Raw genomic sequence first — 72089 nt, 5'->3', positions numbered from 1 at the left:
ACTTCAGGCTATTTAGGAATTGGCTGACTCTCCACACCCATAAAAAAGTGCAAGGTCGCCAAAAGACCTAGTCAATATGCCTTATATATCAAATTTCAGTAATCGCTTATCCTTAATCTCTGCACTAAAAAGCTTCTGTTGGTAATTAATTTTCCCCTCTCAGCCAGGGTGTAACTTCCCAAACTTGATTAAAGATGGCAGTGGTAAGACGCTAACAGAATCATTATTCACGATGTAGCTGACCATGCCACTAAACTGAGTTCTTTGAGGTCTGGGACTGCCTTTGTGCTTCTTTTTTATATCTGTTGGCTAATACATGGCTAACACATTAACAAATGAATCAGTGAATGAATAAATGCATAAAATCATTTTAGCAGATGCCCTTAAAATCCATTTTAAGATGACCAAAGTTCTAAGAGCTTGTGAATTTTCAAGTAATAAGCAAGATTTCAAATCTTAATAAAATATCAATAAGCTCTAAGGAGTTCCAGATCTAAAAACATAGCACATCCATGAATTATGTAACTGGTATCATACTTTGATGTCCTATAACAGAATTCAGAATTCTGCTCTAATCTGAGCAAAATTGAGGGAGATATTTTAATTAATAATAGCTTTTTAGATTTACTAAAAATGTAAATAACCTTAGAGAAAGAGTTTAAAATTTGTACTAATTAATCCTCCATGAGATTGTTCCTATAAAATACCCCTTGTTTATTGATGACTGATTCCCTCCCAAAGATTTTCCAGATGAGATCATGGGGCAGGACCAGCCAATGCAAAAGAAGTTTAATGATTGAACTAAACGATTAGATATTGTAAGAGTGATGGACATGTGTTATTTTGGGTCTTTTCAGCATTTTCTTGGTAAGAGCACCTTAGCTACCTTACTTTGAGGGAACCATCCTCTTTCTCACCCCAAGGAAAAGAAACACAAATGGGGCACATCACCCAGGCCTGCCCCAATTTCCCCGGTGTCACTGGTTGGCTCAGGGGCAGACATATGACTCCCAGGCAATTCAAGGCTCCTTTCCTGGTGTTTGAATCTTAAGCTAAGTGACAAAAAAACTAAACATAATTGGAGTTTCTTCATCTAGCAAAGGAGCTCTGGTAAAACTGTCCTTGTGCTTGTCCCTTGACTTGGTTTTCCTGAAAATTTGTTTTGTTCTCCAAAAGTCCTGCTTTCCTTCCTGCCCTGAAAAAAATCCTTTTTTTAATTTTATCTAGCCAGAGTGTGTGTCTCATACTTGTAACCAAAGACCATTATCTAAATATTTTTACTCAAGACCAGGTAAGTTAGGGGCATATTGCAAAGCCTTGCATGCCAAACTAAGGCCCTGGTACTTTATCCAGTGTGCCCGTGCCCATCAAAGGATGTCAAGCCAGAGAAACACATGTTGAGATTAGTGTATTGGTGTGAAGCAGAAGGTGGAGTAAAAGGAGAGAGAGCAGTTATCCAGGAAGGAGACGATGTGGTTTTGAGACAGTAAAGAAACAGAATGGGCAGGAGAAAGGGCCCCTGGGTGTTCAAGCAGGATAGCATCAATGGGAAACAGCATGCTCCAGAACCAAGTTCTGTTTAGTGCCAGGGAGCCTGTAGAAGCAGGTTTGTCTCTGAACCTGGGCAGGAAACCTGTAGGACATCCTGAGAGCTACCAAAAGCATGACCAGTTCCGATGAGGAAGGCAGATGTAGGCATCAATTTTGAATCAGTGCCCTAAACAAGCCTAGTGCTCATTTATGAGGTACATATAGGGGGGCTCTCAGAGAATGCTTACCCCACCCGCCTCCTGTAGCAGTTTCCAGATTTTGAGGCGCCCTAATCCTCGGATCCGCTCTGCCATAGTCAGACTTCACTGGCCATGTGTTCTGAGGACCGTTTGCTGCCCTTCTTTTATTCCTCTCTCTCTATCTACATTTCCCAGGTTCCCTTGACCCCTGCCTGACTTCTGGCTAGTTCTGCCCAAGGGAGACACTGGCAGAAGACTGACAGGTAGGAGGAGGGCAGCAACCATGGTATTTCTTTTTTGCTCTGCTTCCGGTGGCTTCTTCAAAGAGGCTGAGTCTCCTCCCTGGTGCCAGATCCCCCAGGACAGCCCCTCCCTCGGTGGTCTCAACACTCACCAGGCAGCACCACCTGGGCTCAGCTCCCACCAAATGGCTCCCGTTCCTGGGCTCTAGTCCCATGGTTTCTCCCTCTCCCAGCAGTGGCTCACCTCACCATGCTGTCTGGCTTTCCAGCTGTTTCATTATCTGCAAGCAATTCCCTGTATTAAAACCTCTCTGTTTGCAAGCCTGAGGTGGTTAGTGTTTTCTGAATTCTGACTTAACAGCTAGTATAATGGGGGTGACAGGGGGTGCAGAGGGAGAACAGTGGTGGCAGTGAGGAGGGTGTCTATGGTTTTCAGGTAAGATAAACATTAGTAACAAAACCTCAGCCTTCTGCCTTGCATAAATTTACCACAAGCAGCAGCCTAAATATGAAACGTCCTCAGGCTCAAGGTCTGAATCACATATTGCAGGGGGCTCTCTATTAGAGCGCTCCAGTTCAGACTAGCTTTAACCGAAAATGACAGTACTGGCTCCAGGGTCACCAAGAATTAGCAATCTGAGTGTTGTTGGGCTCTGCTGTTTCTCTCCTGTGTCTCCCTTCCTACAGATAAACCTCTTCACAAGGCTGACAGGTGCCATGGACACAGGAAGCTCTCCTGACTGGAGAAGAAAGGGCTCTTCTTTTCATTCATTCATTTTACGGATTGAAAAATTCCCAGAGAGAGTTTAATTGGCCTAACTCGGGTTTACACATCTGTCTGATCGTTGTGTCAGAGGAGGGTCACGGTCCCATTCCAAACGCGCAGCTAGTGAGAGAGAAGGCACCATACCTCCGAGGAGGAGGAGAAAACTGATGTGGGCGCTGTGGGAACTGTGTCTCCAGCAAGAGTTTACCGAGTCAGAATCCTCTGGGTTGCAGTTAATGAAATTAGATTAGGAAAAACAAAGGGGCAACTGAGATTATGACTTTGGCTATACGGGTTTATATAACCAAAGAGCATTTGTAAAGCTGGTCTCAGAAAGAGTGGAATTTGGCCCCCATATACCATTAAGCCCTTTCTCTGTTTTTTTTTTTTTTTTGCCTCTGCTTTCCTCTGCATTTGGTTACATTTTTTCCAGGCTCACTTTTTCCACAAGGCTGAACCACAGCTCACTGCTAAGAGCTCTCAGGCTCACATCTTCCCAGTTTTGCTATCAGAGAAGAATGCTCTGACCCACAGCTCCAAGAAAGAAAAGGCTCCAGTTTGAATGAAGTACTGGCCACTGGGCCCATCCCTGTCCTCTCAGGACAGTGAGGTATGATGATTGGCCCAACGTGAGTGAGGTGCTCACCCCAAGACCAGGGAGTAAGGGTCAGGGAAGACAAAGGAAGCTCTCATCCTGATGGAATGGTGCAATGGCTAGTTCAAAGAAAGAGCAGTTCCCCCAAACCACAGCCCAGTCATTTTATAGTCCTGGAGAAAGGGAAATGATTCTTTAACAATATGGCCTAGGGCAAATCACCTGAGCTTTCTGGCTTCTAGTTTTCTCATCTAACCAGGTAATCTTTCTGTAATGGTCTCTTTCAGTACTCATTCACTGAACCCTCTTGTTCTCAAACTTTAGGGAAAATCAGAATCACCAGGGGAATCATTTAAAATGCAGATTCCCAGGCTTCACCCCAGACACTGTCTCCCTGGGTCTGGCGTAGGAGCCACGAATCTGCATTTTGTTGAAAGAATCTTATGCTGGTGACCCCCATACCATACATATGGAGTGGATGGAATGGCTTGAAATCCTTGCTTAGATGCTCTGTAACTAAGGCAAATCTGAGCTATGTTCTGGTTCCGGAAAGGCCTAGGTGAGGGAGGAAGGGTTTGGCATAGCCCAGAACTGAAGGGAAGCTTCAGTGGGCTGGGATGCATGAGGAAGGTCTCCTCCTTGTGTCCTGGGAAGGTTCTGTTTTGCTCATGTAAGCCAAAGCAGAACCAAAAGAAGCCTGCACAGGGCTCTGGCTGCCCTGTGGCTCAGACACTGCCATCCCAGCTGTCCTGAACCATCTCATGCCTCTGGAGGCTGTCTTGTATGTGAATTTTTGCTGACCCTTTGTTGAAACATAAATAAACAAAAGCAGGCAGCCAGAGAACCCAGGTGAATTTTCTAACATAAGCACAAGATTCATGTCTGGAAGGCTTGGGGAAAAGAGCAACGGATTCATTTACCCTGCTTTGTTTTTGTCTCAATAGTTATGCTTGTAGATTATGGGAGGAGGAAACAAAATAAAGAACAACGATTTAACTAACAATACTCCCTTGGGCTTCCCCCTCCCACCCAGGGACTACTGGGGTCAGGGTGCCCACAACAAGGTCTCCTGGGGAACCGCTACGGACCAGAGTCAACTAAAGCGGAACAGTAATGTAGAACAGGCTGAAAACTTCAGACCGCAAGTCCCCCTTCTTTACACTTTTCTCCTATCTTAACTGCTTTGGGAATTTTTTCATTAACCATTTATCACAAGTATCTATTTTTGAAATTCCATATGAACATAACTAAATTTTAAATATTTCAAATAATTTTAAAAGAACAGTGTATTAAACTGATATACTTCATTCTAGTATAAGAGCTGGGAGGAGCCAGGCACCTATCAAAAAAAATCAACTGTTCTTAAAACACTGTCTGGAATATGTGATCTAGCAATTCCTTTCTGGGAACTTATAATGAGGGCATCATGTGCCTGTGCAGCTATTACCTTTAAGAATGTTTATGGCAAAATTACTTAGAAGAAATGAGAAAGGAACCAAGTTAGCCAAGACAGTCTTGGGAACTCCGAGTAAATTACAGTACATCCTAACAAAGGAAGATTATGCAGAGATTGAACAGCTTAGAAAACACTTAGTGAAACAAGAAAATGTTCTCTACATAGCAACTTTTTAAAAATCAAGTTATAAGCTATATGTCAAGTATGTTAGATTTTAGTTTTAAAATAAAATAATGATCAAGATTAAAGAAATTACTCAAATGATGAAAAGACAGGTAATTTTTTATTTTCTTATTTGTATTTTTCTACCGTGTTACATTTCCTCTAATGAGTATATTCTACTCCGGGTCTGAGTCTAGATCAGCCTCATCAGCATCCCTTGAGAGCTTGGTAGCTATGCAGAATCCCAGGCCCCGCCCAAGGCCTGCTGAATCAGAATCTGCACTTTAACAACATCCGCTGGTGATTTTTACCAACATTACAGTTTACAAAACTAAGTAATATATATTCAACATAAGAGTTATAACCGTTTTAATTAAAGCCCCAGACTGTGACACCCAGGACCTCTTTGCTCTTGTGATATAAAACGTAAGCAGTTCTTGACCTTCCACCATTCTCTAGAAAGGGCTTAACACTTGCACGTTTTTCGTTCCAACAATGGGGCGTGGAGCAGTGACAAGTCCCTCCGTCTCCGCCCCCTCCCCCAGCCACAGGGCCACAAAGCTGGAGCTCCGAGATGCTGCGGGAAGTAGAGAAACAGAGGTTCCTCAAGAGCTGCTATTCAAGCCATAAGCAGCATGTGCCAATGTTCCACTCACAATTCTGTTTCAGTCCCCATTAAGCGCACATCTGGCTGTCACACACTCTTTTGTAGGGACATCTCAATGGCAGCACTGATGCTGCCTCGCCCTGGGGCCAGCCCTACAGTGGACTCCCTGTCCTCCCGGCATGTGATGTCATGAGCATGAATGTCCTGCCAAACATTTAAGATGCTCTAGTTCACATTGTGTACATTGTATAGAGAAACACACGCAGACTTGAAATCTTTAAAAAAAAACACAGCCCACAGGGCAAGATACAAGCAAACCTTGTTCTATTGTCATCCCAAACCAATTCAGCACAAGCATGTCGCTTATATTTGTTCAGTACACAATCCTCTCTTTTTTGTTGCTGTGGCTGTAATTTGCACACGTACATTCAGAGATTTCCTTGAAACATTCTCTCTCTGATTTGGTTGTTATCAGATTCTTGGAAAGCATGAGTAGAACTGGTTCATTTCAAACCAAAGATCCCCTGCGGATATGGTCTTTTCAGAATAGGCCAAAGAGTGGGAAGAAGCTGGATGTTCCTCTCCAAGCCATCTCCCCTCTGAGGACCATCAGAGGGGGGACCAGCTGCCCGTTAAAAAGGCATGAGGAAGAAGCCCTTCCCTTCAGTGTTTCTCCACGCGTGGCGTGAGGACCGTCTCATCAGAACTGGGGGAGAGGAGAGGGCAGCAGTGCACAGTAAAAACACAGACTCTTGGTACAGACCCAGATCTACTGAGTCCATCTCTAGGAGTGAAGCCAGCAAATGTGCACTTCACCTGTCTTCCTAGTGGTGAGGCTTCCATGAGAGAACAAGGGCTTTAGCATTAGACAGACCTAATCCAATCTGAGCTCTATATAGTGGCTACTCACCTTAACAAATTACCCTTAAACTCTCTAATCTCATTTTCCTCATTTAAACAATAAGGATCAACCATTTCACCTGTGACTGGGGGCATTGTCTTCCCCTGGATGACAACTGTTTTCACTGAACTTCCAGGTTCTGATGGAGCCCTCATGAGCAGAGGCAAAATCATCCAGACGGACTCCCTGTCGATGATTACTGATTGTATCATCCCTGTTCTATAGCTGTGCTGTCTACTTCAGGAGCCTCTGGCCCCACGTGGCCTCTGAGCCCTTAGAGTGCAGCTATTACAAATAGAGGCACGCTGTAAGTACAAATACACGCTGGGATCCCAAGACTTCATACAAACAGAAGGACATAAAATATCCCATTAATAACTGATGGCATATCAAAATGATAATTTGGATGCATTGGATTAAATAGAATATATTAAAATTAATTTCATGTGTTTTTTTAGCTTTTTAGTGTGGCTCCTTGAAAAGTTTAAACTGCATATGTGGCTGTATTATATTTCTATTTGACAGGCTGTTCTGAAGGAACTGCTACCCCTCCCTCCCTCCCTCCCTCCCTAGCACTGATAATAAAACCCAACATTGGCGTTGTGACCTACAGAATAGGATTCTGTAACTAAGCAGGCAATGACTGGCTAGGGGAGGTTTGGGGTATTTCTTCTGCTGCAAGGAAAAGTGGGGCTGATGTAGCACAGCTCCTCAAGTGTGAAAGCAAGCAGCAGCCTCAGGGAAGGGGTGTGTGGGTGGGCACACATATCCTCAAGGGGAGAGGAGAACACTTGAGGACACACTGACTCAAGCCAATAGCTGTGAGGAGAGGGCATGTAGGACATGAGGCTTGCTCTCCACACGCCCTGCATGCCTACTGCCCCATTCATGGTCACAGCTGTCACACCCTGCACATTCTTATGAGGCAAGGGCAGGGCCTCCAGTATAATCACGTGACATGTGTTCTTACGAAAACCATATCATAACTAAGCAAATATTTTGGTCAACATGAAAGTTGTCTTTTCTGCAAAAGTAATTTAGAAATAGTTTCCACCAGGTTATAATCTCCTAATGTATGCAAATATCTACAAAAATGGCTAGCCTAAATGGGTATTTCCAAAGAGGAAGTGTTTGCCAATTATTATAATATCAGCTGATGAAGTTAGTATTTTTGGAAAAATACTGCCAAAGTAGATTGTAATCTGTTTTTTCAAAGTGACTCATAACTTGACAGAGTTTCTGGAATGGAAAGCAAACAAAAAATCAGCTCAATGTGTGTGTCTTTGTCGAACATCTATATGCCTATGTTTGAAAGAAGTACATTTATTAGATAGTAATACTTAAATATCCAATAAACCGGGTTCATTTTCTATGTCCCTTTAGAACTGGCCAATTCCTTTGTTATATGTTCAGAGGAAATAAAGGAGTTTGACTGTGTAATGCTTAGGAGTTGGTTTCGGGTTGCTGCTCACTTACATTTGATTTTAGATACCATTACATCACTGTGTAAGAAACCTAGAGAACATCTAGGTTATTGACACTTTTATGACCACACATTATCACCATGATATAGTGAATAAAATATAACTTTGTAATTATTCAGGGAAGTGCAGAATGACTTGTTCTTAAATCATGATCAGATTCCCTATAAATTACTAATAGAAATTAATGAAATTTTTAAAAATCAGTAGATAGTACTTCAGGACACAACAGAATATTAAAGGCCAATTTTGCAGACAGTCTGTTATTTTATTGCACAGATTTCACTGAAAGAACAAAATGCACCATCAATGTTTGGAGAGTTTGGGGTCTCAGATACTGATACACCATCAGTGTTTACACCCGTAAAGCCAAATTCAACAGTACAATATATGTTAAACAGTATCACTTCAAGATGGCTAACAGAATGAAAATAGAAAGTTGGAAAAAAGCTTTAAAAATGTGTTAAGTTGAAGCATATGCAAGTGTAGGATTAAAAACCACATCATACATACCTGGAAATCAAAAATGTTTTGTGGAATGGCAGTTAGAGTTATACTCACTTGTACTGTTATTTATCATATAATTTAAGTTTATTTGGTTCATTTCCTTCATACTGATGAATTGAGAATTTCAGGAAAACCATGGTTATAAAAATTATCAATCTTGAAAAAGTATGTACAGATAAATGTAAAATCACAAACTAAAAAAGATCCCCACCCCTTGCCCTCAACTTACAAAATGGAAACCTTCCCATGGGGGTAAAGCTCCAAGATTCTCCCCCTCCCCCACCCTATGTCCCCAATTCTCTCTTTTTCTATCACTTATAACTAAATGACCTTGGAGCTGAAGAGGAGGGAGGGAACAGAGAGGCTTCTTAATGAGGGTCCCATTGTCATCTGTAACAGTTTGAAAAGTGTCTTTTATTTCTCTCCACACACCCAACTCAGCATTGTTTGCAAGATACTTAAAATTAAAAGAGAGAGAAAAAAAAACATATGTATATGTATGTATGTATGTATGTATGTGTGTGTGTGTGTGTATATACTAGTGAACAACAAAAGGATGCCCACAAAAAGAGCTAATAGTGGGCAAAACCTTGAGGAAGTTTTGTGGGCATTATCTGAGCTAAAGATTTCTTTTAAGGCAACAAAAGGGGAGGTGGGTGTTAAGACTACAAAACGCCAGACAGGATGCTTTTCTAGACCTTTGGCTTTGGAGCCTGGCAGAGGAGTGGGCTTCCCTGACTGTGGCAAGCAAACCTAGAGTCATGGGCCAGCGTCTCCAGCACCTCTCTTACACATGGGCACTCTTGGCATGAGTGGGAGAGCTGGAGCCAGAAGAGTAGTAGAAACGGTTTTCACCAAATGACTGGGCATCTCCAGAGCAGCAGACGATGACACAGCCACCTACGAGGCACAGCACAGCACCAATCCAGCCCGCGTACAGGGAGTAGCCAAAGCTCACGATGGTGGTCTCACGGTGGGCGCACACAGGAAACCAGATAGTGGCGACCATGGCACAGAGAGCTGGGGAGACATGGAGAGGCCGTGACTGGGCATGCGCATCGCACAGCACACCAGGCACAGCGGGCAGGCCCCCTTCGCTACACACACACACACACACACACACACACACACACACACACACCCCTCTGGCTTCCAACCGACTCCAAACACTGGATACACACAGCTCTACTCCCTCAGCAATCTGAACCTAAAGGTTTGCAGCTATAGAATACGCTGATCAAAACCTTGTGTCAAACTGCAAGCTCCTTATTTTTTCAACAGGTGGCAGACACAAAAGAACTCCAATGTAAAAACCTGGAAATAAATCATTTAAGTCCAAAAAATATGTATTTGTGTTTACTTATATATCTATAGTTATTATTCTATTATTACACTTACCTAATTGTATTATAATTATCTCTTTACAGGTCTATTTCCCATTCCAAGTTCTGAGCTCCTTGCAGGCAAGGGCCATGTCTTACTTACATTTGTAAAGTTGATGTGCAGCTCAGCCGGAAGCACATAGTATGTGCCCTATGTCTACCAGCTGAATGACCTATTCAGAAATGAGAAACAAGATGGCTTCCACTCTATCTTTTCCATTTAGTCAATTTACATTACAAACACCTGAAGAAGGTATGAAACTTCTCTTGCTGTGAATAATGCTTGAATCAGTGGAGTATCAGCTAAGAGTCTGAGCTTGTTTTGTGCTGTTCACAATCACAACATCTCAACATATGAATGAACAGTTCTCAGAGTAAAAGAATTTACCCATTTAAGGGTTTTATGGTAATGATATTTGTTGTGATGGGTCACAATGGTAGAACTTTATGATCTTACACCAACCAGTCTAACTTTCAGATCTGGTTTTGATTTTAAAGACTAAGATAAGAAATATCCTCCATATCATGTAGTTCTTCTAGTCCTCCTAAACCGAATAACAAAATAAGAGCAAACAGGAGCCTATGAAGACTTAAAAATTTTTCTTAAACCTACATCTGCAATGGAGCTAGGGGGTATTATGTCAGTGAAATAAGCCAGGCAGAGAAAGACAAGTACCAAATGATTTCACTTATCTGTGGAGCATAAGAACAAAGAGAAAACTGAAGGAACAAAACAGCAGCAGAATCACAGAACCCAAGAATGGACTAACAGCTAACAAAGGGAAAGAGACTAAGGAGGATGGGTGGGAAGGGAGGGAGAAGGGGGAGAAGGGGGAAAAGGGGGCATTACGATTAGCACACATAATGTGGGGGGCAGGGCACAGGGAAGGCAGTACAACACAGAGAAGACAGTAGTGTTTCTATAGCATCTTACTACGCTGATGGACAGTGACTGTAATGGGGTATGTGGGGGGGACTTGATGATGGGGGCAGTCTAGTAACGATAATGTTGCTCATGTAATTGTACATTAATGATACCAAAAAAAAAAACCTACATCTGCATCATCAAATAGGGCAGTCAGAGGTACAGGAGCTACTGAACATTCCTCACAAGACTAGAGAGGCTGAAAAAACAAATTCTGTATTTTAATTAATTTATTTTTTAATGGCCTCATTCAGCTAATGGCTACTGTACCAAACAACATGGCTCTAGACAATGTCACTCCATAACTTCCTTTGGTATCATCTAATTTCTCCCACTATAAGCAAGATAGAAATTTTAGGAAAAGCCTGAAGTTGAGATGGCACATTAAAGATCACAGACCGAAAAATAAGAACAGTAATACTGGGGTTTCAATCATTATCCATAAAGCCTTCGATAAATTCAAGACAGGGCATTACAATGTTTGCTGTCTGGGGTACCCATGTCACTGTCAACCCAGCCAGCTTTTTCTGATTCATTCTCATACTGAGTGATTTGTCTAACTTACCTCTATGCCCACAGAGAAGAAATATCATTTTTCTTTAACCTAAGCACTCAAATCTAACAGCCCCATACATTAGTTCTAAATTGAAGAAAAGATTTAAATAAGTCTTACCCATTTTAAAATACCTTTTAAACTACCTCATTGCATTTGTGTAGCTTGTAACACAGGTTTTTATTGACAGAAGACTAAGCCCACCCCCACAAGTTGGGCGCAGACACACATAAATAGATATCCTATCCTTAAAAAGTGTAGATCCCAAGTGGAAGTTAAAGGGAAAAAATTGAACCTGGAGGCTTTGGATTGCTCAAATTAGCTTTCTAACAGCCTACACTCACTCCACTAACTATGAACTATTCACACATTCAAGTAGTTTATATAAATTTTCTAAGAAGCTGATATCTATCCATAAGTTAATGGTTCCTTTTTCTGGAAGAGTAAGTGCAATCTGCCAGTTTCTGTAATATTTTATATGAGATACCATGAGAAGATGTATTTTTCCTTCTGTGTATAGAATGTTCTCAAGAAGACCAGTGTTAATCAAATCTTCCCTTTCCAGACCAGGGCTCTGGACACCTGAGATATGGGAAAAAGTCTTTTTCTTTCTCTTCCTCTGGCCACAGATTCTGAAGCCAGCACTCTTGAAGAATTGTATGGTTATTGTCATAGTCATACTTTTAGTGGAGCACAGAGAAAAGCCTTTTTCTCTATTGGAACAAGGGACAGAAACTTCTAGAGTGTTTCACCCAAAGAGAACTGCTTTAGATTCTTCATATCAATACACAATCCAGCTACACACCCCTGACCCCAAAAGTGGGCATTCGTTCTGCTAGGTGCAAAATCAGCAAGCTAGCAAGGGCTTCCAAACACCCAAGTCTGACTAGGGGAAAAGTGAGTAGTGAATAGCTAAATTCTGGAGGGGAAAAAAAAAGATCTGATTCCCAAACAACTGATTTGGTTCAATCCAACCAATCTTTCCTATATACAATTAAATGGTTTCAAAACATCTTATGGTTCAATTTAAGTTTGATATTTTTCAATTACATTGTATTTACACATAGAACACACAAAGACACACAAAAAGCATTCCCTACATTTTCATATAAACCTAACTTAACTTTCAAATTTGGTTTAGATTTTACAGACTAGGATAAGAAATTGCCTCTAATTTCATTTAATTTACCCTCTTTTCCTAAGCAAAGTAATAAAACAAGGTTATCTTCCCATAGGAAAAGAATCCAGCTCAATATTCCAAAAGTAATCATCAGTCTTGATTTTGAGTGTTTCAAGGATTTTGTTAGATTTTCTTCTAATACAATTCACCAGAAAAAGGAATAATCAGAAAAATGTCTAAACATTTAAATAATGAATTACAGGACTGGATGAGTGAATGGGTGGATGGACAGATGAGAGCTATTCTCATTTCAAGTCTACTTTCCACTTCAAACACACCAAAACTGACTTCCACTTCCAAAATCTTTTTTTTTTTGTCCTTGGGGAATTAGCATTATTTTGTAGACGTATAGAAAAGCTGTGGGTACTGAAAATGAGAGCAGCACTTCTCAGGTTCTCATAAGAAATCGCGTTGGTACACCCATAAGATGAGAGGGCCTTTTGAGCTTAGTTTTTATCTGGAGGTGTAAACTCGCAAGTAAAATGACACAGTTGTGGTGTAGATTTAGGGAGTATTAAACAAAAGATTTAGGGAGTATTACCTTTCCAAAAATCATAAAATCTTAATGTGACTTTAACACACTTAAAGTTACAAGCTCATGATTTACCTCATTAAAGATTTCCTTCCTTTGTAATCCACACAAAACAAGACAAATGAGGACCAGCAGGCTCTTAATTTCCTAGTAGATAAATGAACTCTGGGTGGAATTCCTGTGGCTCTCAAAGATGAACCACATCAAAACCACTAGAAGATGACAGACCGCCACACAACGTGAAGGGAAATGAGAGGTTCACTGGGAGCAGTGACCTTCCATTGAACTCACAAAGAAGAATGTTAAGAAACTAAAAAAGGAGAATTTATTCAATTTCAGCATGGTTTGAAGAGGAAGGGGGATGTTTTAATCAGTAAAGTTAAAAACGCAAGTCAAATCATTACTTAACTAAAAGATGTGAAATATCAATAGAACTGGCAATCATTTTTGGTTTTCTTAAAGATAAAGAAGCCCTGCTAGATTTATTTTGATTTGCAGGTGTGCACACACACACACACACACACACACACACACACACACACACACACACACACAGAGTTTGTAATCGTTCTCTCCATTATTGGAGAAAATAAAGAAAATGTTATTCTTAAAAAATCAGTTACTTAAAAAGCAAAGAAAACTGTAGAAAGGTAAAAGGAATTGCTTTTCTTCTCATGTCAACAGACTTATTTTTAAAAGTCTTTAATAATGACGGAAATTTTAACATTGATTTTTCATTCAGTTTCTCCTCTTCTACCTTCAGAAGACACAATAGTTGACTGCACAATTTGGAGGTGAGGGAGATCTACCATTTGCAAGGGAGTAGAAGGAAAAAACTGGAAACATTCTTAGCTAAGAAAACAAAAGAAGGGGAGAAGGGAAGAAGGAAGCTTCTCTGTGCAGATACAGAATCTCCTGGAAGTGGTCCTCTCACGAGTAGAGTTCCTTGCTCTTCATAGAATAAAACTGTTTGCCTCTTTGGTAAGTTTCAAACAATGTGTTTTTAATTGATAGAATAATTTTATTAAAACTTAATGATCTTGATGTTGCCAAAAAACAGAAAAAATTTGAAAAGGCAAATTTAAAGCAATGAAATGTAAGTGTAGCTTTTAATTTCTTTAGGGATTATATGACACATGTTAATATATGAAGTTAAGTGTGATGAAGTCAAATAAAACTGGGATGGTGTGTTTGGCTTTGGAAGTAATAACTTAGAAAAACTGGCAGACAGACAAAGAGGCCCAGAAAGACAGGCGAGCACCAGATGCTGCCATTTCTCCTGGCTCCCCCTGAACACTTGTTTTCAGGCACTTTGTCATTTTTAGAACTAAGCACTGAAAGGACTTTTAAATGCATCATATCTAACACAAAGTAATAATTTCATTTTAAATCACTTAAATTACTCTGACTTATATTTAGTAAAACAGGGGGAAAAATCTTCCTTAATGTTATGTCAAAGATTTACTTCAAAAAATATCTGGGGACCGGAAAAAAAATTGTACATAGATGAAGCTGACTGGCGGTGAGTTGATCATTATTAAGAATTAAGTTTGGGTTCATAGGGGTTCATTGTACTATTCTTTCTACTTTTATATATATTTGAAATTTTCCACAAAAAAGACTTTTTTAATCCCCCTCCACTGAAACATTTTACAATGCACTGAACACTATCTTCTACAGTCAACACTATTATAACACATGATCAAAATAGCAATTAGCTTTAGCTTTGTACCTGTGAATTCAAGGAAACAAGTAATGAAATTTCAAATAAGCTGTTGGTTGGAATCATATTTATTCACTGGTTCCTTATCATTTGAAAAGAGAAAAATTTTAGCTTTTTCTTTTTTTATTTGTCCATCTCTAAATTTTGACTTAAGAAAGCAGCTACCAGAAGACCTATGCCTCTTACACAATGACTTTTATGACTACCTAACATTTACAACAATCATCAAGTAAATGGAACATGTGAGTACATTATTTTCCTGGCCTGTTTTCAACATTTTTCCTTTTATTGCAGCTCCACACATCATTATCTTTTTTTCCCATAACCTTTTTTCAAAAAGCCAGTCTCATGGTTACTTGCTAATAATTTTTTTTTAATCATAGAATTTAGAGACGGGAGAGACCTCATAAACAGTTCATTCTTCCAGTTATACTGATAAGGTCATTTTAAGCCACAACCATACTAAGATGCCACATCCTTTCCACTACCCATATGAAATCTGACTTAAATCAGGGACTTGTTTGTATAATGCTAATGAGTTTGAAGGAAGAGTTTTTCCAACTATTCTCCTAAAACCCTCTGGATTAAGGACATCACTGTTTATTCCATACCCCAGGGATTACCTTACCCTGTAGAACATCTGATTCTGTGCACATGACAAGCTCAACTTGTCTCACCTGCACACACCCTTTATTTTACTGCCATTTCATTATTAACCTGTGAGTTCCAAGTTAAAACAACTTTTTTCCAACATAAATAGGAATCCTAGGGCTATATTATTTAAAACGGAGAAAAGAAGATGAAAAGATTCCACTTAGGAAGGAAAATACATTTCCTCTCGTTCATTCCCCACCCAACCTCCACAAGAAACATCCAAAGCAAGAGCTTTCTAACTTATAGCAAGATGAAGAGTAGACTGAATCAGAACTAAGCTGGAGTGTTTTCAGTTCGGTAGCTTAATGTGGCTTTTTAATAATGAAATACACAAAAACTTCTAACTACTGAACCCTCCACTCTGGTTTCTACAAAGTAAACAAAGGGAATATTTCCATTAGACCAGGATGCAGCCTAATGTTTCCAAGAACAGCTCATTGTCTGTCCTTACCAGTTCCATGTGTGGAGACGGCCCTGCAGAAATTAGAGAGAAGCAATAGAATGCCCAGTTGCCCTCTGGATTAGCTCTCTATTTCCTCTAACCAACAACAGCAAAGATAATAGCAACCGTTTGTTGATCACTTACTACGTGCCAAACCCAATGCTGAATAAACTTGCGTGTGTCTATTCTTACCAACCTCGGAAGTAAGCATCGTTGTCCGCATTTTATATAAAAACTCCAAGACATTAAGTAACTGCCCAAGTTTCACAGCGGCACTGTAGTAGATCTGAAATTTGGTATAGTTGTTCTGACTCCAAATGATCAAGTAAAGCAACTCAGGGCATAGGCACCTCCTGCCTTGTCAGGGGCTCTTGAACAGACACAAACGGATCAGATTTGCCTGGATGCATCCCCGATCTGAGACACGTGCTACACCGGGCTTTGATCCTTTTCTCCATAGCAGGAGCCAAATCCTCACACCATTAAATTTAGACTGCTGAGAAGACAAAGCTGTTGTACAAAAGACATCATATTTCAAGGTTTCAGAAAAATGATTAAAAATTGTCAGGGTCAGGAAAAACTGGTTTTAATGAATAGTGCTTACAGTTTCCATATCAAGATTAGTTTCAACACTGTTTCCAGTTTCCAGGCCCCCAAGCCCCAGGGCTGCTTGGCCTCCTTTGGTCAGCGACCTCACCACAGCTGGAGGACCATCGGTGACCCCAGGACCCAGCAGGAGCTCAGCACTGGCTTCTCCCGGGACTTGCAGAAGCCACTCCAGAGCAACACAAAGGGAGCTTTCATGTGCTTTTGCTCCTCCCACCCGCTGCCAGCAGGGAAAGGAGGTACTCGGCTACGTGGGGAGAAGACCCAGAGAAGGCCGGCAGGTGCCACGCAAGGAGCTTTACATTTCCAGCTGTGAATGAGCTGGGTGCGTTCAGTCTAAACAACACCCAGCCCAAAGGCAGGAGGCCACCTACTGAGAAATAAATCCCGCCTGGGGCAATTAGAGAGGAAGCGGGTAACACTGGAAACGTGCCACCAGAGGGCAAGGAGTAGTGCCCTGGTCCCATCCTAACAGGGAGTGGCCAGGACCGGGCAGCCCCGGGGCAGCGGTGGGGGTGTCAGGGCACTCCTCCGCCCTCCACCCATTCCCCTGGGCAGCAAACAGGCGCTGAGAACTCACACCACTGCCCGGCCCCACCTCACTTTGCTCTCTATCATTCCATCTACATCCACAAACTTTGGAGAAAAGACAAAGAGAAACTTTAATCCAGCTAGGAAGTTTCAGACAACTCACTGTTATTTTTTGCATAACACTTGTTATTCAACTGGACAATTTAGTTGTTTTTAGAGGTTTTTTAAAAATCAACTTGTCTAAACATACTTTGATATAATTTCCACAGGGTTGGGGTTTGTTTTTTTAAAGTATTCTCTTACTAGTGGATAATCTGCGACTCCTGTAAGAAAGGCCAGAATTTCTAAGAATGACTACCTAACACAACACCCATTCTTTGGCTTGGGCATTCTCAGAGCCAGAGAAAGCCCCTGGCGTTTCTGTGAGAACAGAAGGAAAGCGGGCAGCCATGGCAGAGGTCTGGGCTGAGAAAGGTTCCACCTGGAGCCCACCTGCCAGTTCACTTGCAGGAGAGCTCTGGTCTACCTGCTGGAAAGGAATTCATACACGGAGATCTGACTGCCAAAAGACACTTAAAAGAGAGGACTCCGTGAGTTGGGTGAAGCACTGATTCGTCTAACACTGAGTGTGTGTTCCATGTTGCATGCCCACACAAATTCTTTGTGGCCGGAATCAAAATGTCCATATCCAGATTCTCTGGAAATTGCAGTGGCCTTCTCACATTTCATTGTCACACACACACACACACACACACACACATACACACACACCTCTTCTGAATTCTCTGTGGCTTCACAAGCCCTGAAAACCTCCATCCCTTTGCAATCTTGGGAAATGGTGCCCCTCCCTCTCATGTCCCCTCAGTTCACTGGTGTCACCAGGAGTGAGTGTCACTAAGTGATATTGACCCATACAGAACAATGACCCCTTACCCTTACCCTCAAGCATATGGCCTGGGAACAGTTGGAGGATGGGAATTCCTTGCCGCAGAAGAGCCTGACTGTGTATCTAACCCATATGCAGACCAGTTTCTCCTCGCTGATATATTAGTACACTTGGAAACAAGAGCTGCTTAATAAATTCTTAAAATTCATGTCTTCCATTAAGATTTGAATGTGCTGATGAGATTAGTATTCAAGAAAAAAAAGAGAGAGAAATGAAATCACTGAAGAGTGCAGAGCTAAAAGGACCCTCCCCTAAACTGTTAAATCAAGCCGTCTGTGTGCAGAAGTAATCAGGAAAACTGAAGAAGCACATGCCATTTCCTTGGCCTGGGCTGTTCCCTCCCTTCAACCAGTGACCTGACCCCCTTCTCCTCACCTCTAGAACTCATCACCAGGGTCCTCTGCTCTGAGAAACTCCTCTGGTCTGGGGTCTTCCTCTGTATGTGCACAGCCTGCATACCATTCTTAGATGAGCACACACCACACTCCATGGAGACATCCAAGCACCCTCGAAGCAGAAACTGCCTCTTTTTCCCAACATCCGCAGTGCCTCCCATGGTGCCTGGCACTCAACAGATACTCAGTGCTTACTGAATCAAAGATGAGGTCATAACACATCAGCTACTACCTTCAACATATTACTTTTCTCTTGCTCTCTTCTTTCTCTCGTCTGCTTTATATACTAACTGAAGTTCTCCCCCTTGGCTGCACATAAGAGTCACCTGAGAAGCTTTCAAGGAGTATCTTTGCCTGGCCTGACACTGAGAAACTCTGCCTGAACTGACCTGCTGCAGGACTTGGATAAGGCATTTCCCAAGGGGATCCCATCCTGCTGCCTGAGTGGGGGGGCCACTGAGTGACTCTCCTCTGGTCTCTCTGTTAGATGCATCCTCAAAACCCTTCTTTTCTTTTTTGTGTTTTGAGTTATTGTCATGCCCAGTGATGCCCACAGGCACTACTTATCCCTCTGTGTAAGCTGATCATGACACATTGTGGCTGTCTTCTCCCCAGTGGAACGAATCCCTTGGCTTCCTTTTGTATGGCTCTTGAACTTGAAGCAACAGCAAGATCTGAGATTCACTGGGTTAATGCAGAGATGGGGTGCTGTATAGAAAGCTGTCTTACCCAGCAGAATGAGCATAACGCCAGCCAGCTGGGCCCGCCTGTACTTGGCCACGCCAGGCTCGTGGCCCATTCGGATGCAAGGGAGAACCGTCAACAGCAGGAGGATGGCCGGCAGACCCAGGACCGAGGCGGCAATCATCAGGGCTCGGCAAGCCTGCACGTAGCCTGCAACAAGAGCGCAGACAGGGTGGGTTAGTTAGACCATGGGTCCCCTTGGCTGCTGAACCCTGCCTCGTGGGAATTCAGCACCATCTGCCTTCCTCCCTCTTGCCCCATTCCAAGATTTAGAATGTGTTAAATGTTGTCTAAGATCATGTCACATGTTCCACTTTTAAAGTGACTCAGTGACAAAATGGGGAAATTGAGGGCTAGAGAGACTGAATGGGGATCCCTAATTTAGACCACTCATCACACTTCCAGGATAGAGGGGCCAAAGTTTCAAATACATTATTATATCACCTTGGGAAAGATTCAGATTGAAACTCAAGTCTCCCAAGATGTCTTCTGTGATGGTCTGTGCTGATCCCAGTCTGCTGTTGATATGCTCTACCTGTGTGTCCTTGGGCAAATAAATGAGCTACTGGGTCTTTACACTTTGCTCATCTCTAAAGTAAAAGTAACAATAATACCTACATGTCTCTAAAGAATTCAACTAAGATTAAATTAGTTAATTCATGCTAAGTACTCAAATAAGGTCAGCTTATTATTACTGGCATTACCACTCTGTGTCAGCACAGCACTTTCATCTCCAGGTGGACTAGGTGATTTTTGTCCCTAACTATATAATTTTAATTCATGTTTTATATAAATAGTGTGTGGGCCTATGTAAAGTAAGACTCACACTTCCTCCCTTCACATCTTCCCAGAGGTTGCTGTGCTCATGAATCCCACATGCGATGGATGGTCAGGCTCCATCGCCCACCCACCTCAACCCCAGCACCCCAGGCATGCCTCCACTATGGTCTGTTACTGTCATAAAGGCATCTCTCCTGCCCTGGGGATTCCTAGAAGACAGACACCTGCCTTGCTCTGCATGGAGTTAATATGGTACCCACAGCAAATGATGTAAACATACAATTATGAATGAAGGAACATAGGAGTTGAATTTTAAGAGTGGAGTAAAACTACCCAAACTTTAGGCTGTCAGATAAAATGCTAGGCAACAACTTTAATGAGAAACAGATTACATTTTGTGCAATACTTATGTAAAATAAATCTGATAATACATTGGGAGAATATGGCAGACTTGAATGTGTTGCTTCTCATTAAAACACTCTACCTCCTCAAAAAAAAAAAAGATGTATCTATTACTTTCCCTGTTTTCCTCAGAGGGAATCAGAGCTAGTGGTTGGCAGAGGTGCGCAGAGTTAATAGCAAAACCAAAAATTAGCACCAACTTCTGTCTGCCTTCACACCAAATCTGGCAAGCCTGCCTTGTTCACCCAGACCCAACTGCAACCCAGTGTCTTAGCAAAACATGCTAGAATTCAGACTCCACAAGTGCACTCTTCCAATCATGGACCATCTCAGCTTCTTCAGAATTAAGGATGATCAATAATCAGTCAAGTATCTACTGACTTGGAGACCCCCTAGACAGGAGCCACAGGACATGTGAGGCCCGACCTCAGACCACAGCCATGTGCCCCTGTGGCTTGTAGGAGAGCCAGGGCTGACACAGAGCAGACAGTCAGCTAACGACTGAGGCTCTGAAGCCCATGTGCTGTACACTTGGTAGGTGCTGAAGCCAGGTCTGAAAATCAAAAGGTGGAGACAGATCTGTCTCTATCTCCACCCAAAGCATGGATTAGGATTAGGTCTTTCTAAAATGTACCTTTCTGGGGGATGGTCTGTGTTTACTGAAAATAAACCACTTGGCACTGAATGCTCAGTAAACTTAACTTCAGGGGAAGAGAGCAATGCTAGGCTGCAAAAATTCCTACCAATACCATGCCCAGCTTTTAATAAAAAACTTAGCTACCATTCATGGAGCATTTACTACATCAAAGGAGGTTTACATTTCTCATCTCATTTACTCTCAATTCTGAGAGATAGGTGGTTGGTTTGATTTTAATTTTTAAAAGAAGCCAGAAGGGTTCATAGAGGTTAGTAACTTTTTTTTTGTACTAAATCAGCTAGATTGTGAACACTGGATCCCGGAATCTGACCCAGATCTACCAAGGCCCACGTTAACTGAAGATGGGCTCCGATCTGGGTTCCCCCAGCCTCTGTCATGCTGAGGGTATAAAATGGAGGAAAGGACGGTGAAGGGCAGGACTGACTGCATGGCAGGTACCTGCTTGTGCCACTGGCAATGCCCAGGTCAGGGGAAAGTGCAAAGGGGACAGGAAGTCTTCTATATCTTTGAGGAATTTAGGATGTGGTAGAACTTGGCTCACAAACAATGAACAAAAAAAGTCAAAATGCACCCTGAAGGGGATGAGAGTAAAATACCAGAGCAGGAAGGAGGAAGGGGACACTGATTCTGACTACAAGCACTAGGCAATAGGAGGCACTTGAGGGGAGGCCTAAGTGGGGAACACAGCCTCCGGGAGCCAAAGGTTCAGCTGGGAGAAGGCACAAGGCCAGAAGCCTCTGCGCCCAGTTACTCTGCTTGTAAATGAAACCCTGATAGGCCTTTAAACGTGCGCCATCCTCAAAGGCTAGACTAGGTTCAGGAGGCAATGGCAGACAGGTCAGGGCCGGGATATACCCGTAGGGCAGGACAGAGATTCCGAACAGAAAACCGGAGGGTGCGCCAATACCACGCGGGTCACCCAACTGACTCGAAACTTAAATCTGACTTGAAACTGTGGCCCAGAATTTTTCAACGGGGCAGCAAGTGAAGATGGCGTCCCCAGCTGGCGTCGGGGCGGATAGAGGCCAGGCAATTCCCTCCCCTCTCCACTCTGAGACACTGCTGGAGGGGAGCGGGCGGTCCGCTGCGGCGTGCCTGCCTGCTCCCAGGGGAAGTCAGCCCTCGGAGGGGCGCCCGCTCTCACCTATCGGACCGGACGGCGCGGAGACCGCGAGGGGGTTACAGCGAGCCGGTGGGCCGACGCCCCCCACGGCGGGAGTAAGAGGTATGGGAAATAAATAGGTCTCGGGTCCCGACCGAGCCGAGCTAGCAGGGCCCTAACTTGGTCAGCAGGCTTCACTCTGCCCACAAGGACCAGGAAACAGCCTGCGCGCGTTCGGATCGCTGGAATGCTTGCATTTCTCTTTCTTCCTGCCCTCTGCGAGCGCGGCGCCTGCGGAAGGATGCCGGGCCAGGAAAAAACTACTTTTGATCACTCGACAGTGGGAGCATGGGGCAGGTGGTGCGACAGTAATTCACACGGACGGAGCTCCGACTGTATGTCTGTGTCTCAGCTCATTAACTTGTCAGGGTGAATAGTCCAGTGGCCACGTCTATCATCCCAAATTTAGGTAAGAAAACTGAGGATGAGTATTTCTAAGTTTGGGGCTGTCTAATTCCTCTACAACAAGTTGGGACTGACGGTGCTCAAAGATCTTCAAGCTCCCAAAATATTTCTCTGAACGCCATCTAATGCCGCCTCTCCGGTCTGCCCCGAGGATAAAGTTTTACCAGCAGCCACTAGCAAGGCGGGGTCCTTACCCGGTAGAATGAGGATGTCCACCAGAGGCTTGCAGTGGTACAGCCCCGTGGCCATGACGCAGTCGGCCCACAGCCCCTTGGAGCCCAGTTCGTCTAGCTTGCGGCAGGTGGGGATGGTGTAACCACAGGTCACCACCCAGTCATTGGTGGACGTGGTAACGATGATGCCGATCCAACCTACGAAACTCGTGACGAAGCCCACTACCTGCAGGCATGTGGCCACCATCGTGGCCTCCCCGGCGTCCCCGCGCCTAGCTCCTCGCTAGCTGTGCCCGGGCACTGGGACGGACGGCGCCCGCCTGGTCCTCGCTCTCTCGCGCTCACCAGCAGCTGGCCGGCCACGGCCCGGTGCGGGACGCGGGAGGCGGTGGCAGGCCACACAAGGCTGCAAGCCCAGCTCCCAAGGCGCGACGGGCGCACGGCGGGCACAGCGACAGACACAGAGACAGGCACGCGGCGGGGACAGCTGAGCAGCTGGGCAGCGCCCCCCTGCCCCCCTCTTTAAACCCCGTAGACTGGCCGGCGAGCGCCAATCGGCGACGGCCCAGGGTCTAGTCAACCAATCGTGGAGCGGGGTCGGAGTGGGTGGGCGGGAGGCGGAGTGGGGAGCGGGATTGGGTCTGGGGGATGCATCTCGGCCTCCTGCCCCGCGGGGAGTCGCGCGCTCAGTTTTGGAAAGTAAAATAATTCGATCCAGGTCCAAGAATGGAGAGTGACAAGGGGTCCCGTGCGTCAGGCGCGAGTTCTATTTTGCTGCAAATTATTTCTCTTTTGCTGCCACTCTCTTATCTCCGTCTCTGGGTCTCCGCTTCGCTCCAGCCCACGTCAGTTTGCTCCTGCGTCCGTGCTAAGAGCAAGGACCGTGGTGCAGTTGTGGTACCAGGTACAAGGGCGGTGCAAGGGTTCCGGGTACAGTTTCTCCGCGGCCCAGGATTGTAACTGATGACCTGAGAATTGCCCTAAGGAACAGACGCGAAGCCTTCAGCATATCAGAGTTGCTAGTAGAAAGAAAATGTCAGAGGCGGCCATGGCCATAAAAATGGTGACTACAACAGTAGCAAATTCACATTTATCCTGCTGTGTCGTGTGTTCTGTGCATGTATTTATGTATTATCTCATTTAATTTTTATAAAAACCCTTTGTGGTAGGAACAATTGTTTACAAATAATCGGCATGAAGAAACAGCATGAGAGAAGTAAGTTGCCCAAGTTCACACAGCTAAGAAGAGGTAGCCTCCGTGGACCCACCTTACCCCTCCTCACTTACCATTCCTGGGAACCTGTCCTGATTATCACTTTCTGAAAATTCCTAAAGGGCTCAAGTGTCCCATTTTTGTCATTAAAAACTAGGATGACTGCTACGGGTCATTTACTGTAAATAAGTTAATATCTGTACTCCAGTGAGCACACTACCTAGCCTGGAGCAGGTGCTGCACAAGTGTGAGCTGTCACCATCACCTTCATCCACATCATTAAGCCACCTTCTCTCTGTGCTTTTAAATAAGACCTATTATATACACTTTTTTATCATGTAAGAAGTCCTCCTTGTGTTATGTTTACATTAAACAGTTTTAACTCCCTTTGACATTTGGCTTATTATATCCCTCTGTCAACAGTCATGGGGTTTACAGATGAGGATTTCAGCAAGCACAACACTTGCTACTCAACAGTCTAAATCTAAAATATGGATCATAAATCATAGGTACTAAACTCTTCCATATCTCTGCTAGGTGTCAGGGCAAATCACCATGTCTTCTAGGGAAGACTGGCCTAGAGGAGACCTGAAAGAAATCAAGTCCTCTAGAATAGATGACAGTGTCAAGTTCAATTACCAACCAGGAGAGCATAGTGGCTGAGAATGCAGGCCAGGCTGGACCACTTACCAGCTGTGGGGATCTAGTCACTCTGCCTCTCTGGGCCTCAGTTTTCTCATTTGTAAATGGAGATGAAAATATTGCCTACTCATATGCTTCTGTAAGTTAATTACATAAAGATCTTAAAACAATATCTGGTACAAATTATGTGATGTGAGTTATGTGAGTTAATTACATAAAGAGCTTAAAACAATATCTGGTACAAATTAAATCCTCAGTAAACCCATGCCTCTGTGATTGCAATATGATGATTCAGAACTCATGCTTTTGCACTTTGATGTGTGCACACTGCATTCATAAAAGTTTAATCTGTGGAAACTACTATATAGCGATATGTTCCCTTTTCTGAGTAAGCCATTGTGTTTGGCAGCATATCATTATCAGGATCTATCAACTGCTGTTTTCAGGTATTTTCTCATAACATTTTTTTAAAAAGCTTTTTTATTAAGTACAATATAAAATATAAAACCCAAGCAACATCAATTCATTGAAAAGGCAGCTATGAAATCTGCACTCTTGTGATGCCATAAGCATTTGACATTCTAACAAAAAATAACTCCAACCACTCAGAATTTAACAGTGCCTTGATCACAGACAGGTCACACCACATTTGTAAAGCCGGATTTCAGAACTCAGACACTTAACGGTACGAAAAGTTGTCAAGTTGTTGAGATCTTGGGAGGAAATCTCCTGAGTTCATATTCCAATTTACCACTTGGGTAGTCCCTTAACCTTTGTGACTCTCCAGTTCTTCATCAATAAAGTGGGAATAACAGATGCCCCCATAGAGTTATTGTGAAGATTAAGTGAGGATGAACTATACAAAGCACATAGCACAGTACCCAGCACTGATGGGCACTGATAAATGTTAGCTACTGTTAGTATTATTCATAGGTAATACAGATTAATTAGAAATATAAGTTACCATTGATAGAGCATAAAGCTAAACTAATTAGGTTATTAATGGGATAGAAACCCTAAGATGAATGTCCAAATCACAGCACAGATGTACTTACTAAAGGCCATTTGACTGAGGCCAGCAAAATCTAACCTGTTTGAATGAATTGGCCATACATACAGAGAGAGCACACTCCCGTGGGAAGGAAGCTCAAGGAAGCAGGAGCCAAGGAGCAGAGAGAGGCGGTGAGAATCCTCTACTATCCACAGGAGATGCTATAGTGGCCCAGAGACTCTGAGGCTGTGGTCCCTTTATTGAGGCTCTCTGCATAGTGGGGAAGCTCCTCAAGCTCTCTTAGTTGAAGGGCTTTTCCTAAAATCATCCACATTCTTCGGCTGGGACCTTGCCAAGACATCCTTGTGATTAGAATCTCACTTCCCACTCAGCATAACTTAATAAACAGACTTCTCAGGCCTAACACAGTCCCAGGTACCCTTTTAGTTGTGAGAGTCAGTCTCTCAGGATCCAGTGACCCCAGAAAAGTGTCAACAGTGGTTCCCCAGCCCTCCAAACAAAGGCCTTCTCAGTTACTTTTTTCTCAGAAACTTCCCCATGCCAGCTCTTCACATTTCTACCGTGTATAACAGAACTAGTAAGGTGTAGCTGAATCTGATTCCAGGTCTTCTGACTCTAAATCCAATATTCTTTCCATTACGAAAAATGTAAGAAGAGTCATTGCTATAGCCTTGAGCATAAATTTCTTAATCTAATTCTAAGATATTTAAAGATACAGAGGATTAAACAGCTGGTCAGTGCCCTACACCCCAAATGTGTACTGAACAAAGGAAAAATCCCGGTTAATTGTTCTTCTACCATTTACACTTAAAATAATCCATCAAACTAATTTATGATTCAGTTAGAGCACGAATGCAGATTGCACCGGCAAATGGTGTTGGCTGGTAAGCTTCAAAAGCCCACAGGGAAAGCAAAGCTTGGACCAAAGGAGTGTGCTCACAGCGACTACTAGTGGTTGCCTTTTATCATTGCATGGCTGGTAAAAACATTTTCTGTGTAAAGATTCCAATGACTTACCAGCAACTTCCTACATTCCAGATATGTGACCATTAGGCCCAAATGGAATGTGAATTTCTCTGTGAAAACTTTCTTTATAAATTAATAAATATACATCTCTTTAGGAAACCAAACTTGAAATATAGGAAATTACTTAGATGAGATTATTCATTTAAAAATAAAGTGCTTTTAATAAGACCACTCTTTAAAGGATAAATTCCTCTGGTGGATTTAAATATTTGAGAATATAAGAATTCTACATACACACACATTTTTACAAATACTGCATGTCGAATTCGTGGTATAAATAAATGTACCAAACATAGACTTAAAAAAAATGAAATGCCCTGGGAGTTTTGGGGTTTTGTCCATTCTACTGATCACTGAAATCTGAGTGCAACACAGTGTCTGGCAAACACAAAGGTGCTCTGTATGTATCTGTTGAATGGACCTGAATTGAAGGGTTCCAAAGCAAAATTTGCAAACCTCCAAGTTTTACTAGAATGCTGTCTTATTTCATTCAGGCTGCTGTAACAGAGTACCATAGACTGGGTGGCTTATAGACAACAGAAACTTATTTCTCACAGTTCTGGAGGTTGGAAGTCCAAGATCAAGACGCCGACTGGCAGATTCTGTGTCTGGAGAAGTCTTTTGACTGTGTCCTCACATGGTAGGAGGGACAAGGGAGTTCTCTGAGATTTCTTTTATAAGGCCCCTAATCACATTCATGAGGGCTTCACCTTCATGACTTAATCACCTCTCAAAGGCCCCACTGCCTAACCAACACATTGGAGATTAGGTTTCAACATGAATCTGAGAGGATACAAATATTCAATCCATTGCAGATGAGACTCTGAAGACATGGTGCAGAAGAAACCAGGAGGTGGGGATTAGAACAGGTCTAGGGAACAGGCAAGAGGCAGAGTGAAGGCCCCTTGTGGGCTCAGTGCCCACCTGCTGTCCTTGATTAAGTAGAGACTTCTGCACTGGAAAGGAGGGTACTGCTCAGGTCTCAAGTGGGAAAACCTCTGATTACCTAGAGATGTTGGCTTCAGTCAAGGTCTCTCCATCAAGAGAAGAGCAGCACCTTCACAAATTACTTCACCTAGAATTTCAAATTCAGCTACTATGGGGAAAATTGCTTTTTTTAGGGTCCCATTCATTAGCCTTCATGGTGCAATTAAAATACCCTTCCTTCAGAAGCCATTTTATTCCAAACTTCCCCTCCTTCCATTTGAAGATAAAGCAAGAGTGAAAAGCTTACACCTGGAGTGGTATGTTTGAAACCTTTCCAGAATGTTTTCTCTCCTCTGCCTTCAAACAGTTAATTCTATTTATCTGCCTCACCACCAAGAGTTTTAGAATACACTTTAGAATACATGATAACATGTTTAATTCAACCTATGACATCATATGTTCTGAAGAGCAGTAAAAGTCCAGATCTCATTTTCTAAAAATATAATATGTAAGTAGTGAAAAGAAAAGTAAGAAAATTAGCAAGCCACACCATTAAGTTCTTCCCAAAATTAAGAGAAGGTGTTTCCATTTAGCTACTTAGGACATCAAAATAGAGAGTCATTTGCCAAACTTTAAGTTTTTTACTGAAAATGTATGAATTATAAAGTGGCAAAACTATCATGGGTCCTCTTATTATTCCTCAATACATAATGTAAAATCATAAATTATGCTATCAACATTACTCAGTTTCATAAAAACATAGCTAGAAAAGAAGCCTATGTTTCAATCATAACGATTGTTTTCTTTGTTTCTTACATAAGTGAAGACTGTCTTTTATGCAATTATCCTGAATGGAAACATTCTTGGACACCAAGACCCAAGGGAGACCTAGAACAGGGTGGTTTAGGGCACTTGGGCGGAATCCTGGCTCCATCACTTACTAGTTACGTGACCTTGGGAAAGTTATTCAACCTTTTTGTTAAGTTACTCAGTTTAGTACCTAATATTCTATTTCCTGCCAGTAAAATGTTATTACAAACAGTAATTATTTCATAATAGCCATGAAAACTAAATGTGTTACTACATGTAAAATGCTTGGAGCAGAGCCTAACACATAGTGAGCACTTGGATAAACATTAGCTTTTGTACCAAAAATAGTTCATAGTTAATGGTTGTAAACCTGTTTGAAACCAACATATTACTAGCCTTCTTATTACACAGTAGTGAAATTCAAAATATTCCATAATCTTATAGCAGATGAATAAGAATTTGAAAGGAAAGAAAACAGCATCACTTCTCTAAATACAAGATAAGACCTTTTTAACAGCTAAAATATTCCTAGCCACTCCTCTTTTTACCATTAAGATTTAACAAGTAGATACAATTCCTTTTTAATTCCACTGATGATAATATTCTTTCAGAAATTAGCTTGACCACTAGAGGGCTCTCACAGCCTCTCATTAATGCTATATAAAAGTGGTTCAATAAAAATAATACAAAGAATAAACATTACAAAATACCAAAATTAATACATCACTTTTTCAAAAATAATTCAGCAATATATAGCAAAAGGATTTAAAATGTGTATATTATTTGATCCAGCTTCTAAAAGGTTTAAAAAATTATTATGAAACTGTTTTTCAATTTATATTTCAATTAAGTGTTCAATTAGTAGTTATAAAATATGAATTTCAAAATGAAAACTGCTAAATTTCACTTTTAAATAGCTGTAAAGTTAGAAACTGGCTTTTTTCTTTTTTCCTTTTTCTTTTGCAAGACATCATCCTTTATTTTTAACAGGCACACAACCAGATCAAAGAGATAGGTTTTCCAGGTGAAACAAGACAAATACATAATGAAATGAAAATGTCTGGTGACTTTATGGTCCTTTGCCATTCATCTTCCTTTTCTTAAGATCTCAAACTGAAGAAAGACCAGGACTTTGTTTCATTCATACTAGCACTCGACACAGTATTAAAAAACTTCCAATAGTGGCAGAAAGGCCACTGTACCTGTGATCTGTCTGATCAGTGAGCAGATTAATTTTTTTAATTATTTAGCATCTTTTATTGTTTTTATATATATTTTTTAATTTTATCAAATGTACATCACAATGGTCCAACAGTTACCCCTCCGCCTCCCCTACCTCTCCTCCTTCCCCCTTGGTAACCACTAGTCACTTGTCAGTGTCTATGAGTCTACTGCTGTTTTGTTTCTTCTCTTTTGCTTTTTTTTAATATTCCACAAGTAAGTGAAATCATATGGTATCTGTCCTTTTCCACCTGGCTTATTTCACTGAGCATAGTACCCTCTAGATCCATCCATGGTGTCGCAAATGGCAGGATTTCTTTTCTCTTTATGGCTAAATAATACTCCATTGTGTATATATACCACCTCTTCTTTATCCATTCACCTATTGATGGACACCTAGGCTGCTTCCATATCTTGGCTATTGCAAACAGTGTGATGATACACAAAGGGGTGCATATGTCTTTTTGAATCACAGATTTTGTTTTCTTTGGGTAAATTCCTAGGAGTGGAATTACTGGGTCAAATGGTATTCCTATTTTTAGTTTTTTGAGGAAACCTCCATACTGCTTTCCACAGCTGCTGAACCAATTTGCAGTCCCATCAAGAGTGTAAAAGGTTCCTATTTTTCCACAGCCTTGCCAGCATTTGTTATTTCTTGTCTTTTGGATAGTGGCCATTCTAACGGGTGTTGAGGTGATATCTCATTGTGGTTTTAATTTGCATTTCCCTGATGATTAGCAATCTAGGGAATCTTTTCATGTGAATGTGGTCATTTGTATTTCTTCTTTGGAGAAGTGTCTGTGCATGTCCTCCACCCATTTTTTATCTGGTTATTTGTTTTCTGGGTGTTGAGACGTATGAGTTCTTTATATATTTTGTGTGTTAACCAGTTATCAGATAAGTCCTTTACAAATATATTCTCCCATACTGTAGGATGCCTTTTTGTTCTGCTGATGGTGTCCTTTGCTGTACAGAAGCTTTTAAGTTTGATGTAGACCTACTTGTTCATTTTTTTTTGGCAAATAAAATATACGTTTAATGTGTACAACTTATATAGAGATATACATATGAATTATATATATACTTACACAAAGATTGTGAAATAATGACCACAGATAATATAATTAATACATCCTTTAGCACAGCTGGTATTATTTTCCTTTATCCCTCTGATTTTTTTTCCCCTTTCTTTTTCCCTGCCCTTGTCCCTCCCTTCCCACCCATCCTCCCCAGTCCCTTTCCCTTTGGTAACTATTAGTCCATTCTTGGGTTCTGTGATTCTGCTGCTGTTTTGTCCCTTCAGTTTTCCTTTGTTCTTATATTCCACATATGAGGGAAATCATTTGGTACTTGTCTTTCTCTGCCTGGCTTATTTCACTGAGCATAACACCTTCTAGCTCCATCCATGTTGTTCCAAATGGTAGGATCTATTTTTTTTATGGCTGAGTAATATTCCATTGTGTATATGTACCACCTCTTCTTTATCCATTCATCTACTGATGGACACTTAGGTTGCTTCCATATCTTCGCTATTGTAAATAGTGCTGTGATAAACATAGGGGTACATCTGTCTTTTTCAAACTGGGCTGCTGCATTCTTAGGGTAAATTCCTAGGAGTGGAATTCCTGGTTCAAATGGTAAGTCTATTTTGAGCATTTTGAGGAACCTCCATACTGCTTTCCACAATGGTTGAACTAATTGACATTCCCACCAGCAGTGTAGGAGGGTTCCCCTTTCTCCACAACCTCGCCAACATTTGTTGTTGATTGTCTTTTCGATGATGGCGATCCTTACTGGTGTAAGGTGATATCTCATTGTGGTTTTAATTTGCATTTCTCTGATGACAAGCGATGTGGAGCATCTTTTCATGTGTCTGTTGGCCATCTGAATTTCTTCTTTAGAGAACTGGCTTTTCAGCTCCTCTTCCCATTTTTAATTGGATTATTTGCTTTTTGTTTGTTGAGGTGTGTGAGTTCTTTATATATTTTGGATGTCAGCCCTTTATCGGATCGGTTATTTATGAATATATTTTCCCATACTGCAGGATACCTTTTTGTTCTATTGATGGTGTCCTTTGCTGTACAGAAGCTTTTTAGCTTGATATAGTCCCACTTGTTCATTTTTGCTTTTGTTTCCCTTGCCCGGGGAGATATGTTCATGAAGAAGTCACTCATGTTTATGTCCATGAGATTTTTGCGTATGTTTTTTTCTAGGAGTTTTATGGTTTCATGACTTATATTCAGGTCTTTGATCCATTTCGAATTTACTTTTGTGTATGGGGTCAGACAGTGATCCAGTTTCATTCTCTTACACGTAGCTGTCCAGTTTTGCCAGCACCATCTGTTGAAGAGACTGTCATTTCCCCATTGTATGTCCCTGGCCCCTTTATCGTATTATTAATTGACCGTATATGTTTGGGTTAATGTTTGGAGACTCTATTCTGCTCCACTGGTCTGTGGCTCTGTTCTTGTGCCAGTACCAAATTGCCTTGATTACTGTGGCTTTGTAGAAGAGCTTGAAGTTGGGGAGCGAGATCCCCCCCCACTTTATTCTTCCTTCTCAGGATTGCTTTGGCTGTTCGGGGTCTTTGGTGTTTCCATATGAATTTTTGAACTATTTGTTCCAGTTCATTGAAGAATGCTGTTGGTAATTTGATAGGGATTGCATTGAATCTGTATATTGCTTTGGGCAGGATGGCCATTTTGACTCATCCCAGCCAGGAGCATGGGATGAGTTTCCACTTGTTAGAGTCCTCTTTAATTTCTCTTAAGAGTGTCTTGTAGTTTTCAGGGTATAGGTCTTTCATCTCCTTGGTTAGGTTTATTCCTAGGTATTTCATTCTTTTTGATGCTATTGTGAATGGAATTGTTTTCCTGATTTCTCTTTCTATTAGTTCATTGTTGGTGTACAGGAAAGTCACAGATTTGTGTGTTAATTTTGTATCCTGCAACTTTGCTGAATTCCGATATTAGTTCTAGTAGTTATGCAGTGGAGTCTTTAGGGTTTTTTATGAACAGTATCATGTCATCTGCAAATAGTGACAGTTTGACTTCTTCTTTACCAATCTGGATTCCTTGTATTTCTTTGTTTTGTCTAATTGCCATGGCTAGGACCTCCAGTACTAAGTTGAATAACAGTGGGGAGAGTGAGCATCACTGTCTTGTTCCTGATCTCAGAGGAAAAGCTTTCAGCCTCTTGCTGTTCAGTATGATGTTAGCTGTGGGTTTATCATATATGGCCTTTATTATGTTGAGGTACTTGCCCTCTATGCCCATTTTGTTGAGAGTTTTTATCATGAATGGATGTTGAATTTTGTCAGATGCTTTTTCAGCATCCATGGAGATGATCATGTGGTTTTTGTCCTTCTTTTTGTTGATGTGGTGGATGATGTTGATGGACTTTCGAATGTTGTACCATCCTTGCATCCCTGGGATGAATCCCACTTGGTCATGGTGTATGATCCTCTTGATGTATTTTTGAATTCGGTTTGCTAATATTTTGTTGAGTATTTTTGCATCTACGTTCATCAGGGATATTGGTCTGTAGTTTTCTTTTTTGGTGGGGTCTTTGCCTGGTTTTGGTATTAGGGTGATGTTAGCTTCATAGAATGAGTTTGGGAGTATCCCCTCCTCTTCTATTTTTTGGAAGACTCTAAGGAGAATGGGTATTATGTCTTCCCTGTATGTCTGATAAAATTCCAAGGTAAATCCATCTGACCCGGGCGTTTTGTTCTTTGGTAGTTTTTTGATTACTGCTTCAATTTCGTTGCTGGTAATTGGTCTGTTTAGATTTTCTGTTTCTTTCTGGGTCAGTCTTGGAAGGTTGTATTTTTCTAGGAAGTTGTCCATTTCTCCTAGGTTTCCCAGCTTGCTAGCATATAGGTTTTCATAGTACTCTCTAATAATTCTTTGTATTTCTGTGGGGTCCGTCGTGACTTTTTCCTTTCTCGTTTCTGATACTATTGATTTGTGTTGACTCTCTTTTTCTCTTAATAAGTCTGGCTAGAGGCTTATCTATTTTGTTTATTTTCTCGAAGAACCAGCTCTTGGTTTCATTGATTTTTTTCTATTGTTTTATTCTTCCCAATTTTATTTATTTCTTCTCTGATCTTTATTATGTCCCTCCGTCTGCTGACCTTAGGTCTCATTTGTTCTTCTTTTTCCAATTTCGGTAATTGTGACATTAGACTATACCTTTGGGATTGTTCTTCCTTCTTTAAATATGCCTGGATTGCTATATACTTTCCTCATAAGATTGCTTTTGCTGCGTCCCACAGAAGTTGGGGCTTTGTGTTGTTGTTGTCATTTGTTTCCATATATTGCTGGATCTCCATTTTAAGCTAGTCATTGATCCATTGATTATTTAGGAGCATGTTGTTAAGCCTCCAGGTGTTTGTGAGCCTTTTTGTTTTCTTTGTACAATTTATTTCTAGTTTTATACCTTTGTGGTCTGAAAAGTTGGTTGGTAGGATTTCAATCTTTTGGAATTTACTGAGGCTCTTTTTGTGGCCTAGTATGTAGTCTATTTTGGACAATGTTCCATGTGCCCTTGATAAGAATGTGTATCCTGTTGCTTTTGGATGTAGAGTTCTATAGATGTCCATTAGGTCCATCTGTTCTAGTGTGTTGTTCAGTGCCTCTGTGTCATTACTTATTTTCTGTCTGGTGGATCTGTCCTTTGGAGTGAGTACTGTGTTAAAGTCTCCCAAAATGAATGCATTGCATTCTATTTCCTCCTTTAATTCTGTTAGTATTTGTTTCACATATATTGGTGCTCCTGTATTGGGTGCATATATGTTTATAATGGTTATATCCTCTTGTTGGACTGACCCCTTTATCGTTATATAATGTCCTTCTTTATCTCTTGTTACTTTCTTTGTTTTGAAGTCTATTTTGTCTGATACTAGTACTGCAACACCTGCTTTTTTCTCCGTGTTGTTTGCATGAAATATTTTTTTCCATCCCTTGATTTTTAATCTGTGCATGTCTTTGGGTTTGAGGTGAGTCTCTTGTAAGCAGCATATAGATGGGTCTTACTTTTTTATCCATTCTATTACTCTGTTTTTTGATTGGTGCATTCAGCCCATTTACATTTAGGTTGATTATTGAAAGATATGTACTTATTGCCATTGCAGGCTTTAGATTCGTGGTTACCAAAGGTTCAAGGTTAGCTTCTTTACTACCTTACTGTCTAACTTAACTCACTTATTGAGCTAGTATAAACGCAGCCTGATGATTATTTCTCTCCCTTCTTATTCCTCCTCCTCCATTCTTCATATGTTGGGTGTTTTGTTCTATGCTCTTTTTAGGAGTTCTCCCATCTAGAGCAGTCCCTCTAAAATACCCTGTACAGGTGGTTTGTGGAAGGTAAATTCCCTCAACTTTTGCTTGTCTGGGAATTGTTTAATTTCTCCTTCATATTTAAATGATAATCGTGCTGGATACAGTATCCTTGGTTCAAGGCCCTTCTGTTTCATTGCATTAAATATATCATGCCATTCTCTTCTGGCCTGTAAGGTTTCTGTTGAGAAGTCTGATGATAGCCTGATGGGTTTTCCTTTGTAGGTGACCTTTTTTCTCTCTCGCTGCCTTTAATACTCTGTCCTTGTCCTTGATCTTTGTCATTTTAATCATTATGTGTCTTGGTGTTGTCCTCTTTGGGTCCTTTCTGTTGGGAATTCTGTGTACTTCCATAGTCTGAGCAACTATTTCCTCCCCCAGTTTGGGGAAGTTCTCAGCAATTATTTCTTCAAAGACACTTTCTATCCCTTTTTCTCTCTCTTTTTCTTCTGGTACCCCTATAATGTGGATATTGTTCCTTTGGATTGGTCACACAGTTCTCTTAATATTGTTTCATTCCTGGAGATCGTTTCATCTCTCTCTGCGTCAGCTTCTATGCGTTCCTGTTCTCTGGTTTCTATTCCATCAATGGCCTCTTGCATCTTATCCATTCTGCTTATAAATCCTTCCAGAGTTTGTTTCACTTCTGTAATCGCCCTCCGGACATCTGTAATCTCCCTCCAGACTTCATCCCATTGCTCTTGCATATTTCTCTGCAGCTCAATCAGCATGTTTATGATTTTTATTTTGAATTCTTTTTCAGGGAGACTGGTTAGGTCTATCTCCTTCTCAGGTGTTGTCTCTGTGATTTTTGTCTGTCTCAGATTTTGCCTTTTCATGGTGATAGAGATAGTTTGCGGAGCTGGGGCAAGTGACGGCTGGGAGAATGTCCCTTGTTGGTTTGTGGCCTTCCTCTCCTGGGAGAACAGCGACCTCTAGCAGGTTGTGGGCCTCTGATTCTTGCCCGACCGCTATGTAGTTTAGCTCCACAGTTGCTGTGGGCGTGGCCTGCCTTGGGCTACTGCTCCGATATGGCGGAGCCCCCGTTCGTGAGGCGCTGGGTTCTCGCAGGTGTGGATGTAGCCTGGCTGTTGTCCTGTGTCTTCTGGTCTCTCTTTTAGGGAGAGTTGTATTTGTTGTATTTTCAAAAATATATGTGGTTTTGGGAGGAGATTTCCGCTACTCTACTCACACCACCATCTTGGCTCCCCCAGTCCACTTGTTCATTTTTTACTTTGTTTCCCTTGCCCAAGATGTGTTTAGGAAAAAGTTGCTGATGTTTATATTCAAGAGATTTTTGCCTTTGTTTTCTTCTATGAGTTTTATGGTTTCATGACTTACATTCAGGTCTTTGATCCATTTCAAGTTTACTTTTTGTGTATGGTGTTAGACAATAATCTAGTTTCATTCTCTTAGATGGAACTGTCCAGTTTTGCCATACCAGTTGTTGAAGAGGCAGTCTTTCCCCCACTGTATATTCATGGCTCCTTTATCATCTATTAATTGACCATAGGTGTGTGGGCTTATATCTAGGCTCTATATTCTGTTCCATTGATCTTTGGGTCTGTTCTTGTGGCAGTAGCAAATTGTTTTGATTACTGTACCTTTGTAGTAGAGCTTGAAGTCGGGGAGTGTAATCATCCCAACTTTGTTCTTCTTTCTCAGGATTGCTTTGACTATTCAGCATCTTCTATGGTTCCATATGAATTTTAGGACTATTTGTTCTACTTCATTAAAGAGTGCTGGTCATATTTTGATAGGGATTGCATTTAATCTGTAAATTGCTTTGGGCAGGATGACCATTTTGAGAATATTAATTCTTCCTATCCATGAGCACAGGATAGATTTCCATTTAGTGATGTCTCCTTTCTCTCATGAGTGTCTTACTGTTTTCAGAGTAAAGGTCTTTCACCTCCTTGGTTAGGTTTATTTCTAGGTGTTTTATTCTTTTTGATGCAATTGTAGGTGGAGTTGTTTTCTTGATTTCTCTTTCTGCTAGTTCATAGTTAGTATATAGGAATGTGACAGATTTCTGTGTATTAATTTTGCACCCTACAACTTTGCTGAATTCAGTTATTAGTTCTAATAGTTTTTTTGTGGAGTCTTTAGGGTTTTCTATGAATAATATATCATGTCATCTGCAAATAGTGACAGTTTAAATTCTTCCTTATCAATTTGGATGACTTTTATCTCTTAGTGTTGTCTAATTGCCGTAGTTAGGACCTCCAGTAGTATGGTGAGTAAAAGTGATGAGTGGGCATGCTTGTCTTGTTCCTGATCTTAGAGGAAAAGCTTTCAGCTTTTTGCTATTAGGTATGATGTTGTGCATTTGTCATATATAGCCTTTGTTATGTTGAGGCATATACCTTTATTCCATTTTGTTAAGAGTTCTATCATGAATGGATGTTGAATTTTGTCAAATGTTTTTTCAGCATCTGTTGAGATGATCATGTGTTTTTTGTCCTTCTTTCTGTTAATGTGATCTATGATATTAATTGATTTAAAATATTGTACCATCCTTGCATCTCTGAAATAAATCCTACTTGGTTATGATGGATGATCTTTTTGACGTATTTTGAATTTGGTTTGCTAATATTTTTACTGAGTTTTTTTGCATTTATGTTCATCAGGCATATTGGTCTATAATTTTCTTTTTTTGTGGTATCTTTGTCTGGTTTTGGTATTAGAGTGATACTGGCCTCAGAATGAGTTTGGAAGTATTCCTTCCTCCTCTACTTTTTGGAATACTTTAAGAGGGGATGGGTATCAGCTTTTTCTTTTTTGTATCATTAATCTAAAATGATATGAGGAACATTATGCTTACTAGACTCCCCCCATCACCAAGTCCCCCCCACATACCCCATTACAGTCACTGTCCATCAGCAGAGTAAGATGCTATAGAATCACTACATCTTCTCTGTTTTGTACAACCCTCCCCATGCCCTGCCCCTCCTACATTATGTGTGGTAATCATAATGCCCCCTTTTCCCCTTATCCCTCCCTTCACACCCATCCTCCCCAGTCCCTTTCCCTTTGGTAACTGTTAGGCCATTCTTGGGTTCTGTGATTCTGTTGCTGTTTTGTTCCTTCAGTTTTTCTTTATTCTTATACTCCACATATGAGTGAAATCATTTGGTACTTGTCTTCCTCTGCCTGGCTTATTTCACTGAGCATAATACCCTCTAGCTCCATCCATATTGTTGCAAATGGTAGGATTCGTTTTCTTCTTATGGCTGAATAATAGTCCATTGTGTATATGTACCACATCTTCTTTATCCATTTATCTACTGATGGACATTTAGGTTGCTTCCATATCTTCGCTATTGTAAATAGTGCTGCAATAAACATAGGGGTGCATATGTCTTTTTCAAACTAGGCTGCTGCATTCTTAGGGTAAATTCCTAGGAGTAGAATTCCTGGGTCAAATAGTATTTCTATTTTGAGTTTTTTGAGGAACCTCCATACTGCTTTCCACAATGGTTGAACTAATTTACATTCGCACCAGCAATGTAGGAGGGTTCCCCTTTCTCCACATCCTTGCCAACATTTGCTGTTTGTCTTTTGGATGGTGGCGATCCTTACTGGTGTGAGGTGATATCTCAATTTGGTTTCAATTTGCATTTCTATGATGATTAGCGATGTGGAGCATCTTTTCATGTGTCTGTTGGCCATCTGAATTTCTTCCTTGGAGAAGTGTCTGTTCAGATCCTGTGCCCATTTTTTAATTGGATTATTTGCTTTTTGTTTGTTGAGGTGTGTGAGCTCTTTATATATTTCAGATGTCAACCCTTTATCGGATCTGTCATTTATGAATATATTCTCCCATACTGTAGGATGCCTTTTTGTTTTATTGGTGGTGTCCTTTGCTGTAGAAGCTTTTCAGCTTGATATAGTCCCACTTGTCCATTTTTGTTTTTGTTTCCCTTGCCCGGGGAGATATGTTCATGAAGAAGTCACTCATGTTTATGTCCATGAGATTTTTGCCTATGTTTTTTCTAAGAGTTTTATGGTATCAGCTCTTTTTTAAATGTTTGGTAGAATTCAGCTGTGAAGCCATCTGGATATGGAGTTTTGTTTTGGTAATTTTTTTTATTACTAATTATATATTTCATTGCTGGTAATTGGTCTGTTCACTTTGTTTCTTCTTGGGTCAGTTCTGGAAGATTGTATTTTTCAAGAAAACTGTCTACTTCTTCTAGGTTGTCCAATTTATTGGCATATAATTTTTCAGTGGTTTCTAATAATTATTTTTATTTCTGTGGTGTTTGTAGTGATTTTTCCTTTCTCATCTCTGATTCTGTTTATGTGTGTACACCCTCTTTTTTTGTTGATAAATCTTGCTAAGGGTTTATCTATTTTGTTTTCTCAAAGAATCAGCTCCTGGTTTCACTGATTTTTCTGTTGTTTTATTCTTCTCTATTTCTGCTCTGATCTTTACTATGTCCCTCCTACTAACTTTGGGCTTCACTTGTTCTTCTTTTTCTCATTTGTGAATTTAGACTATTTGGGACTGTTCCTGTTTTCTGAGGCAAGTCTGTAGTGCTATATACTTTCCTCTTAGAGCTGCCTTTGCTGCATTCCACAGGTTTTGGGCTGTTGAGTTTTTGTTTTCATTTTTCTCCGTGTATTGCTTGATTTGTTTTAATTTTGTCATTGATCCTGATTATTTAGAAGCATATTGTTTAGCCTCCATGTATTCATAGGCTTTTATGTTTTCTTTGTGTAATTTATTTCTATTTTCATTTAAACAACTCAATCTTAAAGAACCAATGAGTCTAAGAAGAAATTACAAGGGGACTTAGAAAATACCTTGAGACTAATGAAAATGAAAACAGAATTTATGGTATATGCAAGAGCAGTATTAAGATGGACTTTATAGCTGTAAAAACACCCATTAAAAAAGGAAGAAAGATCTCAAATTAATAACCAAACTTTAAACCTTGAACTAGAAAAAGAAGAACAAACTAAAGCTAGTAGAATAAAATAATAAAGAGTAGAGTGGAAATAGGAGAATAACTCAAATTCCTAAAATCAGAAATGGAAGTAGGTACATTTCTACCTATTTTACAAAAATAATGATTTTAAGAGAATACCATGAACAATTGTATCTCATCAAATTAACATTGATGGAATGGATAAATTACCAGAAACATACAATCTACCAAAGGCAACTCATGAAGAAATAGAAAAACTAATAACCTATATCTAATAAGATTTCATCAGTAATCAGAAACCTCCAACAAAGAAAATCCTAGAACCAGATGGCTCCACTGGTGAATTCTACCAAGCAATGGAAAAGGACTTGATCCTTTGCAAACTCTTCCAAAGAGTAAAAGCAGAGAGAATACTTCCTAACTCATTCTATGAGGCCAGGATTACCCTAATACTAAGACCAAAGACACTATAAAGAAAAAAACAAAACTAAAGACCAATATCCCATAAGAATATTGATGCAAAAATCCTCAACAAAATCCTAGCAAACTGAATTCAGCATTATACAATTCATAAATGCATCAAATTAACATGTACGTTTTAAATTTACATTACATCAAATGTTTTAAATAAATAACAGTACATTAAAAGGATTATTCACCATGAGCAATGGTATTCCTTAGAATGTAAAATATTGTTCAACTTACAAAAACTAAGCACTGTAATACACAGTGATAGAATGAAGGGAAAAAAACACGATTATTTCAATTGATGCAGTAAATGTATTTGACAAAACTTAACACCCTTTCATGATAAAACCACTCAGTAAGCTAAGTATAAAAAGGAACTTCTTCAACATGATAAAAAAAAAAGCCAAATATGAAAAACCCTGAGAGCTTTCCCTTTAAGATCAAGAAAAGACAAGGGAGCCTGCTTTCTGCCCTTCTATTCAACACAGTATTGAAGGTTCTGGCTAGAGCAATTAAGCAAGAAAAAGAAATAAAAAGCATCCAAATTGGAAAGAAAGAAGTAAAATTATCTTTTCACAGCTGTGATCTTACATGTAGAAAACCTGAAGGTTACACACACACACACACACACACAGAGCTACTAAATGAATTCAGCAAAGTTCGAAAAGACAAAACCAACAAAGATCATTTGCATTTTCTACACATTAGCAACGAACAATCTGAAATGTAAATTAAGAAAACAATTCAATTTACAATACAGCAAATACAACAAAATACTTAAGTTTAACCGAGGAGACTTGTACATTGAAAACTACAAAACATTGCTGAAAAAAATTAAAGAAATTTAAAGAAATGGAAAGACATCTCATGTTCATAGATTGGCAAACCTAATATTATTAAGGTGACAATACTATATCCAAAGTAATCCACAGATTCAGTGCAATCCCTACTAGTGTTTTCCCTGTATAGAAAACTCATCCTAAAATTCATATGTAATCTCAAAGGGCCCCAAATAGCCAAAGCAATCTTGAAAAAGAACAAATTTGGAAGACTCACATTTCCTCATTTCAAAACTTACCATAAAGCTAGATCAATCAAAACAGTGTGGTACTGGAATAAGGACAGATATACATACCAATGGAATAAAAGAGAGCCCAGAAATAAACTCACATATATGGCCAATGAGTTTCAACAAAGGTGTAAAAAACACTCAGTGGGAAAGGACAGTTTTCAACAAGTGATACTGGGAACTGGATACCCATATGCAAAAGAATAAAATTGGATTCTTACCTTACCATTTACAAAATTAACTCAAAATGGGCCAAAGACCTAAATGTAAGAACTAAAGATATAACTCTGAGAAGAAACATAGGGGAAAATCTTCATGACATTAAATTTAGCAATGATTTCTTGTATATGAAACTAAAAGTGCATATGACTAAAGGAAAAATAAACTAGACTCCAACAAAAATTTAAAACTTTTGTGCATTAAAGGACACTACTAAAAGTTAAAGACAACCTACAGAATGGTAGAATGTATTTATAAATCATGTATCTGGTAAGGGATTAATAAAACTCAACAACAAAAAACAATTTAAAAATGGGTGAAGGACTTGAGACATTTCTCTAAATAAGGTATACAAATGACCAATAAGCACATGAAAAGATACTTACTAGTCACCAGGGAAATGCAAATCAAACCACAATGAAATAACACTTAACTAGGATGGCTATTATCGATAAAATGGAAAATAGTGTTGGTAAGGATATGGAAAAATTGGAAAACTTGAGCAGTCCTAGTGGTAATGTGAAGTAATGCAGCCATCATGAAAAATTTTGGTGGTTCCTCAAAAGGTTATATATAGAATTACCAAATGATCCAGCAATTCCACTTCCAGGTAAATACCCAAAAGAATTAAAAGCAGAGACTTAACCAGGTACTTGTAAACCAATGATTCATAGCAGCATTATTCACAATAGCTAAGTGTGGAAACAACCCAATGTCCATCAAGATGAATGCATAAATAAGAATGTGGCATGTGTATACAATAAAATATTATTCAGCCATAAAAAGGAATTAATTTGGACACATGCTACAACATGGATGTCCTTTGAAAACAAGTGAAATTAGGCACAAAAGTATCTTTTATGATTCCACTTATATGAGGTACCTAGAACAGACAAATTCATAGACACAAAGTAGAATAGAGGGCATCAAGCATTGGAAGGAGAGGGAATAGTGAGTTGTTTAATAGGTCTTAGATAACGAAAAAGTTCTAGGTATGTTGGTGATAATTCACATTGTGAATGTATTTAATGCCACAAAATCATACACTTAATGGTTGAAATGGTAAATTTTATGTATATATATTTTGCCCCCTAAAAATACTTGGAGTATGGTAACCAGACTCTATGATGGCCCCCAGTGATACCTGCCTCCTGGTATTCATACTTTTGTGTAATCCCCTTCTATTGTATACCAGCTGTATAGTGACACTTCTAACAAATAGTGCACGTCTAGGTCATCTAAGAAATTGTGGCATCCCTTTCTTTCTTTCTTTTGGATCATTCATTTGGGGAAAGCCATTTACTATGTTGTGAAGAGCATGGACAGGTTCATACAGCAACTGAGCGAGCACCTGTCAGTAGTGCTTGTCAATAGCCTGATCTTCCAGTTATCAAGCTCAGCTGACTTCAGCCCTAGGTTAACATCCTAACTGTACCCTTTTAAGAGGTCCTGAACCATCACACTCAGCTAAACTGCTCCTCGATTTCTGACCCTCAGATACTGTTGTGATACCTGGTTGTTTTAAGCTGTTAAATTTTGGAGTAATTTGTTATGCAGTAGCAGCTACTAATGCCAGGGTGTGGTGAGGTTGTGAGGGAGAGGTAAGGGAAAGATGTTAAGGAGTCCAAGTTTCATGAAATAGAATAACCACAAAATGCTAGTATGTTCATCTCCTGAAATACTGCATAAATTTCTCATTTTAAAAGATTTCAAGTTAGTCACTTAGTGTGATGCATAACAGACGTTAAAGGAACAAAAGGAGAAAATGTCAATCTTGAGGGACAAGAATATTGAGCTCACACAGGATACTAAGATGGCTTGAATCTATTTCACTGGCATTATAAGTTTATTTGGAATTAAATCCACAATCTATACAAGTTATGTACAAGGCATGAAAATGGAAAACAGCACAAAATACAATTGAGGTATAAGCTAAGAGCACAGTATGTCATGTTTCAATAAATATAATTTAAAATTTGTAAACTAAGTGACCAGATGTCTTGTTTTATAGTAAAACCATATAAAATATTTATTTCACGTGAGGTAGAGGACAGTTTTTGTCATGTAATGCAACCAACCACAGCAATTTAACGATAAACTGTACATCATTGGCAAGATTTTAAGTTGAACTATAGTCAATGTCATCAACAATTTGTTTCAACAGTTGCAGAACAGATATTTCATTTACTGCCTTCACAGGTTAGAAATTTAGAAATAATTTAAGACTACTGTGTTTGTTGGCTTAAAATTATTAGGATAAGCAAATACTTCTAACAGGATGGTTAAAAGCAAGTATATTTTATTTCTCCCACACTATAATTCCCCAAAAGTTGTCCTAGATTCAGCAATTATTTTAGTAGGACTTTTTTCTACTATAACTACTTTAAGTATGCTGTGCTTTATTTTCAAGTGAGGTATTTATATTGAAGGAAAAAAAATCTCATAAATTTCTTTTACATTCACTAACTTAATATACTATTTTGTTTTCTGGGCTTAATTTTTCAATTTATTTTTACATTTGATCACTTCCTAATTCAAAAACAGGAGTACTATATATTTAATTCTATTACTTAAGAAACAGGCTCCAAATTGCATTATGTAGTTTTAGAAACCATTTAAAATTGGAAAGATTTTTTTTAAAAAACTGTCCTTTCAAACAAGATGCAATACAGAATACCCATATAAATTTATTCCAATAATGGAAATTCTTAAGTATTCTCTACTAGAAAAAATTGTCTTGTTTATTCAATCCCACAATATATAATACAGCAGTAATGTGTCCCTTATTGCTGGCAGCTTCAATAAAAACTATTAACAAGTAGTTCCAAGCACAGAAATAGATGTACAGTATGAGCACTTTTCATATTAACTTTTAATGTCCTGTCGTGCGTATTAAATGCATGAGCAAACAAAAATGAGGGTTCTTCCCATATCAATCAAAATTAGTATAAGTTACTGAGAGGAAAAATTTTAAAGCTGATCAAAAACCTTCAGCACCAGCTTTACAAATAATTTTAGGGAAAAATCTTGAGCATGTTTCATATTACTCAAGTTCCCTTATCATTCCACTTTCCTTTAAACAGAAGCCATAGATGTGCAAATAAACTGGTTGTTCTCTCATGTCTCCTAAAATATAGATAACCTGCAGATATTGTACTCAGTCTATTTCACCTACTTTAGTAACTGTTTTTTTTATTTAATATGTACAAGTGATTTACATCTCAACTGGCAATATATTAAATGTTATAAAACTAGTTTAAAAAGCATAAAACATCCTCGCTTTCATGGACACAGAAACAAATGAATATGCTTTATAAAAGAAAGCACAATCCAAGTTTACATCATCAGTCAAATTCTTTCATGTTGTTACAAGTTGCATTTATGAAATCAGGGTGGTTTAGAGCTTCCTCAGTGACAGCAGGTTTACATTTAGTACCTTTATAGATTTGGTGGTACCTTTTTTTCATAGAGTATAGAAACTATCATCACCCAAATTAAACATTACCCATCACTCAATCAGCTAAATCATCTATCATCCTTCTAAAGATGCTCTAGCACTTCTGATAGGCCATTACTTTAATGCAGCTTTCTTAAATATTTTTATATTTTTCCTAAAATAACATTACAAAGTCTGAGGAAAAATCTGCTGGCTTAATGAACTGGCACACAAAAGCTAACACCAAAGCAAAGTGTAAGCTGGTAACCAACAAACAAAATGAGCATGCAAAGAATACATTTATATGGATATTTTAGCAGAGGCCACTTTTAAGTATTTCAAAATCTCTGTATTTTCAAGCTATGTGGTACAGTTTAACTTAAAATTACTAACTAGAATAGGTATAATATTTACAACCAACTAAAAAACTATTTTCAGGGAAGTTAGACAGAAACCTATGGCACATCAATGTATCTCCCAGAAAATGAAGACTCCACGATTTCAAGTTTTCCTTAAGTGAAGGACCACAAAGTATTTCTTTACTCAATTCTCAATTAAGGGTTTATGGCAATTTAAAGGCATTTAAGCACTGCTTAGAATTTTAAAATAATGTATTTCAAACTTTAAGCAATTTATTTTAGAAGTTTTGGGTTGAAACTTAAGTTTACCATTTACTAAGTAACATAAGTAGAAAGATTTTGAGTGAATTAGAAAAATAAATGAAATTACAGGGGCTTGAGTTTGTCTTCCAAAAAGCTTAGCTGTGACACAACTAATTCACAACTAAATTGAAAACGTATTATAAAATGTCTTTGTGATTTTTCTTTCTCCAAATCAGAATACAAGGTATTGGGAGGGTATGTCATTTTTAACTGTGTTCCTGTATGTTATTTTAACATTTATTCCTCCTTGAGGATATTCTAAGAATCAACAAATTGCAGGGTTAACACAGTAAAATACAGAAAATAGGCAATAAAGAAACTATACTTTGGGAAGTACAACAATTCTTTTAGGATAAGTAAGTACCATTAAGCAAAACATGAAAATAACTGGTTAAATGATAACCTACTGATAAGTTCCATACCATATTAGAATATCTTTCATCTATGCTCAGAATAGTATAGAACATTAACTCTAACAGATTTATTTCAAAAATAAATTTAGCTCTCACGTAATTTCATACACCTTACATGAGAACATAAACATAAAACTCATGGGATAATAAAGTCAATTAATAGTAGCTTAAGGAAACTTCCTTTACAAAATGTTTACTAAGAATTTTACCTAATATCTCTTAAGGAAAAAATTAATGTAAAATCTGTCACTAAAGAATGAGATTTTTCTGTGCAAAAAAAAAAGTGCAGATGATGTTGTTCCTCCCCCAAACTATATTATTCCTTTGTCTTCTGAAGATTATCTAAAAGCCTTTTAGTAGCAGGTAACTAAACTCCCCTATATTAACCTATCAAATACTATCAGTTGACTATAAATTCCTGATTTTGATTATTAAGTAGTAACTGAAAATGGTCCATTCGTGCAAATCTGTAAGACTTAACATTTACACATACAAAAGTCCAAAATAACCTTCAAGGTGTTTAATATTTTACAATTTAAAGGAAAACAAACCCATTATATAATTTTCAGTAAGACCCATTACTACATACAAAAACTGTACAGGAGGATTATGGATTATATAGAAACTGATGTACATCAATGATATCAGTTTTTCTTAAGAACATTAACATTTTAACACCACTGTTAACAAAAAGTTCAAAAATTATTAATTTTATACCCTCAAGTTGCTGCATTAAGAAAATTCTACATATTACCACATTTAAACCAAAAAACAAATCACAACTGTTTCTTTTGTTCAGCAGTAGTTTGTAACAAAGCATGTTATCCCTCCCCATCATGCCCATGGGGCGTGCTATAATCTCAAATAAAATTTCTCTTTTGAAAAAATGTCTCTTAGGAGACATTAAAAAGAGAACTGGTGGAAACTCATTCCACAAAGGAACAAAATAAAAGCAAGTTTTGTATTTAATAATGAGTATAAGGTATCAGTATTACTGTATCAACTTAGAATGGAAATTGTGTTAATGAAAAAAATGGAGATTCAACTTCTTGAGTAGCTTTATATATATGAAAAATGAAGCCACCACTGTATCTAAAATTGAGTCTGAAATATGGATAACAAAATTAACCATAATGATTTTTCATCATACAATGAAGCTTTTAAAAAGTATACAACTGCTAAATTTACATTAGAAATATAGGCAGATTATCTAAAACTTGAAACTATATAGTATTGTTACTAAGCTGGTTGGAAAAAAATACAAAGAAACATACATTTTCATTCATTTGGAAAATGTGAAAATTTATGTACTAATATATAATCTATTCACTTTCTCTGATCTAAAAATGGATAGAATGCCTAGTTATCTTCATGCAAACACGTTGTTCAGAATTGAATAACCAAAACAAACAATCCAACAAAAATAAACCCTATTGGAAATACACAGATGAATCTCTCTAAAGGTTTCTATTCTTTAGCAGTCTTTGATGATTTCAAAATTTGCAGCTTTAAATCTTTTATCATCATCTCTAACTTCTGTCTTGCCTCCCGTTCCTGTCTGAGCTCATCTTGGAGTTCTTGCCTATCAGCCTCGGCATGGTCCAATCTCTGTCTCAGTTCTGCCAACTGTGTGATTTAAAAGACTGTCAGTTTTCATTCAGGTTTGTTTTTCCAATCTTTCCTCACATCATGACAAAGACCTCCTTTCAAATTACTTTTTACCAAATGAACTATTTCATGCGCACTACAATCTCTTAAATATTTAATACTGTTAATCATTAACATAACATTAAATTGGGGGTAAAAACAAAGAATCAAAAGAACTGGAGACCTAGAGCACTTTCAATATACCCTATGCTTTAGTATACTTCTCATCACAACCTACTCATGTTAAGGCTTACTTGTTCACCTTCCCCAAGTCGTGAACTGATACTCATTTTTGCTTCACTGCTTCTGAACACAGTGGACAACAGTGTATTTTATTAATTTATTTGAAAGCCCTATACATTAAAATAATGTAATACCTGATATTCAGAAAGACAGAGATAAGCAATTTGGGCAACTAACAGAAATCCAGTAACAGTTTAAATAAAGCAAATAAGGTAAAAAAATTCATCTTGGATGATATAGCATAAAGTTGTGTTTTAAATAGAATTATCTATTTTGACATCTAGCCTAATGAAATAAGCTTGACAAAAAGTAATTTCTTTAATAGAGGAGGTTAGGTTAACAGCTTAAATTTCAAAGTTTAAAGGGCAACATTACACAAACTGAGTCATTCTTACCTGTGCTGCATATTCAGCCTCTTTGTCTTTTTCTAAATTTGAGTCACAGGTACATTTTTGCTTCATTACCTGCTCTAGCTTTTTCTCTAAGTCTTTCTGTTCAACATAAAATTCTTCCATTCTTTGTGCATGTTCATTCTGCAAAGATTCAAGCTCTTTCTGTAAATTCTGCTGTTCTTCAGTGAGTTCCTTCATAGCTTTTGAACTACTCAACATTTCAACTTCCTGTAATACACAGAATCACAATACAGTTTTTACTTTATTTCCATCATGTTAAAAATTTCAATTCAGAAAAAATAAAAAGCCAGGACAGGAAATATATAAAATTCAGCTGTCATATCAGTTCTATATATAAGTAATTATCTTGAGAAACTATTTTCTCTAAAAATTTTCAAGTATATTAAAATTGCTTATGAGTGTAAAACTGAATAATCTTAAATACATTTGCAGTATCTCTATTAACTTTTCTCAAAAATATGCAACAGTATTGTTTCATAATGGGCTATCATTTAGATAACAATTTTACCATCTGAAGTTGTTGCTTCTTCTGCAAAATTGAGTTCAGTTTTTCCTGTTGTTTTACATAAGTTCTCATTACTTCTTCCATGATTTTTCCCTTATCATCCTCACAAATGACATCTTTGACAAGAAGTGGAGATGAGGCTGCAGCATCATGGTCAATTACTGCCTTGCTTGTATCTCTGACTAAGTTGAAAGTGGTAGACTCAGATTTCTTTTTACTTGTAGAATTATTTGAGATTGATGGATCTTTGAGAGGCAAAAATGAAGTAACAAAGTATGAATATCACTGTTAAAAATTCACTAGAACAACCCATAAATGAAATGAACAATTCCATGTAAAATTGAAACAAAAAATTATAAAATACTTAGGAATAAATTTAACAAGTGTTGTACAAGACTTGTACAATCAAAGCTATGAAACATCATTGAAAGAAATTAAAGAATTAAATAAATGGAAAAGTATCCCATGTTCATGGATTAGAAGACTTAACATTGTTAAGAGTGTTATGAACTATTACTATGGTGTCATGAATGTTTGTAACCCCAAAAATTCAGATATTGAAAGCTTAACCCCCAATGTGATGGTACTAGGAGGTAGAGCCTTTAGGAGGTAATTAGATCATATGGTGGAGCCCCCATGATGGGATCTATGCCCTTTTAAAAGAAGGGCTCCTGTCCTTTCCACCATGTAAGGACACAGTGAGAAGACAACAACCATGTAAGGACCAGGAACCAGGGGCTTGCCAGACAACAAATCTGCTAGGTACCTTGGTCTTGCACTTCTCAGCCTCCAGAACTGTAAAAAATAAATGTCTGTGGTATAAGCCACCCAGTCTGTGGCATTTTTGTTAATAGTAGCTTAGAGGAACAATAAATAGTAATGCTCCCTAAATTGAGCTACTTTTTCAATGCAATTCCTATCAAAATCCTAGCTGGATTTGTAAATCGAGAAGCTGATGTGATATTTCCTACAGAAATCCAAGGAATCCAGAATAGCCGAAACAATCTTGGGAAAAAAATAACAAAGTTGGAGAATTCACAACCCTCAATTTCAAAGCTTATTACAAAGCTACAGAAATCAACTCTGTATAGCACTGGCATAAGCATTGAGTCCAGACATTTTTATATTTTACATTTTTATGGGCAACTGGTTTTCAATAACAGCACCAAGACAATCCAATCAGGAGAGAACAGTATTTTCAGTAGTGTTCAGACAACTGTATCCATATACAAAGAATGACGTTGAACTTCATACAGTATAGAAAAATTAACTCAAAATGGATCAAAGATCTAAATATTAAGAACTAAAATACTTATATGTAAGTCTTTGTAGCCTTGGATTAGGCAATGGTTTAATTTAGACCTAACATCTAAAGCAACGGAAGAAAAAAAAAAATTGGACTTCATCAGAATTTAAAATTTCTGTGCTTCTAAGAGCATTAACAAGAAAACAAGACAACTGACAGAATGGTGTATCACACATTTGGTAAAGGTCTAATATTAGGTATGTAAAGAACTCTTACAACTCAAGAGTAAAGAGACAAATTACCCATTTTAAAAATGGGCAAGAGATCTGAACAGACATTTCTCCAAAGATATACAATGTCAAAAAAAAAAAAGAAGACACTCGATATTAGTCACTGAACAAGTGAAAATGAAACCATGAGATACCACTTCACAACCACTAGGATGGCTATAATCAAAATACAGACAATAACAAGTGTTAGCAAAGATGTGCAGAAACTGGAACCCTCATAAACTCCTGGTGGGAATGAAAATGGTACAGTCCCTTTGGAAAACAGTTGCATAGTCCCTCAAGAGGTTAAACATAGTTACCATATGACCCAGCAATACCACTTCTAAATATATACCCAAGAGAACTGAAAACATATGTCCACTTTAAAACTTGTACCTAAGTATTCAGAGCAGCATTACTCAAAACAGAAAAAACTGGTCACAATCCAAATGTCCACCAACTGATGAATGGATAAGCAAAATGTGGTATATCCATCCATACAATAGAACATTATTAAACCATAAAAAGGATGAAAGTGCTAACACATGCTATAACATGAACTGAGAAAATAGTATACTGAATGAAAGAAGCCAGACAATAAAAGGTCACATATTATATGATCCCTGTTATATAAAATGTCCAGAACATGCAACCCATAAAGACAGAAAATGGATAGAGGCTGGGGATTTAAAAGGGTAAACTTTATGGTATATGAATTATCTCAGCAATTTTTTAATTCACTAGAATCAATTAATTTGGGAAACAAAACACAAATAGGGCATAATGGTACATTACTGATTATTGTTTACCATATTTAAAACTAAAAACAATTGTTTTAGAAACCTCAAATTTAACCCCCTTTACCCCATGAATCACAGCTATCTATGTCAACAGTTAAATGACATTGCTCTTCAATAGCTCCAAGGAAGCTGAACTAACTTCTTACTTGCCTAAGCCATAAGCAAAGCTATGCTGCTAGAGAGGGTAGGTAATATAGGCAGCATTTGGGCGGACATGGATTGTTTGGTCCATGGTCGCCTGTAACTAGGCAGCTTTTTTTTTTTTAGATGTCCAGCCAGCATTCTGCAGTTATGCCATCTGCCTGGTTCTCACAGCTGAGTTTTCAATCCTTGCTTATTCCATGACTAGTTTCCCTAAGTACTTTGTCTAACTACTCTTACATATACCTCTTAGCATTATCAGTTAAATGGTTTCTCAGTTTACGGCAAATTCGAAAGAAAAACAAGGACCTTCTGAAGAAAACTGACAGCAAAGAAAAGGGAGGAAAGGAAAAAAAATACTCAGAGTATTGCAGTTAAGAAGCCTTATAGCCTATATATCTATCTCATAGCTTTATAGCTATTCACTGTTCTTAAAAAGTATAGCAAAAGTATACTATAGAACTGAGGTTCTAAGTAATTACTTGGGAGTTCAGAAAGGTGGCATTCTTTAAAGATAAAAAAGCCTGAGAGATCTGGAAATTTTTCTTAAAGAGAAATCCCCTCTGAAAATGCTGAATAAATGTGTTTATTAAGTATCTGATTTTAAAAAGATGATTTCTGAATACTTACCAAAATGGCTACATAATTCTCCACTTGTTTTTAAATCCATTTTCTCCTGTTCCTCCAGTGAGACATCTGGATAAGACACTGGTTTTTGATGTTTCCCACTACCGTGAGGCTTCTCAAACTGTCTCAGTCTGACCCTACCTGCCTCTGTCTTTGTGACCTCCTTAGACTGGGATACAGCAGAAGCAAGGGACACATTTGGGGCAACTACTTTATCACACATGTACAAATAGTAGCTGAAAACAAAGAAAGGCAAAATAAGACACATATTACATTTAGGTAAAAACAAAATACGTTCTCTATTTCTATGGTTAAACTATTTTATTTTTTTTACCAAAACAGACAACATAACAAATCAGATAGTAAGGGTCACAGAAAGTAATTCTTAAAAAAAAAAAAAAAAAGCCTGTACTTTAGGCAGCAGGAGCAAAATTATGATGAATTTTTATTATTCTGCAAAAAGTAATTTCTAACCACTCAAAAGATACAAGGAAAGAAAATGATTGTTTTTTCTTCTCCCCTCAAAACTACCTGAAAACTAAAAGCATGAAGCACTTCACAGAGCTGCTTAACAGCCCTGGGAAAGTAAGGTTTATGCCAGAGAGAAAACAGACTATACGCTACTACGGTAGACTATTTTCTTGTCTGCCATGCCCCCAAAGCAAGGAATCTTTGCTCTTTGTTATGGCAAGGCTGATTCAGACCCAAGCCTGGCTATGGGCTGATTCACCATAGGCCCAATGAGGGGCTCCCAGTGCCTAGTGCCCATCTCACATAACAGGGAGAGAACAGGTGCTCCAAATGCTCCTTGTATTGAATGCCACAAGCAATCTTCCTAAAACAATTTAATACTTCCTATTTGATAAAACATCACTAATAAACTGTATAAAACTAAGATCAAAGAGATAACTACTAATCTTTTGCTCAAAGCTCACATAAAATTGTTCAGTAGATTATGAGAGACTCATGGAACAAATCTGAGCTAAATATTTAAGAACCATATTATTAATTCTAATCTACATAACCTTTAGCCAAAAGATACAAACATTAACTGATAGAACACTTCATTCCCTAAACTCTAAATAATCTCCTCTTATATTTCAATTTCTTTGTACTGGACATCTATGTTGTTCCTCTTTATCAGTCACATTAATTCTGAGGAGGAAAACAGAGTATTTTGCTAAGAAAATGACAGGTTTAATACTGCCCAAGATTTACTTCAAATGCAACAGGAATGGTAGGAACTGAGCAAGTGTAAGTAAGACTGAGATTCTTCATCACCACATTTAGAGGGAATATATATTTACAGCAGAAGAATTAATCTAGGACTTAATAAATATAAAGTTTGTAATGTAAGTGCATTTTTCTTGAAAAATATGAAAACATGATATTGAGGAGATTGATTACCCTGAAAGCTTCTAAGTTTCAAAAAAGTTTCCTTTTAAAATACCAAAGCTGAATTTTTTACTTCAGGGCAGAAAGGAAACAATCCATTTCTACAAAAAAAAAAAAAAAAAAAAAACCCTAGAAACACCAAAAGAATGTTATCTCAAATATTCAACACAATTTATAATTCATTCCATTAACAAGAAAGCCTAAAACTAAACAATGAGTTCCCAGTGCCTAGAACAGTGCCTGACAAACACAGGTGCTGAATGAACGGATGAACCAACAAATGAGGCAATACCCACTCACCTGGGGTGTAAAAATGAATGTGTCTGAGAAACATGGTCACCTTCCTGCTTTATAACAGGATACCATGGCTGTAATTCCATTCCTGATGGTGCATCTATCTGTAGAAAAATATAAAAGGAAAAGTTTTATCAAAGGACAATGTGGCTAATTTTGTGTGCCAATTTGACAAGGCCTGACTAAAAGAAGAGCTGCATCATTTAAGAGTCACCTAATAAGCAGTCTTTCCTTAAAGTACCAAGTCTAGTCATTTGAAACTCAAGCAGACTGCTACATGAACTATTCCATCACAAGAACAGTTTCAGTATGCATGTTAACCTGGATGAACAGAAATGATTTTTAAATTTCATACTTATGGTATCTATTTTAAAAATCCATTTTAAATAACAGTACTCCACAAATGTACAGCATCAGTTAAGCTCTGATTTTTCTTCTTGCTGTAACAATCAGTTAGAATATACCCTATCTTCACAGTATGTTAGCGTATCAGATAATATTCTAAGGCAATAAATATTTGCCAGGGGAGTGATATCATCAAGACGGTGACCTAAGTCATTCCTGACTTTGCTCCCCTTCATAAGAACTAACTTTTATTCAAGACCAAGACACCACTGAAAGAATCCAAGAACATGGGGGTGATGGTGAAGTACTTCACTGTACCTCTGAAACCCAGAGAGACTGCATTAGCATGGATGTCAGCTGAACCTATGGGGTAACCATTTAACCATTTAGCCTAAAACTTGTACAACGATATATGTCAATTATTTCTAAATAAAACTAGGGGAGGGGTGGACTGATGGAAAAACAGACAGATATGTAATAAAACAAGTATGATGAAATGTTAAAGAGCAAAAGAAAAGGGAACCCAGGCAGAGCCTCACAGAGTAATCTGAGTTGAGGGAACAAAGCTGAATATTCTGGAAGAGTAAGGCAGATCAAGGTGCAAGACAGAGAAAGATGCCTGGAGAGAACACTATAGGTTTGCAGAGTCCACGTCAAGAATTCAGCAGAGTACTGATCAGCACATGCTTGTGAGGAAACTTCTTCTATTTGGGTCATGCGTTTCCCTGGCAGCTGATGTGGTTGGTGACTGGTATGGGTGAGGCAGGAGTCCAACAGAGCAGCCCTGTTACAACTCTGATGGACATTATTCACTCCAGAGTCCCGAAAACATTCCTGTTGGGACTGTACTGCATAATTTTACCGCCCCTCTGCCCAATCTTGCCCCCACCCCATTCGTTTCACAGGTATTAATCACTAACAACTTGGGTGCATGTGCACACACACACACACCCTTTGCCAAACTAAACTTGAAACCACTTTGTCTGCTAACACTTATCAGTGAACTGTATTTCCTCATAACCTGTGACTAAGGGAAAAGGTGGTAACTGGCTTAACTTAGTGAGTATCTACCTGATAAGAACTTACACATTCTGCTTAATTCTAATAAATACCTCATTAAGTAGGTGTCATGATCTCCATTTTACAGATTAGAAAACTGAGGTTCAGAAACTGAGAAAAAGAAGAACCAGTGGTTATAAAATGCTCCCTTATTTCTGTTTTTGCTTTATACTTTGTCTCCCCTACATGTTATTTCCTACTATGAGAATATGTTTGGGAAACATATTCTGCTCTTTTGGGAAAAGACTATCTGAAAAGAGTGGCAAGACTCACTGGTAGAGGAGAGAGGGGAGCTGAAAGGAGACATGGTTTGGGTGAAGAATAAAAATAGGTTAACAGAAAAACCCAATGGAATGAGAGGATAGCACTGGGAATGAGATAAAGGAAGAATGAGACAAAAAGGAGAGCCGTATGTTCCTCTGACCCTGCCTCTGATGTCCACTCCCTTCAGCAACCAGTCAAGGTGGGTGGGAATGATACCCTTAACCCATAATGCATAACCACCACACTCAGGGACAGCCACTGCATACCCACCAAGATTTGGAAAACTACTTCACCTGATGTCCGAACTAGTCCAATTCAGAACCAATAAACTGCGTAAAATGGAATGGAAAGAATCTCCAGATGCTAAGCAGTCACGATGAAAGCAAAATCAATTCATAAACCGTCCATGGTTTGATCAGGGAGATCCTGCTAGTGGAAGAAACGAATGGGGATGAAGAAACTCAGGAGAGGCCTGGAAAGTCACTGTCTACTCCAATGAGACAGTCTGAGAACAGAAGCACGTTTTGGAGCACACAGTACACACTTGATCAAGCAGGAGATGACTTAAGGCCAATTAAAAGCCAAAATGAAAATGTAGTAACTTGTATCAGTGGGAAATCAAGATACTTGTTAAGAATTACTGGGCAGGGAATTTGAAAGACTAACAAGACCAGAAGATTATAGGGAAAAGAATATTATTTTGAAAGGATTTAAATATCTATAATATTTATATTATTTAATTCATAGATCTGATCTCTGAAAATACATCTCAGAGACTGTTGGTTGTCTTTGGTACTTAATGGAGTAAGATATTGAATGTGAAAAATACTATTTTGTGAGTTTCATAGTAACAAAGTAACCTTATTAAAGGATTTAAATATCTATGAATTAAAGAGTTGTATATTCAGGGAAGGCCTCTAGTCTATATATAAAAGTGGAATTTTTTAAAAATCTCACAATTCTGATCAAATATTCTAAGTTCAGAATGTATCACAAGCCTGGGCAAATAATTTAATACATCTCATTTGTCCCCTACCCTCATCACAACAGAGTATAATATTTGATGTTTAAGAAGTTTTGAGTCAACATGACACACGTTAAGTTATAGTCTATATTCATACATATATACCATACTATACACTACTTAGAAAGACTGAAATCTAAGACATTTCAGAAGTCACAGAAAAGGTTAAAGTTTTGAAAAAAACAGTGCTGAAAAGAGGAACTTCACTATCTAAAATATTCACATTTTTCACAACACTGTATGATGAAAGAGGTGTTAATGAGCATAGATTAAGTAAGTTCAGTCCTATACACATCAATAAACTATAAGACCAGCTTGAAATAATATTTCTTTTCTAGAAGTCATTTGTTAAACTCATTATTTAGAAATTTTAAAAAGTTGTTTTAATCACTTTTGCATAGCAAACAGATCTGGATGTACTGCCCAATATATCAATTGTTTTGAGATTTTTTAATTAAAATTACTAAAATTCATTTACATATTCAAAAGCTTTTCCTATTACTTATATGTGGAATCTCAAATCTTCAGAATAGCAAATTCTAAACTTCAGCCAAAGATCTTGAGTTGAAATCTGACTCAACTTTGATCAAGTTCATTTTAAAACTCTACAGCTTGATTTGTTTAAATTATACTTGTTGTTCATGATCCAAGCTCAGTGTATCTTTATTTCTATGCTGCCTCTAAACTTCAGATGCCAACTTAAATAACTGCTAGCACATTCACTTATTTTTAAACATCCAGCCCTCTCTAGTTTACGTCCTTTGTTGCCTCATCTCACAGCATTCCCACTAACAGTCACAGACTGGGGTTTTAACGAAACTCTCCTTAAGGATTACCCAGTGAGTCTCAGCTAAAATCTCAATTCCCTATTCAAAATCCCTGACAAGAGGCTATCCAGCCTCTCCTTAACAGCACTTTGAGGTCAAGAACTGTCTTACTTCTGTATTTTCAGTACCTAGCACCATGCCTGGCATATATTAGTAGGGACTCCATAAATATTTGTGGAGTCAATTCTGAATGATAATGTAGGTCATTAAATCCCAGGGTGCCCTTTAATAAGGTTACTTTGTTACTATGAAACTCACAAAATAGTATTTTTCACATTCAATATCCTACTCCATTAAGTACCAAAGACAACCAACAGTCTCTGAGATGTATTTTCAGAGATCAGATCTATGAATTAAATAATATAAATAATGGGGAAATGCACAACACTACCAAGATAAGATGTTGGAATTTTACTTAATATGCTGTGGTAAGCCATAAATACATTTATAACAGATTACCCTAAGTGCATGCTAAAAACGATTAAGAAAAGCACACATTATACAACAGAACATTCACAGGCATGCCAGATTTTCTCATCTATTCTGCATTTGTGACAACATACAAAATTAGGTCTTCAAAAAAAAGAACAATGTAATTAAATGGCACAGCAGCAATGCTACTACTAGGCAGGAATAAAAATTAGGTACCAAGATATGAGCTTCTATTGCCATTTGTCTTACCTTTCAATATAGGAATAATTTACTCCCTTTGTGTATTAAACATTTAAATAGAATACACTACTTGGCAAAGGAGGGAAGTAGATTGCTTAGTAGCTTAAGTTAAAGCCTTAACATTTTAAAATGCTTTTATCACCCAACTTCCTCACCATTATCTACCACAAACTGAACAGATGGCATCCTCATCTGAAACACACAGGAAAAATTTCAGACATATTATTTCATTCCAAAGGTTCTTTCTCTAAGTCATGAAGCAACAAATAATGTCTATGAATGCAAAATTTATATAATCCCAAAATGTACAGGAGAGTTAATTTTAAATAAGTAAAAATTAAGAAATGACTTATGAAAGTTTTTCTAAATTTCAACTTACGGTATTACGTGTATATGACCCTTTGATAATCAGATCTCCTAACAGAGAACCATTGTGTTTTGGTAGTACAATGCTTACTATTACAATGACAAATAACTAGGCTGATTTCATTTACAGAAAAAACCAATAAGCATTTTTGTCACCATTTTCTAGATACAAAATTACCCACTCAGCATTATCCATATGAAAAGATTCCAATTTGTACTAAAAAAAAAATAACAAATCCTTTTAAACTCTTAGACTTATCTTCAATAATAAACTTTGCTTTTTAGGTGGCATTCTAGTCTTTAGTTACAGTATTAACATTATGATATTTAAATCCTAATGACACACTGATGAAGAAATCTAGACAATTCAACAAAATATTGGTGGGATTTCCCAAACCCACCCTAAAATCAGAAATAAATCTTGAAAAAATATGTGGAAAAAAATATTTTTTAAAATAGAATTTAGAAAGTGTTATAAAAGATATTCATTTTTACACTATGCTATTCATTAAGATAGTAAGCATAAAGGGCTAGCATATTTGGTAAGTTTAACAGTGTATTCTCCTAATGGTGTGCTTACACAAGATACATAATAAATATTTATTTATAAAATATAATGGAAGTTAAATACACTTTACTTTGTATGAACCCAACATAAATCATCAGCAACCTTACTAAATACATGTCTTAATACATAATTAAGCACTAACTCCTTAGGTATAATGTGAATATACTTGTCAGGGTCTTTTTACTGTGTATAGTAATACTAAGACCTTCAAGTGGTCAATAAATGATTTCAGAAGGACACAAAAGACACCCTACCAGACAGCTGCCAACAACTCTTAAGAGAAAGAAATTGAGTATCTCAGTGCAGGATCAGGTTTCCTCCATACTTCCAACATGTTGTGAATGAGTGCTTCAACAACTAAACAGGAATAGTGTTACAAGAAAGCAAAGAGCTACTTAAGAGAATTTAAGGCTTAGTCTTGTGGTCATTTTCTTGTAATTATTAGAATCAACCTAATGCCAAATTGAAACAATGATTAATGCACTTTCACTGACTTAGAAGAGACCATCTTCAGGAGATACAGCAATGTTGCTGTTCCCCCACGCTGAAAGATCATACCACCTACCTCAAAAGCCGATTTTAGATTTAAAGTACTTAAAAATGCTCACAGGAAAAGCGAAAACTCATTCTTGAAATGTGCAACTATTCTCTTAAATCCTTCATGGAAAAAGTCATGTTGAATCAGAAGTATTATTATCACTCCCTTTACAACTTGAAAGAAAAAGAACTGATTAAAAAAACCTGTTAATTGCTGAGACTTTTAAAAATAAAAATTTTTATGCTGAATTCTATGGTGTCCAATCCCTTTAATACTGCAATTACTTGGACACACCTAAGTCATATACATCTTTTCACTAAAATATTTTGTTGTCAAAAGTTTTAAATCTGTATAAATTTAATGCTTTGCTTTTCTACCCCATTTCAGTATATATGCTTTAAAAAACTGTGATCCTGGATTATTTTGGCCTTCAACTAATATAAATTGACAATATTAAAATGTAGATTCATTTCACTATGTGCAATGTACTCTATTTTTTATTTTACTCTATTTTTAAATGTTGGTGACCCACTAAATTGATTTCATGACCTTGCTGGCCCTTCTCAAAGGGTTTTCAAAAGAATTAAGCCCAAATGCCCTCAGGTATCTACTGCACACAATTAACTTCTCTCCAAAGCCTTTAGAATGGTACTACAGTTGACCCTTGAACAACTTGGGTTTGAACTGTGTGGGTCCACTTATACACACATTATTTTCCAATAAGTACACTGGAAAAATTTCTGGAAATCTACGATGATTTGAAAAAATATTTATTTTCTCTAGCTTACACTTTAATTATACAGTTTCTAATACACACAGCACACAAAATATATTAATTGGCTACTCATGTTATCAGTATCTGGTCAACAGTAGTTTTGGTGGAGTCCAAAGTTATCCATGGAGTTCTGTTATTACTGGGGTTGGTGCCCCTAACTTCCATGTTGTTCAAGGGTCAGCTATATACACCATCCTTGGGAGCACTGATGAAACCAACACTCAAATGATTTTTTCTGTAGGGCGTAAGTCTCCTCCTGCGGAACCCCAGATGGGAAAGGCTGCAGAGGTGACGAATTGCAATTTGAAAAACACTGCTGTAAGTGAACTGTCTTAAAATTGGTCCAAAGTATTATTTCAATTAGTACCTGGTATTAACATTGGTGCACTCTATAGATGCTTCTGCACAGATTTACAAAGCATTATATATGTAAAGGACCATGGATAACTATCACTTCTTGCTGAAATCAGGAGGAAATTGTTTTCTTCTTTGCACTTTTCAAGGATTTGCTACAACAGGCCCATACTGCTTTCATAATCACACTAAAAAACACTTTTAACATGTAATAGAAGCCTAGTATTATTTACTAAAATGGTTGTTAGCTCCTTAAACTTCTTTATTCCTTGTCCCTATTAAGATAAATAACACATGCACTTTTAATGCTATTTGAAATCTCAAAATAAATTCAATACCACAAATGAAAACAAAATACTGCTTTACTGTAAAACTAAACCTGTTTTCCTCCTTGAATATCACTGGCAACTCTCTTTATAGGGCTACTAAAATTTTTCATTCAGTTATCCAAACCTTTATTAAACATCTACACATTCTAGATTTGTAAACTAGAAGATGGAGTCCTGCCCTAGGGGGCCTCCCTCCAGTCATTACGTGCATACATATTTCTGTGACCCACTTCTAAGTCTCGAAATCAAAATGAGTTCTAAATTTATTTTGTATCTTTCTTATTCATTCCTCTTTCTACCTAGCATGGTGCTGTAATACTTTAATGACTGAAGCAAACCATAACAAGGCTTATTAATATATTAGCCTAAAAAGAGGTTTATGGTTTCATTATATACATTCCTTTTGCTTTTTGTAGTCTAATAAAATCCTTGGATTATTTTTTACATACATAAACCAATAGAACAAACTTCTGTATGTGGACAAAATGCAGGTTCCAGCCATTACTAAAGTTATTTCCAAATAAGTTATACCTCTACCTGAACAAAGTTCTGGCTCCACAATTACTTCCACTCCCAGAATTCTAAGGGATTGAAATTAACCCAGCTATTAATTACTTCCTCATTCTTCCAGTAGCCTAAGTTATAATGTATGCATAGATTTGAGAACACTGTTGGCTGAAACACTAATTCCAGGCTACCTTTTTCCTTCTCTTCCTTGAAGTTTCTTAATTTCTTCCCATTTCTCAGACCAAAAGGATGAACTTCTAAGTTTTTCATCATAGCCTTTTAAAATGTGTTAACATTTTTAAATGTTTTAACTTTTTAATTGTATTTACTATTATTTATAATTACTTAATTGTATTTACAAAACCATAAGGGGGCACTATTCCCAAAGCCATTCTGAAGATTTCACTCAATGTTTTAAACCTTTTTCACACTTTCTTCTTGCATACTTCATTTTAGTAAGTAAATAAATATCCAATTAGTATAATTACTGTGTGCAAACAACTAAGAGATATATTTGAACCCTTTGTCTTAGAAATACCTTCACATAATTCTAGATAAGACAAGTAGATGTTTAGGGAAAGGAAAAATCCCCAAATATGTATTAGTAAACAGTTCAGTAACAGTCTGAAGCACCACTCCACACTTTAGACTCTTAACTTGCAAAATGCTTTCACATCTATTCTCTTATTTGATGTTACCTTATTCAACAGTTTATTTGCAAATTATGTATTTATTATAGGGTAAATCGTTTTTCAAAAAAAACTCCAAATATTCTAAAACATAATGAAATTTTAGAAAATTTTGTTCGGTTAAAAAAAAAAGGTATCACCAAGTGTCTTTGGTGTACTGTGCACTAAACTATGTTCTGGGAAAGTAAGAAAAAGTCTCTGAATTCATGAAAAGAGTTTGTTTTAGAAAGCTAGACAAAAATATTCATATCGGTCCCTCATATTAGCACAAATACTTCATCTCATTCTGACTTTATTCTAACTTGATCAAAATTTATGCTAATCACAAAATCAAAGTACATCACTGATGTAACAAAATTACCATTAAATCTGCCACAATTATTACTGGAACACATTCTGCCCCAACACTACTCTCTCTAGTCGCCCATCCTCTCTGGTGTATTCCTTACCTTATACTTAGGTTTGTACTAAAAAAACATTCTTCCTAAACAGAAGTATTAAGAGTTTACAAGGAGAGAATTTTTTTGTATTATTATTATTCCAATGATCTCTGCAGAAATGGTGATGTGAAAGGAAAAGGCGAAACTAAAAATTGTTAAATGTTTACTAGGCTTTATGAGGAAAACTTTTGGTTGTTACCTTTAGGTCATTGATTTGCATCACAGATAACCTACAGGGCTTTTTTTTCTAAGCAGAGTAAAACACTGTATTATTTTACTTACCCAAGAGTAGTAAGTCTGAATGTTAGAAATCTAAATTTTAATTTAAAAAATACATATACTTTTAAGGGCATATATCATTAACTTAGTGGAATGTCAGCCATATGCTGTTAACAGTAGAGAATCACCTATAATTACTTTATCAACTGACTAGATAGACTTTTCTAATATGCTTAAAAACAGTCTTAAGTAATCATCACCCTTCAAATTTTATTTATAAATGATCAAATTGCTTAGCAACCATCTTTCTGTAAATAGATGTAAAATCAACAAAATCAGAATTAGATCAAATAAATAATACCCAATGAAGATTTGGAAAAAAATCAAGAATATGCTATTCTTGCACACATTTGAACACTGTAAAATACAATAACCATTTTTCTAATAAAAAGCCCCCAAAACTCAAATGACATGAAGAGACTGTTTGATAATATCATTTTGCAAAACAACCTAGGCAGAACTAAAAATCAGTTGTATTTCTTGTGGTGACCTGAGTAAGAAATAGTTCAAAACATGCCTTTAGTCTACAAAAAATAGTTCTTTACTTAGAACTGATCTAACACCATTATTTTTCCTATCTAAATATTAGCTACTAACTATGCAAAATACACCTATTAGCTATGCAAATAGTTTGGTGATCATTACTAATATAATTTCCACCCTTATAAATAATTTAACAGTTGCTACATTTCAAACAACTGCCTACTGAGTTTCAGGGTCTTTTAAAATCCAGAAACAATACTTCAACTACATTAACTATATAAACATGTCAAATTACATTAGTATTCACACTAAACAGAAGGCTCTTTATAAGGGATTAATATATTTAGTATATCTTTAAAAAAAAAAAGCCCATCCTGATTTTTTAAAATGAGCTTCCTCTGGGTCATCTGATTTGTTTGGCAACCAAATGACTCACAGGAGAGAATGAAAAATGTTCCCCAGTCAAGGCCATCCTCTCACCAGTTAAATACCTTGGTCTACATGCAAGTTAATACAGCATATAAGAGCCATTATACTAAAAGGTAGGTTGATAAGAAAAGTTAATGTTTCTCAAAATTCAGTTTCTGCTACTAAGTTTGCTTTAGGGAAAAGTAGTGAAAATTACTAGACTTCAAGTTAGAAGAACTGCATTCAACTCCTGATTCCACCACCTACCAGTTATACAACCACAAGCATGTGACCCACCTGGGCACTTGTTTCTCATCTGAGAAACCCTGTTCACAGGCCTTCAAAAAAGAACAACCTCACAAGGTTTTGAGCAATAAATTTTTAAAATGTGAAGAAGCATAATAAAACCACCACTCAAGTATGTATTGCACATGAAGCCCAGAAATCTTCTCTCTTGAAGGCTTGATTGCTAGAAATTTCCTTAAATGTCCTTAAATTCCTTAAAAATCACATAAAATTGGTAACAATACCAAAATAACACTGTAGCAAATACTGCAAAAAAAGACGGTAACAGTAAAGAATCACCTAAATAAAAATATAAAGAATCACCTATAGCAAAAAGATGGAAAAAAATCACACCTTTCCGAACTAAAAAATGAATTCAAATTCGTAAGTTCTGAGACAATAAAGGACTACTTCCAGATGAAGAATGGTTTCAATTTTAACCAAACCCTAGTGCATTCAGTTTCAGTTAAGTAAATTCATCATCCTTTTTTTTTTTTTTAACCTTTGTCATGGTTCTCACATATTTTTTTTTTTCTCACAAATACAGAGCAGGACTATTCGGCAAAGTAGTTTATTCCAAAAGTGCTTGTCAGAGCAATGAAGATTGAAGCAAGAATATAGAGCAAATGGACCTATGGACATGGAAGGGTAGAACCCTAATTAGCTTAGGGCAAGATAATCATAAATGTCAAAAGGGGCTTTCCACATTTTGAGAATATAATCTCTAAACACAAGCTGCAGCATGGGACCAATCCAGCTGTATGCAAGTCCAGCAATTTCAGAACTGGCTTGAAGTCAATCCTGCTTCGAAATCAGTTACTAACTACACCTGAACAATATAAACTTATCTAGTAGCCAAAGGTAAGGAATTGTGAAATTCTGACCCTTTGGAAGCAGCAAGGAGCAAACTACCCTCATGTAGAGTCTAAACTTATCTTCATTGGGTTTCAGAAGTGAATTATCTTAAAACTGTACTGTAACTAAATTTCCCTCAAAACATTTAAGGGACTGTAATAAATTACAGGATACAAAATCTTAGGTTCTAGCCCAAGCTAAGCTCTTAATGTTGCTGTGAATAATCTTAAATTACTTAATATGCTTCATTCATTTCTTCTGTGAAGCAGAAAAGGCAGAGATTATTTCAACGAATAAAAACTAATAGTGGAAAAATTTGCTTAAAGTGAAACGCAGCAACCTTTTGTTTTATGAATCAAATTAAAATTTTACAAGGAAAACTGCTCAAACAACGCTTGCCACATTTTAAACACTTGGTGTTAACTATTATGCTGATTTTAATCAAGTAGGAAAATTTATTTGAAAACCAGATCAACAAACTAAATATTTAATAACCCAGACCTTGTCTGTTACCCAGGCATAAAACAGTTGTGTAGCCTACCAGATAATACTGTGGGAAAAACAAGTTTAAGATCTCTCTGCTGATACGTTTTTTCTTAACATTTATTTAGTTTCAAACAATCTTTATTCTAGCGATCACAATTTTTTTTAAGTACTCTTTTCTTTTAAAAAAATCTTGGGATACCAGAACCACAAATTCTTCAGATAAATCGGTCTCTTCCATTTGTCTCCAATATTGATCAAGCCTGAATATTCAAGTGTAGAAGCAATGTCAAAAATCCTACATGTACCTCTGAAAAATGCTACTGGAGCCCACCACCAGAACTGTTTTGGATAGCTGTTACACTATTCGCAAATGGAGATAACAGCAAAATGTAAATTACCTGGAGTCCTAGGACAACAATAGATTTAGTTATCAAAAGGCAGGATGTGGGAAAAAGAGGCTATGACTTGAGAAAAGCCCCAAATCCTCCACTTCCTTGTTAAATCATCTTAGGAAAACCACTTGATCTCTTCAGTCCCATTCTCTTTATCTGTAAAATGGGAATAATCTACTTCTCTCCCAGTTGTTTGAAAGATCAAGTAAGAACACACAGGAAAACTCTGTAGCATAAAATATGTAATACAAACCTAACACATTACAGAAATCAGTATTTTTTGTTATTGTTGCATGAGCAGTTAAGTTTCTTAACAACACACAGATTAATATTCTAAATATAGACTTCTGATTTCAAAGTAATCCATTACCGTTATTCAAAATTGTTATTTAGGGGAAAACAAAAACTTGCCTTGGATTGAGTTCTCTTTCCATTTCTCAGGCTAAATTTCTCCTTCATTTCTTCCAAAATTATTTTCAGTTTTTTTTCTTCAGGTGTCCCTAAGTACTTCTGGTTCACGTGAAGATAGCAAGGCCATTTGGCTGATTCAAAGCCCCAGTGGCAAGTCCTTTTGTCAGGTGATCTATGAGAATGCATCACAAATGTCTGGGGTGCGAACATTCCACAGCATTCCAGACACTGAATACACGGTGCATCAGGCTGAACATAGAACTGGGGTGCAAAAAGACCCTGACATTTGCCCAAGCATTCATGTTCCACTTCAAATGCACTGCCAGTTTCCTTTAACTGGGCCAATGAGTTTTTAGCAGGAAGTATGCTACCATTTTGTGGACAAGTGCGTGGCCGCAATAAAGCGTTACAAAGTCTTTGTGCATCAGTTAATGTGATCAGTCCACAAGATGGGGCATTGAATGGAAGTATTCCCAGAACCTTTAAAATATGAAGCTGGTCTGAAGTACACCTTGAACAATAGATGTACAATTCATCACACACTGTATTTATTTGCTGGAGTGAAAATTCTCGGAGAACAGAATTTAAGACTTGGGGCAAACAGAGTCTCTTTTCTCCTCCAACCTGAAAGCAAGAAATAGACTCCCCTTCCAACACAGTCTGGGTGAGTTCCGTGGAGCTATCAGAAGGGATGAGCAGTGGACCAGGAAGAACCTGAGGAGATGGGAGAGGCAGAAACACAGTAGGTGACATGCTTTCTTGGGAATATCGAGCAGAAAATGCTGCTGGTCCACCCAGGGAGCTCTGACTACTTAAATGGAATTGTGCCAAAGTGTGTTTCAAACTGGGATTTAAATGTAAAGGTTCAGGCACAGAGGCACAGGTTCCCTTGACATGCTCTCCATCCATTTCCATTGGCACTTCATAGTCATCCAAGTGTTCCTTCTTAACTGCTGGCAGTTTGTTTATCATTTTTCCATTTGCATGAATGTCTGTCATCATTTTTTTCACTGGAGGGCTGCCATCATCTCCCATCTCATTCAGTTTTTTATTTGAGCCCTGAACCAAGGAGAAATTTGCCTGCAGGTTTTCCATTGCTATAACTATAGTGTCAATTAAGTAAATATGATATCTGCATTGTTACTTAGTTGCTTGCTTGAAAAGAGAAAAGCAATGTATATCAATACTTATGCTAACTAACTCTATCAGAAAATTTAAATTTCCAAAGAGAGATCTCCCTAAACTGCTCAATAGATTTCCCAATTTTTTTTGTTTATATTCCAGTATAATTTCACTCAGAGGCACGCCTCTGAGGAAGCCTTTGTTTTTAATTCTTCAGATTCTTATTAAAATTAAGTTGTCAATTTTCTCAAGTCAAGATGTCCAGCTTCAATACAAAGGTTTGGTCTGGTTTGAAGCAAAACGCATGAGAAGTTCATGCAATTACTTGTGTCATAAAATCTAGACACAAACACAAGTCAAAATGATATACCCAAATTTAATTTTTGGCAGTAAGGAGACCAAAAAAAGGTAAAGAAGAAATTATCTTCTCTAAAAATGATCTGTTGTTCTATGTTGACAAACTGGAGGTTTGTATAAATCCTCACACCATAAGAAGAGCCTCTCACTCCACTTGAACTTCTGTAATTAAAAAAACGAATTCTAAAGGAAAACAGTCCAGTTATCTTCAAGGATTGCTATCCATTCTTCTTTTAATTAATCTGGAAGAGAAGGGGGATGGGGGAAGTTAAATTTGAATTCGCTCCAGAGGCCAAAGGGTCAGTCTGAACCTAGTTTCTTAAACTGAGTTAACTTTACCAAAGGTGACACTTGAGTGATTTCTTTAAATCTAACACAGTTAACCAGAAGAACCTTCATTTAAATAGGAAGGCAAATTTGGAGAAGGGGTAAAAGGAGCAATAATATCCCTCAAAAGGTAGACGGTTACTCCAACTTAGAAGAACCTTAAACAGATTATCTCACCCAAAACTCAGTACCAGAGGCATCATTCTCAGTTATGCCATTTTAACTAAAATAACCCATTGCTTCATCTCCTAATTAAAAAGAATTTTTTTCATCCAAAATAACCAGATATGAGTTAACATAGCTACGATCTTAAGTGCATTAATTCATCTAGTCAGTGTGTGCTATTTTTCTGGAACAACTGTAGGCAAAAATTAACTTTCTTTTTAAAAGGCTAGTGAATTTGCTTAATGGAAGCCAAAAGCTATAGATTCCACTCCAGGGAATCTTCATCCTTGAACAAGATCAATCCGGGGAAAAAACCACAAGGCAGAGAGACCTCACAAAGAATGCAAATGGAGGAAGAGGGGAAAAAAGAAAAGATTCTTCCACTTCCTTCTTGAGAAAAGAAATCCAATAAATTTTTTCCTTTACTTTACTTTAAAAGCAATTTACTTTAAAACAGACCTAAAGGGTTAAGGACCAAGGCCACTACCAACGTACTGACTTTCGCCCACCACAGGAACACCTCAGCCAACGCAGGCCAAGAAGGCAGGAGGTCTGACCTAGAATGGGCGAAACCCCCAAACCCTGAAATCGTCGGCCCATGCAAAAGCTACCCAGCCATCACTAACCCTAGCGGGAGTGGGGAACGAAAGACATGGGACCCGGGACGCCTCGGGATGTGTAAAGGGGGTAGTAGGAAGTGGAGGAAGCAAGAGTCCCTCAACCCCCACCCGCAGTCTCGGGGCAACCCCAAGTGCTCTCCCAAAACCGCCCCACTGCGGGGGCCACGGGGAGGACTGTGGAAATCCCCCGCGTGCCCTATCCCCGGGAAGTTCTCGGGTGTTACCCCAGCACCCCTACGACTGCACCTCCCCCCGCCCGCCCGGGGCCAGAAGGGAGAAGGGTCAGTGGGCGGGTGGGGCACGAGCCGGGATCCCCTCGCCGCCGAGGCCAGGCGGCCAGGTCGAGCAGGGGCATCCCCGCGGAGCAGTGGAGGGCTGGGGGCGGATGGGAGACTGTGACGAGCGTCCCGGTCTCCAGGGTCCCGACGGCTCCGGTCAAGTACAGCGACCTTCCACTGCTCGCGTCGACTGCTCCGGGTCAGCGAGGCACGATTCACCGAGGGATACCCGCCTTGCGCCCTGCATGGCCCCGACCCCACCCGGGACCCGAGCACCGGAACCCCCAACTCCGGCCTCCGCGACCGGGGAAGCTCGACGAGCTTTATTAATTCCCCACTACCCCCGAGGCAGCCGTCGGGATCCCCGGGGACCGCGCGTCCCTTGCCTTCCGCCGCGTTTCCCCCTCCCACGCCGAGCCGCGAGCCGGGTCCGCACCTGTGCCCGCCGTCGCTGCCGCTCGCCCGCTCTCTTGGGCTCTGCCGGCGCCGCTCCGAACCCCACACACATCGCTACACACAGCCCTCTGACGTCACCGAGCCCTCGGCCCGCCCACGTCACTGCGGAGACACTCGGCTTCCCGCAGACGCCGCCGCCGTCTCCGGCCGCCCGGGGGAGAGCGAGGGCGGCGGGGAGGGGGAGGGGAGGGGAAAGCAGCCAGCGGCGGCACCGCGCACGCGGACCAGCCGGCGTCGCTGCGGCCGCCGCCTCGCGGCCCCCAGCCCCTCGGAGACGCGCGCGCCGTCTGGCCTATTGTGGCTCCTTGGGGCTCCCCTCCTCCCCAGGCGCGCGCCCGGCGCTCCTGGCTCCGCGCGCCGTCTGGGCGGCTGGCGCGCGGCGCTGTCTGCGGTGCACCCGGCGCAGACAGGATGTTCCCTCCCCGCCCCACCCCCACCGCCGCCTCCCTCCTTCCTTCCTCGAGTCGCCCAGCCGGCTGTCTGGGGCCACCGCCGCCCCGCCTCCGCCCCACCCGCTGCTCAGTGGAGACGGGCCAGACCCGGGGGCGCCCTGGCCACTCGGCCGCCGCGCGACAGGGAGGGAGGGGGCAGGGCGGCCGCGCGGTGCACTGTGCGCGACCCCAGCAGCCGGCAGGGCCCGCCCCGCAGAGCGCCGCCGCCCGAGGTCAGGCACGGGCGACCCTCCCCCCGCGAGGCCGCAGCTGGGCCGCCCCGCCCCGGAGGCAGCCGGGTGGCGGCCGCCCTGCAGCAACCCCCGCCCCCGCCCTGTGGGCCCCGCTCCCCCGGGCGCGCCGGGGCTGCCCCCCGCCCCCGCGGGGCCTCCCGCCCGAGGGCCGCCCCGCCAGCTGCCTGCGCTCCGCCCCAAGTCCGGGCGGCCTCCGCCCAGACGCCTTCCCCCGGCTGACCTCCATCCGCCATCGAGCCCGGCCTGAGGCTGCCCAAAGGTCCGGCAAAACCAGGAGAAAATACTGTCTACTTCTCAGCCACCACCACCCCCAGCAGATTGCTCCCTCGGTTCCAAACAGGAGCAAGACATACATTTTCGACAGTTTTTACTGAAGGTTTTTTGTTTTGAGGGTCTGTTATAAAGGGGAACACGAGACGAAGATAAGGTTTAAGGGCTTTCGGCTTTGAACCTCAGTAGAGTGGTCTTCCCGGTCTGTGTTCCCACTTGAGACTGTTGGCATGTTGAACTCCGGCGAGCTGCTCCGTCATATTTTGAAACACCAAAAAAAAAAAAAAAAAAAAATCCCCTTTTCTCCACCAGCCCCAAGATCAGGAACTGAAATGGTCCACCGAGTGTCAGTGCACAGAATTCAAAAGACTCGAGCTTTGTCCCTTTTTTTTTCCTTCTACGTCCATTTTCATCCAGTTTCTCCTGGTTTTACTGCTTCGAGTCTCTCAAATGGGGTCCATATTCGGAGCGGCTGACTGAGAATACTGTTGTGCTCCTAGATTTTTTTTTCCTATTTTCCTCCCAACGGCCTACCACAGGCTCACAAGTCCACTATTCCCCCTACTCCTACGTTCCCTTCCTTAAGCCCCCATTGCCCTGCTCCCGGGTCGTGCTCTCTCCACCCCCCACCTTCCCTTCCTTGATGCCTCCTTTCCAGAACATGAATAATTCCGCAGCACTTCCCATCTGTTATTGCCATAGAGACAGAAGCTCGGCGAAGATAATGATGTTCTGTGCAGAGCCAGTGGGGGGAGAAGAGCATCTGCGATTCTGGGGGGTAGATTTTTCTGATGGTGAGAAGATTCAGAAGGCCCCGCAGCAGAGCTGATGTGGAAGACTGGGCAGTCCTGAGTCTTGGCATACGTTCAGCTCTCGGCACCTGACGGAGTCTAGCGAGAAGAAACAATTTTGAGAAACCAAATGACAGATTTGAAAACAAAAACAGTTACTCCAAACAGCAATTAATGAAAAATGTTAAGTACGCGTTTTATCAGCCATAAAAATAATTACTTGCTAGCATGTCCAAAGGCCTAAGGACCAATATAAAAATTGGACGGTAAAAAGACTGAAGAAATAAAACACCTTATCTTCTCCTCTGTGTTTTTGACTTGCTTTCCCCAGGAATCTATTTTTTGAGGGAATGATCTTTTGTGCCTGTGACTTTATAAATTGAGAAATTGTGGCTTGAGAAATTGTGACAGGCAAATGTGGCTAGAACCAATCAGGCTTTGAAGACTTTTTTTTTTTCATTATTCATCAAAGCACAGAATGTACCAAATTAAAATTCACTTTACCCTTGAATTCCCAAGGTCTTGGCCTCAAAGGCAAAGGTTTGAACACAAGTGAAACTAAACAGGGTATATTTACATAGGTCTGAGGCAGATGGGGAGGCTCACACTAAGCCATATTTTTACAGGCCTACTGAAGGATTTTCAGAAATTGTCAGTAAAATTGATGGTATTATTTGAAAAAACCCTGAAACAAATGATAATGTTCTTTATCTCCGAAACAGAACTGAAGGGACACAGAGAATACAAGCCTTAGGAAAAATAAGCACTGTGAGGTAATGAATATTGTAATTCCCACATATTGATGGTCTTCATCAGTGCTGAAGTCAACTTAAGTACTGGTTAGTAAATAGCTACTAGATGGGTTTCTCATGGCCTCCTATCTCACCTTCTTGGCTGCCAGCAGGAGCTGAGCAAGGCCACTGTGAGCGTGTGTGCCTGTGAACATGTAAGAATTTCAAATGTTCTGGGGGGCTGGGGAGATTGGTTTCCTAACCATTGTCTCATCTTCTATTAAGCAGTACTGATAGACGATCCAGACTAACTGGTACTA

General features: G+C 39.0%; 2 protein-coding genes across 2 annotated transcripts; both read right to left on the bottom strand.

The window, feature by feature from the left end:
* Window positions 1–8187: 8187 nt before the first annotated feature.
* On the bottom strand, window positions 8188–23148 carry CLDN11 (claudin 11). Its single transcript, XM_036930915.2, has 3 exons — window positions 22662–23148; window positions 19046–19210; window positions 8188–9467 (listed from the first exon to the last, which is right to left on the bottom strand). The coding sequence occupies exons 1-3, from the start codon at window positions 22885–22887 to the stop codon at window positions 9235–9237; spliced, it is 624 nt and encodes a 207-aa protein (XP_036786810.1). The 5' UTR covers window positions 22888–23148; the 3' UTR covers window positions 8188–9234.
* A 23156-nt stretch (window positions 23149–46304) lies between these two features.
* On the bottom strand, window positions 46305–69653 carry SKIL (SKI like proto-oncogene). The gene is made up of 7 exons (XM_057499925.1): window positions 69273–69653; window positions 65964–67688; window positions 53618–53711; window positions 51926–52158; window positions 48843–49084; window positions 48317–48541; window positions 46305–47657 (listed from the first exon to the last, which is right to left on the bottom strand). The coding sequence occupies exons 2-7, from the start codon at window positions 67060–67062 to the stop codon at window positions 47499–47501; spliced, it is 2052 nt and encodes a 683-aa protein (XP_057355908.1). The 5' UTR covers window positions 67063–67688; window positions 69273–69653; the 3' UTR covers window positions 46305–47498.
* Between the last annotated feature and the right edge of the window lie 2436 nt (window positions 69654–72089).

Source organism: Manis pentadactyla, chromosome 1 (genome assembly GCF_030020395.1).
Source record: "Manis pentadactyla isolate mManPen7 chromosome 1, mManPen7.hap1, whole genome shotgun sequence".
Classification (NCBI taxonomy): domain Eukaryota; kingdom Metazoa; phylum Chordata; class Mammalia; order Pholidota; family Manidae; genus Manis; species Manis pentadactyla.
Note: the sequence above shows the minus strand (reverse complement) of the source record. Positions and strands in the feature narration are given on the sequence as shown.

Coding starts and splice junctions, on each gene's coding strand:
- CLDN11 (XM_036930915.2), bottom strand. CDS start 22,887: ATGGTGGCCACATGCCTGCAGGTAGTGGGCTTCGTCACGAGTTTCGTA. Junction 19,211..22,661: donor GGACATCCTCATTCTACCGG/GTAAGGACCCCG, acceptor CTCTTGTTGCAG/GCTACGTGCAGGCTTGCCGA. Junction 9,468..19,045: donor CGTTATGCTCATTCTGCTGG/GTAAGACAGCTT, acceptor ATGTCTCCCCAG/CTCTCTGTGCCATGGTCGCC.
- SKIL (XM_057499925.1), bottom strand. CDS start 67,062: ATGGAAAACCTGCAGGCAAATTTCTCCTTGGTTCAGGGCTCAAATAAA. Junction 52,159..53,617: donor CATTCATTTTTACACCCCAG/GTGAGTGGGTAT, acceptor CTTTGTTTTCAG/CTACTATTTGTACATGTGTG. Junction 48,542..48,842: donor AGAAGCAACAACTTCAGATG/GTAAAATTGTTA, acceptor TGTGTATTACAG/GAAGTTGAAATGTTGAGTAG.